The 72,089-nt window shown below is 36.9% G+C and overlaps 1 protein-coding gene across 1 annotated transcript; it reads right to left on the minus strand.

Moving 5' to 3' along the window:
- Positions 1–10,211: 10,211 nt before the first annotated feature.
- On the minus strand, positions 10,212–52,664 carry LOC148860748 (GEM-like protein 1). Its single transcript, XM_088985480.1, has 5 exons — positions 52,583–52,664; positions 51,774–52,106; positions 51,580–51,681; positions 21,132–21,403; positions 10,212–10,585 (listed from the first exon to the last, which is right to left on the minus strand). Exons 2-5 carry the CDS (start codon positions 52,054–52,056, stop codon positions 10,388–10,390), a joined length of 855 nt encoding a protein of 284 aa, XP_088841606.1. The 5' UTR covers positions 52,057–52,106; positions 52,583–52,664; the 3' UTR covers positions 10,212–10,387.
- Positions 52,665–72,089: the final 19,425 nt, after the last annotated feature.

Below are 72,089 nucleotides of genomic sequence, written 5' to 3' on the forward strand. Positions count from 1 at the left end.
GAGTGGATCTTCTAGGTTGGTCACTACCTGGAACTTGTGGGACATCCCCCACTACTCCTGAGCTCTCCTCATCAAGAACAATTTCCTGACGATGGGTGTCCAGGATATAATCGGTCTCCAAGAACTGGGCATTTCGACTGCAGAACACTTTCTGCTCACTTGGGTCATAGAAAAGGTAACTTACAGAGCCTTTTGGGTAGCCTACAAATAGGCAAAGGCTGGTCTTGGATTCCATCTTGTCCGCACTCGTTCTTTTAACGTGTGCTGGACAACCCCAAATCTTCAAGTGTCTGACACTTGGTTTCTTTCCGGTCCAAAGTTCATATGGAGTGTTCGGAACCGATTTGGTTGAAACCCGATTCAGCACGTATATCGCAGTCTCTAATGCGTAACCACAAAAGGATGTGGGTAACTCTTAGTGTATGAGAAGTGACCGGACCATATCCAATAAGGTCCTATTCCTCCTCTCTGAAACACTGTTAAGTTGTGGTGTAGCAAAAGGAGTTAATTGTGATACTATCCCATTGTCCTTTAAGTAGTCCCTGAACTTGTCAGAGAGATACTTGCCATCTCGATCAAATCGAAGGGCTTTCATTTCTCTCCCCAACTGTTTCTCGACCTCTTGTCTAAACGCTTTGAACTTTTCAAAGGATTCAGACTTGTGTCTCATTAGGTACACGTAACCATATCGTGAGAAATCATCTGTGAAGGTGATGAAATACACGTATTGATTCCGTGTCCTAACACTTAGTGGACCACATACATCAGTATGTATTAGGTCAAGTGTGCCTGTACATCTTTCAGGCTTACCATCAAATGGCCGTTTTGTCATCTTGCCTTGTAGGCAAGGCTCACAGGTGGGAAGATCTTCTACAGTTAGAAAATCCAAAGGACCATCCTTTACCAACCTTGTGATTCGGTCAACACCGATGTGGCTAAATCGGTAGTGCCACAGACATGTGGGATTAACTAAATCACGGGCTCTCTTCTTGGGGATTTCATCCGACGTAGTTTCGGTTATGTTAGTTTCTAGAGAAGGATGTAGAACATACAGACCGTTCTCCAGTTCCCCGTATGCGATGAATCTATTATTTCTTTTAATAGTAATCGTATTACTAAAGAAGACAGAATAACCATCTGCACACAGTTTTGAAACAGAAATCAAATTTCTTCTTAAGTTTTTTACATAAAGACAATCTTTGAGTACAATTTTTCCTTCTCTAAAAATTAACTCCATGGTTCCTATTGCCGCAGCTGCAACAGTTGCAGTAGTCCCCAAGTAGAGAGAGACTTCTCCTTCACTCAGCCTTCTGCTTACCTTGAACCCCTACAGTGAGTTACACGCATGAGTTGAAGCCCCGGAGTCAATACACCAGGACGCAGAAGTTACCAATAAATTGGTTTCTATAACACAAGTTTCAAAATTACCTTTCTTGGATTCCAAGTAGGCAGGACAATTCCGTTTCCAGTGGCCGGTCTTCTTGCAGAAGTGACATGCATCTGATGCTTTGTCTTTCTTCTGCCTTTTGCCCTTGGTGGCTTTCTTCTGAAGCTTCTTTGCCTTCCTCTTTCTCTTGCCCGTTTTGCTAGCTTCAACAAGCATACCTACAGGCTCATCCTTTTAATCAGTTCTTCATCTCTTTGCAACATATTGCTGAGCTCTTGCAAGCTGACATTCAGCTTGTTCATGTTATAGTTCATGTTGAACAGATTAAAGGAAGGAGGCAAAGAATTAAGGATAGCATCTATCTGGGTTGCGAGGTCTAACCCGGATCCAAGAGCCTCCAGTTCGTTAATGTAACCCATCATCCGAAGACAATGGTCGTGAACTTGTTCGCCTTTGGACATTTGAGTGGTCATGAACTGCTTCAAGACCTTTTGCCGAGTAGAACGATTCTGCTCTTCATACGTCGTCCCCAGGCTGCCCAATATGTCCTTGGCAAGTTCGATCTGATCGAATTGCCTCTGTATTGGGTTGTCCAAGGAGAAGATGATGTAACACCGGGCTAGGGAGTTTTTCTCCTCCCATTCCTGATAGTCTCTCCTTCGGGCCTCGAAAGCTCTGTCACCCGGACGCTCCGGGGCAGGATTCTTTGCCACTTTGTCCAGCTTTTCTGAAGCTAGGACCAGCATAAGGTTCCTGTACCAGTTGGCGTAGTTTGAGCCCTTAAGCTTGTTGTCGTCAAGAAGCTTTGCAAAAGATCCGTTTGCCATTTTCCGATAAAAGAGCAAACATCAGTCCACAACCTAATTTGATTCATGTTCATTTCATAGATATGGATTTTAATCTACGATCCATTTCCATTTATTCATCTCTGAGATTTCCCTCCTTTCTCAATGACGGAGACTATGGGTTGTCTCTGGAAATGTGGGAAATCACATAGGGTGCATGGAGCCAACTGTTTCAGCTGCATAACCCCACCACTTTCCTATGAAGGATCATATCCACTCATCATATGAGTTTTCCCTTTGGCCTCTGTCAGACAAGGTTCAAAGCCGTTTTCAGGTAAACCTTTCTGTCTACTGAGTGCTTACCCATCATATTCGTGAACGCCAAGGTACCTTGAGAGAGTTCCCATTTTCTGGTGAAGCCCCTCCCACATCGGTCTATGACGCCCCTATCATCTTATGAGACATTCAGACAAGCCCAACAGCAAATGGATAGCCCATTTTCTGGTGCGTTTCCTCATTACTGAAGGACCCATCCTCATGCTAATGATGGAAGGCCTTTAGAGAGTTCATCATATGAATTTCCCCATCACATGCACTCATATTAGCTAGAGGGAACAACATTACGCCCTAGTTTGATTTAGGTCAAACCAAAGTGGCTCCCACTGACTTTCATAAAGCTAGATTTCGGTGGGCCTTAAATCGGCTAGGGTTCCGCACGTGACATCTTGATGAGGTGGGGGCCACCACTGAGGGAAGTCATCCAATGACCAAAAGGGACACCATGGAAATGATGTGCATTCAGCCATGGTGTGCGCAAGAGCCACTGTCGAATGAGCATGGGCCAAGTACTTATGGCCCATATACGCAGCACATCACACATCCATACATATCATGCAGGGATAAATTGATCCAATCAATTAATTATCTGTAAGGCCCGTTGGAAGCCCATTAAAATTCCATAATATTAACCATTAACATTATCTAGGTATATGGGCTGAATTAGGGTTGCCTAGTTTGGCCCATATAGGTTTATCCTTTAAAATGGGCTTTTGTAGTTTTAAATATTTAAAACTGGGCCTTTACAGGCTGGGCCGAATTAACCATTTAATTAAATATCAATCCTTAGGCCCATTAGTGGGGAAATTAGGGCTGACTTTCAGCCTTGATTAAACCCTAGAATTGGTCCAAACAGTTTGAACCAATCTTGGTTCGAAGGGGTCTAGGGTTTGATTTTTAATTAAATCCTTAATTCAAGAAAATAATCTGAAATTAAATAACTGATAAAAGAAAAACAAAAATAGTTAATCAGAACTGTTCGCACACTCCATCATGCAAAACAGAGGTTAGATCACAGATTGCAGTTTCTCAAACTACAAATCGCAGATAGCGAATCTCCCATCTGCGAAATCTCCTTCTCTGCGTCGCCATCTTCGATCCAAAGCTAAAAAAAATAGAAATCCTATTTCTATTAATTATTACATCAGATCGAATGCCTATACATTGAGTCTAAAAATAAAAAAAATATTTACAGACCAAATGTAATAAATTCAACTCAAAAACTGCAAATCTTGTAGTTCTCCCTACGCAAATCAAGATTTCGATCTCCTCTTGTACGAACAACCCATAAATCCAGAAAATTATAAAGAACTATTCTAAATAATAATCAGATTTATTTAAAATTAATTTCATATTATTTTCCCATCTATTTTGGGAACAATTTTCCCAAAACCCATATCTGCGCAAATTGGGTAGAACGCCTTCTCCCTATTTGCGCAGGCTCAGATCTGAAACATAATGGTTCAAGATTTGAACCTGGCTCTGATACCACTGAAGGGATAGAAAATCCATCATATGGACGCCCAAGATTGCGGAATAAAGTGGGGCAAATTTCAAAAAAAAATTCTTTCCCTTCAATTGGGAATAGAATTCCCTATTTCGAAAATCATATTTTCGATGATCATTCTTGAACCATAAACTGAACCAGATCTGAACCAAAAGAAGGAGAGAGAGATAATACCTGATACAGAGAAATAATATCTCTCAATGGGGGTATTCACGCCCAAGGTAGAAACCAAAAACCGCTCCCACTGAAAATGGTGCAATGCAGGGTGGAGCAGAATCAACAGTGTCCTTCCTAAGAACTTGATTCTTTCCCAGAATCACCTGGGCGGCTAGTGAATACAACTCCTGCCAATCTTTTCTCCAAAAGATTGGAATCAAGATCCGGTCTTGATTTCTCCCAAGCAATGGAGATCGAACTGCTATAGGTGGCTGTAGGAAGAAGGCGGCTAGAGAGAATTTGTAGGGTGCAGAATTCTCTCCTCTGTCATCTCAGCTCTGAAGACAAGACTTGAGTCTGTTGGTTGTTGTGTGTCTAAAGGCTGCCTCTTCCTTTTATAGACTTAAAGGGATCAGCTCCTAATCCCATTAGGAGTTGCTAACCCAAATCATATCTAGATTAGAAGTCCCTTTAAGATAAGGGATAATCCTTATCTTATCTACATATTAGATCAACCAGTTCCTAATCTAATTAGGAAGTTTCCAAATCTAAATCTCATTTAGATCTTGGACTCTCTGAGTGGATAGGGTGTGGGCCCAATCCTATCAGCTGATCTTATCTCAAAATTCGCCCCTTAAAGACTAATCAAATTAGCCCAGTTCGAAATGGGCTTAAGGCCCATTTAGGGATATGTATTCATTAAACCTTCCAAACTACTGCCCAGTTGGGCTTCCTTGTATGGCGTGGGACCCAAACATTGATCTACAAATCAGCCACATGGGTTCAGCCTAGCCTTTGTTACAAGGCCTGGCCGAATACACTATTATGGACAGTGCACCCCCTGAAACCCATCAGATGGGCTCTATGGGCCCAACACTTACCCTAAGTGGTCCCTGGGCCAAGCCACCTTGTAACACCCAGGGACTGTGGGCAGATGCAAGATTAGCCCATCAGGTATTATCCTCAATGGCCTTACACTTAACCTCTCAGCCCATAATGATCATACACTGCCCGACAAGAGAAGACCTCTCCCTTGGCTGCAAGGAACAGTGTTGCACTCTCTCAAGTATGGATCCCGGGAATTAAAACCTTTTGCAAACATTTTGAAACCATAATATATATATATATATATATATATATATATATATATATATATATATATATATATATATATATATATATACTTTTATATCTCATATAAAATATATTTTGCAAAACAAATCTCAACGATTGAAATCGGTTGCCGCCAGTCTTGGTTTCCATCAGTGATAGTGCATCCCGATCATTACCTTTGTCCGACAAAGGGGCTGATTCTGTCACTATGATCACCCACTCAGATGAATTCTCAAACTATCCCAACATACATAGGTTTTGACCCCCGCTAAGGATCTCACTGATTGGTACATCAAAAACAGCCCAATCCGACACCTAGTGCAGTATCATAATCGAGTCTAGGGGTCGGGTGTAACTTTCCAGTTTTGCCCATCAATCTCCAAGGTCCAGGGTAATATTGGAAATCTGGTCCAGTTCAAAGATTCAATTAATCCCACACTGTATGTGCCTAGGGTCTCACCCCGGTAGCTGAGACAAGCCACCCCAACCAACTTGGTGGCACCACAGTGTCAGCCTTGTCAGGATAGGTCTCCCTAGACCAACCCTCTGGCTGTGAGCATTCTAAACTAACACAAGTCTCATTAAGTGTCCATTTTAAGGGTATTACATAGAAACATACCAAGGGAACATGAATCAAATATGCACTTTTATTCATTTACAATAAACTTATAAAATACATCAATTTGATTGAAGCTAAGGGCATACAAACTGTCTAACACATAAGTCAATCCATCTCGATTGGTGCAATGAAAGGTCCAACCAATGTGCAATAGGCTGGGAGGAAAACAGTGCTCTCACACCACACATTCAAAACTCTCAGTCACATCCGCCCGCGTCCAAAGGTGAATTAGCCCGAAGATAGGCTGATTCGGTCATTGAGACCTCCAATACGAACATTGCAATAAGTCATGAGTCAATCCATCTTGGTCTATGCATTCAATGATCCACCCACTTTGCACTAGGCTAGGACACACACAATGCTCCCATACCACACATTCACCCCTCCCAACCGTGTACGCCTGCGTTCGAGGCTTAATGAGCCCAGATATTGGTTGGTCCGGTCATTGAGACATCCGACATAAACACTACGACGAGCCATGAGTCAATCCACCTCGGTTGATGCAAGGAACAAACCACCCAATGTAGACTAGACTAGGTTGGGACGCATAGAGTGCTCCCACAACACACATTCACATCTCTTAGTCATGTTCACCCATGTCCGAAGGTGAATGGGCCCGGAGATAGGCTGATCCGGTCATTGAAGCCTCTAGCATGAACACTACGACAAATCGTGAATCAATCCATCTCGGTCTATGCATACAATGATCCACCCGATGTGCACTAGGTTGGGATGCACATAATACTCCCACACCATACATTCACCACTTTCAGCCGTGTCCACCTACGTCCAACTTTGAATGTGTACTTTTGCTTGAAACGGTAAATGTAATGACTCACGTCTGGCATGGAAAATCCGACCACCCGTGGGTCATTCCATATCGGTTGGTGCAACCAATGATCCACCCAATGCAAACTAGGCTAGGCTGGGACGCACAAAGTGTTTGCACACCCGTGGGTGAGACCATCGAGCCACGTTTGCCCGCGTCCAATGTTGACCGCGTACTCTGTTGGCTTGAGACGATACATAGGTCATCCAACACTAACAATGTGATGAATCGTAAATCATTCCATATTGGTTGGTACAAGCAATGATGGTATCTGATACACTACGCTAGGCCGCACACAATGCTAACACAATACATGTTCACTCCTTTCATCTACATCCGCCCGAAATCGGGGCTGAACGGGCCTGGAGTTGGCCTCAGTCGTTCATTGGAACCTCCAACATGGAAATTGAGACGAGCAGTGGACAAGCAAGAAACCAGTAAAGGAAAATAACGGATGAGGCTGATGGTACCGTGGACAAAGCTATTTGTTTGGCACTTGAACCGTATTGAAAAGGGTACTAAGCGTATATGATTTATACTGGGCGATGGTTGGAAATCTTATAGAATGTAACACTTTGTTTGCTTCTACAATTAAATGAAGTACACATGCTCTATGTTCCTTTGATGACATATTAATCACCCATCTACATTATCTTATAGGTTAGTAATAAACTTGCTTTAATCGTGCACGTTATCTATTAGAAAAGCTATGATTGTTATGGTACTCTGTCATTTATTCAGAAAAATGTCTGCTAACTTTTAGTAACAGTGAATAACTGTGAAAGAATTATATCCAAGAAGCTAATTCAGAAAAATGCCCACAGTTGCCATCAAGAAGCTAATCCAATGTCAGTAATGGTGGCCACTTGAATCATTTCATGTACCCATATGCCGCATTCGTTCAACATCTCACATCTCAATGCACAATTTTCTATCCAAACATCCTGTAGTTCGGCTTCCTATTCAAGGAAAATGCAATGGTACTCCTTCATGGCACCGAAGTTTGCGTCCTTTTTGTTGATGCACCGACGTGATTTCAAATATTGGACAGCCACTCTGGCAGTCCAATATTCTATCCTAACATCTCAATGCACAATTTTCTATCCTAACATCCTGTAGTTCGGCTTCCTATTCAAGGAAAATGCACCGACGTGATTTCAAATATTGGACAGCCACTCTGGTAGTCGATTCAACCGATGCATCGGGCGTATCAGTTATATCTCCATAGAAGGTTCTTACTTCACCCCAAACAGTCACAGCGACGACTGCATAAAATTTGTAGTCCATCATATTTACAGTTTATCTCGGAAATGGGAGGTGGTGGGCAATGGAAGTTCGCCTGAGAATATCCAATAAGGATACTTCAACCTCAAAGGGTTCCTCCATTCAAAACAATTAAACAAAATAAAATAAAATAAAAAAGTGAGAGAGTCTTTGCAAGACAATTACATACAATTTCAATAATCTACACCATGGATATCAGACCATTAGAAAGTTTGAATAAAAAAGCATAGAATACATAACATGCACAAGGATTACTTGTATCAGAGTTCAACGCTAGATGACTTCGACCTTAGATGTCGGTATTGGATCCACACTTCGACACAAAAATCAACAGGTCTGTAGCTACATGGGCTTTAATCCTTTAAAGAGCACTCAGTTAGTAATGGAAATGGCACAGTGCGCTCATGAAGATGCATGCCATTCCAAAAAGCCCATCACAGAATCCACTCTATGAACTCACTCGTGATTCAATTATCAACTCAACCTTGTCAGAAACCAACTATTTGGTGCGACCACACACTAGTGAGATAAATTGGGATCAATCCCACTGTTTGAAATCAGGCAATTAATACGTGAACATAGTCTACAACATTCTTTACCCTAGTGTGCGTGGATACCGATTCAGCTAGATAGATCAACATCATCCTGCATGCATTGTTTGATAGGGTGACATTGTCGACCCTCGTTTGTTGAGGTCCGAGTTTTTCCAGACCCGGGGTCGGCACAACTCAATCAGCAGGACAACTGGAAGTAACGGTTCAATGAAACTACGACACATTAATTCTGTCAATTTCAATGGATTTGAAAAAATGTTGAACTCAATTTCAAAAAACACGATTAATGCTTCTTCAGTTGATTGCCATTATGACAACACAAAATACATTGGATCCAAATATTAAAATTTGTTCCAACATAAGGTTCACCAAGGATAGCCATTACATGACCACTCACTTCTAGCTCTTAAGTATGTGCGAAAATAGAAATACAACAACACATGAGATAATTATAAACTTAAATCAATAGTATTTCTTGAGATGCCACAATAGACCCCATCTGTCTACGATAATCAAACACCCCACTCTCCAGCTCAAGAAGGTGATCGCCAATGGGAGTTGCCCAACAAAAATAGTTGCAACGACCTTCCATGTGTGCCTCTATCTGAGGATGGTTCGACTACCTAGGAAATGCGAGGTTGCTCTGTTCACATCGGGAGCATAAAAGGTCAATAGACTCAATACGAGTGTTAAACCTTCAAATATCCATCCAATGTATTTAGTACTACCTTAAGATTGCTGGGGCAAGTGTAAAATGTCCTATTGGGATTACATGGAGTTTCAAAGATGCAGATAATACATTTCCTCTGGCACTTGCAATACTTCATCTCGTACTTAAGATAGTTGTGGGAGGAGAAACCTCCTGTTGACTGACAACCCATGACTCTCCAATAAAAAACGTATTAATATGCTAATAGACATACAAATAAAAAAAAAAAAAACACCCTCCATCACCATGTGGGCCAGTGAAGTAGACGGAGATTTGGAATTGAAAAGAATAAAAATGCATATTTTTTAAATAAGTACAGTGGTTTTGGAGGTAAATTTAAATGCCTAGGTCTGAGCGATAAACTCCCCTTTATTTTAATTAATGAGTAAATGCAATTACATTAAAATTATAATTAAATACAAATAGATATAGATATGGATATAGATATAAATAGAGTTAATAACGCCGTGTTTGGTTTGCTGCTATATCCACATTCTTTCAATTCTTAATCATTCTAGACAAGAATGAATAATATGAAGAGCGTTTTGTTGCAAAATTCTTAGGGTCTCATTCACTTTAGAATGAAAAAAGGGTCCATAACACAAATTGTATAGCACAAAAATATAGTTGTGCCCCATATTATTTTCATTCCTCAGAAACTCTATGCTAATGATCATAAATTGTTGGTCTATGTCTCAAAAACCGCCAACATAATTTTTACTTGAAGATGGCGAGTGATTGTTGTAAAAACTTATGTCAATGGAAATTGACCACCGGCTATTTGAGTTAATGAAGATTGGCTATTTGAGTTATTTACTTCAATTTTAAAGTAATAAAATTAAGAAAAAAATTAAAAAAAGAAAACAGAAAAAAAAAGATAAAATTGTTCATTTATGGCCGACTAAAGAAAAAATCAAAATCCAACTTGATAGTTGGTCAACCAAAGATTCCATTTATATCCACAAATATAAACAAATTCATATAGTTGCGTATATCAAAGAGATGTAATTTAATTAAAAGATGTTCCAATGAAATTTGTTGTTGTATGACAGTATGTATAGATATCATTTCAACATCAACAACGCACAAACACGCGTTATTCCTAGTTCTAATGACTTCCGCTGGAGTGAGAACCACGATGTTCTAAAGCCTCACCTAGATTTTTGAGTGCTTTGTCATACGATACAAACCCCATGAACCAAAATTCATGGCCATCAACAGTCAAAATCTGGATGTATTTGTCAGATGGGTTCAATCTATTTGAAGAAGGATTCACTGCCATCAATTGAATAAGCGTCACTACCACCTAGATTTTCAAGACAGAAAAGTCAGAAGGCCAAAGACATTTGCTTACCAAACGAGAACTTCAAGAAACTCCAAAAACAAGATCAATGAGAAACTTGGGTAAGAATATTCTGATACAATTTGACAAAACGCCTGTCAAAGTATTGGCAGCAAATTAAAATGCTTATCCCAACACTTTCTAGCCAATTGGAAGCTATAATACACCACATAATCTTGTAAACTCATTATCCAGTTAATTAAATCATTATTATGTTTATGCCCTCTATCCATTATCACGCAGAATTGCAGACCAAGTCCATGGTTTAGTTGTATGCTTCCAAAAATTGCGCACTAGTCTTTTGATCAAGGTACAAAATACAATGCACAAACCACTGAAACCTTTTGCCTTGCCTTTGGGGTCGGAAAGCACAGATCAATAAACAGGGATGCATTAGGGGATACATGCACAATGGGCATCGCAAAATGTTTCAGTACGGCAACTTAGGATACGTATTTTGATACACAAATAAACAGGGATACATTAGAGGAACTCTTAGAAACCTACAGATCAATAACATTAAATTTAACACTATTATAAACAAGATACAAACCTATATCTATCATGTTGACGGGCTTGAAGAGCAAGGCGTAGACACAAAAAAGGACATGGGTTTATAATAAAAAAAAAGTAAGAAATAATTGAAACAGAACAGAATAATGACAAAACAGAATTCATATATCCAACCCCATATAGTTGGGATAAGGCTTGCATGATGATGATGATGAAGTGTGAATTATTGGGATACACTTAAGAAATGCTGGGAGATGGTAGAAGAGTTAACAAAAGTAAATTTAATGTACACTTAAAAATACTAATTTTAATGATTTAAGTATATAAATAATTTTTAATAAATCACATTAATATTAGTGGTTAATTAATTATTTTCATTTTTCTAATTTTTAGGTTGATGTGGTGCTTGACAAGAAAAAAATATTTGAAGGGTGATCGAAAAGTTAAAATTTAAAATCATCAATATTTTTATGTCTTATAATGTAGTCTACATGTAAGGATTCTTACTTGTCAAGCAAACTGCCCAGGTTCAAATAATATTATTATGCTTATCAGTAGGAACTAGATATTAATGGGTGTCATCATCAGCATCATTCTATTCTTATGTTATACAGAAAAGAACGTGCATCATCTATTGTTATGTTATAAACCACTTCTTGCTACTTAGACCGATTACCTTTTTGGTCTACCGCTGGCACTTCTACCCCTTCAACTTGGAACAAATCACTTCTTATGGGTGCTGTAGGTGATCTCCTTTGAATGATTTCATTTTTTACCCTAAACTTTTTAGCTTTTGCACTCATCCATCTGAGTATCATATGCATTTTTTCCACAATCATTTTTTGAACACATTGTTTCTTGACTGCCCAACATTCTGCTTGACACAATAACTAACCTTACAACAGCTTCATATGGTAACAAACCTTCTCAATCCCTCCCATGTTAGTAGGGATGAGTAAATGGGTAGGTTGTACGGGGAACTGAATGGCACTGACATTGAACCGGCCTTGAATTAGCCCTACCCAATCTATTACTGGATAGGGTTTAGGTCCAAATTCTTGGAACCAATATCCACCTAGACTAATTCCAGGGTCTAAGAAATTTCCCTTTCTGAATTGGCCTCGATTAGCCTTGGTCAAACCAGTCTTGCAACTGAACTTGCCTTAGAATAAATTCCAAAGTACTTTAAGGATGTGAAGATTTGAACCCAAGCACTCATGTTTACAAAGACCATGGTCTCACTTGATCACTTAGCCACTTAAGTGAACTGAAAGCCTTTAATTGAATATTTGAATGTGTAGAATAAGTAATGTAAAAGATAATATTTACTAAATTTAAATTATAATGATAAGTTTAGAACTATATATATTGAAAATCTAGTTTAAACATTTTATGACTATGATTTCTAATCAATATTAATAGTAATATTAACATTAATACAATTTGTGATTATGTAATTATGCCACATTTACAATTCCTAATGTTAAAAACACAACTTAACATATAGTACTGTATTAAATTCAACAACATATATACCAATCTAATTTTATTCTTAATATTATGAAAAGTTTTTTTTTTAAAGAATAGGTTTCGTTTTTTTTCTGGGTAAAGGAAGAATAGGTTCAATGGGTAGACATTAGAACCAACCTTGGAACTGCTAAGGCCAAAACCATCCAACCAATCTGAATGCGATTCAATTTTTTGGACTGTAATAAAAAAGTTGATATAATATAAATAACATATTATATTATAATTATATGTTATATAAATAATATATAGAATATACATATATAATATATAAATAATATAAAATATAAGAGATTTCATAATTAATGGATCAGATCGGGTCATGGAATATCAGATTGGGATATATTCGAATTCAATCCATTAAATAAATGGATCAACTTTTCCGATTTGATCTGATTTGTTAGGATCAAGGGAGATATCCGAATCCGACTCTTACTGGATTGAATTTGGATTCCAATCGGATACGATCTGACTTATTTGCAGCCCTACATGGAACCAATGATCACAAGGTAGGTTAAGTAGGTTCTGGTTACAAAATCATAAAACCAACCCCTATAGGGTAGGTTTTAGGCTTTGCCTTGGAACCAAACCAACCTGCCTTGTTAATGATTAACAAACCAAGGTACCAAAAAAGGAACACATTAAGTTATCTCTTTGTCTCCAATCCTGAGTGTACATTTTATTTACATTCCTATTATTGATAAAGTTATAAAGCATATATTCAGTTTTAAACCTACTTATTTTAAAATCTCTTGTTTCTAAAGATATTTGTTCGTAAGCTTAGTTTTGCATTTAATCCTTCATTAGGCTAGCAAAGGGCAGAAACAAATTAATAAACAACCTGGACTACATGAGAAATATCAGATCAAATTAAATAAATGAGAGATCACACTAATTATTGATATAGTGTTGCATATAGAAGTAAAGAACTCTCAAACTTACAATTTGACTTACAATTTATCATCAGTAATATTTGTCAATTTAACCAGATTTGAAGCATATTTCAATAAATGAGTATTAGTTCAATTTCTTATTATGAAACCTTAGTGTTGCCTCCTTTCTTACCATGGTGAATCCCAATGAGGACCCCCCCCCCCCATGCTGAGCTTTGTTTCACTATAAAATAAAAGAAATAAAAGGATTTATGAAAAATCAAGAGAAAGAGAGTTTTTTGGGAGTAGAAGAAGAGAAGAAGATGGAAGAAGAGGGAAGAGAAGGCCAATAATAGATATGGCCACCCCTTCCACTATCTTTTATATTAAAAGAATAAATTGTGTACAATCCCCAATATCCTCTCAATAGGGCAGTTACTTAAACAACTTCGAAACGTAACTTAAAAAACACAAAGCCCATCGGCCGAATGCCTAATAACTTCTAATAAATATAAGAAACTAAAAATACAGCAATTTCTCAACACTGCCTCTCGAGTTGGAAATAGTGTTCAAGCTTATTTTTTGCAACTCCTATGGGGAAGACATCAGCTAGCTGTAAATCAGATGAAACACATGGCAAGCAAATTTTCCCTAATGTCACCCTTCCTCTTAAAGTGTATGTCTAACTCAATATGCTTCATCCTATCATGTTGAATTGGATTATGGGTAATGTTGATTGCAACTTGATTATCACAATACCATAAGTTCATTTGCAACAATTCCAATCTCACCCAATAAGAACCGAATCCAAAGGAGTTTTGAGACACCATGAGCCATTGATCTATACTCGGTTTCTACAATTGACTGGGCCACAACTAACAATTTTTTTTACTTTTCTAAGAAACAATGTTTCCTTCAACAAAGGTGTAGAGTCCAGATGTAGACCTCCTATCATCTAAGCATCCTACCTAGTCTACATCTGTATAGGCTTCTAGCTTCATACGTCCATGATCAGTAAAGAGTATTCCTCTACCTAGATGTTTCTTCAAGTAGGCAAGAATTCTATTAATAGTTGTCCAATGCTAAACCCAAGGAGCATGCATGTACTAACTTACAACACTAACAACATAAGATATATTTGGACTAGACCTATTCACGTGTCGGGCCGAGCCAGGCTCGGCTAGGCTTTGCCTCTTTATCAACAGAAAATGTGCAAGCCCGAGCCCAAAGCCTGACCTGTACATAAAATGTCTTACTTTCAGTGTACTTTTATAAACTAATATTATATTAAATTAGTAATAATTTAATAAACTAATTTGTATTTCCTAATAATAAATTAATATTTATAAATAATTTAAGAAACAAATATTATATATATATATATATTTATTATATATAACATAAATACTTTTTATTATATGTAATAGTATCGGGCTGAGATCGGGCCTGGGTCGGGCTTATTTGAGAAAGCCCGAGCCCAAACCCATGGGCCTAAAGTTTTGTCCAAAACCGAAAAATAACGAGTCGGGCTGGGTCGGGCCATTGGGCTACCCGGTCCATGAACAGGTCTAATTTGGACGTGTCATGCACAAGTATAACAAGTGGCCCACCAATCTCCAATACCTTCCTACATCCCTCATTAACGCACCATCTAAAGAATTAATGCTATGGTTCTAGTCAATAAGTGTATTAGTTAGTTTGACTCCCAATTTTCCAATATCCTATAACAAGTCAAACACATTTTCTCCTGAAGATCCCATGTTTGGACCTTGCCACCTTAATACCTAGAAAATACTTAAATTCTTTTTTTTTTTTTATCAGCAACACAAAATTAAATTCTCCAATTTACTTAATCTCAAACTCCTATTGTAGGTCTTTAATCTCAATCAAGTCACTCCTTGTAACTACAATATCATCAACATATACTACTAGCACTAACACAAGTGAACCCTTTAACTTCATAGAGTGTATGATCTGACTGAATCTTTGTGCATCCAAAGCAAGTCAATGCTTCCCTAAACTTATCAAACCATTCTCTAGGTGATTACTTCAATCCATATAAAGACTTCTTTAATCTACACACCTTTCCTCCACCTATATCATCATAAAACCCAACTGGAAGGTCCATGTACACCTACAAATCTCCATTGAGGAATGCATTATTTACATCAAACTTAAAGAGTGTTCAGGAATAGGTGGCTGCTACGGACAAGAGAACCTGAACAAAGGTCTCCAAATACTCTATCCTACAAGTCTATGTATACTACCACTAGCCTTGTACTTCACATTAAACACCCACCTACATTTCATTGTCGTCTTATGAGTAGGCAAATCAACTACCATGTCTAATTTTAATTAGGGCCTCCATTTCTTCTTGCATAACTTTCCTCTACTCGGCAGTTTCCTATGATTTTCTCATTTATAATCATCAGTTTATGTTGTTCTTTTTTAGTTGTTTTTATGTTATGAATAATAGCCATCCATTTAAGGGTATTTTAGTCTTTGTAATCAATCCTTTTTATGAGTATATAAGATAATGAGTGGGGTGGCCAGATCATTATTGGATTCTTCCCATCTCTTCTTTGAGTTCGCATCTCTGCCCCACCGCCTATCGCCCCACAAACGCATCACACAATGTGTGACTGCCATATGCCCAATCGCACGCAGTGGGGTGTCCCCACGTGCGGAGCTAATGGGACAGCCGTTAGCTCATCCCATTAGCCCCAAAATGAGCTCAAACTTCCTTTCTCCCATACAACGTTTTCAAAAACAATCCGGAAAAGGAACCGTTTTGGCCACCAATTTTCAGGTCGACGGTTCGGTGGTCCGATTTGAATGGACGGCCTGTTTTTGACAAATAAATTTAAAAAATAACTAAAAATAAAAAAACAGTCAAAACCGTTGAACGGGTCAATGGTTCGACCACCCGAGTCAACAGATTGTTGACTTTTTCAACGATTTTTGGCCAAATACTGGGTTTGGGGTAAAACGGAACCGGTTGCCTGGACAGTTTCCAGGCCGAACGGTCCAACCGTCCAGGTCAACGGTGGTTCAAAAACCTTGCTCCCATATTCTCGTCCCCTCAACCTCAAATCGTGTCTAACCCCGTTCTACTCTCCTCTGCCCGAGCTCGGATCCAACTCCATCTCCGGCACCGACGATCGCTCCAGCCAGTTCACTGTCACCAAGTACGCTCCAACCCTCGTATTTTGTTTTGATATTTGATTTTTTCATTTCAAATCAGAGAAACCCTCATTCAATATTTTGCTTTTCATTTCAAACCAAAGAAACCTTTTCCCCTCTTCCAACTCCCTCTCCAGCACCAGCAATCGCTCTGGTCAGTTCACCGTCACCAGGTACACTCTAAATCAGAGAAACAAGGCGCTCCCCTGATTTGAAATGAAGAAATAAATATCAAAACAAAATACGAGGGTTGGAGACTGGTAACGGTGAACTGGCCGGAGCGATTGCTGGTACCGAAAAGGGAGTTGGAAGAGGGGAAAAAAAAGTTTCTCTGGTTTGAAATGAAAAACAAAATATCGAACGAGGGTTTCACTGATTTGAAATGAAAAAAAGCAAGTATCAAAACAAAATACGAGGGTTGGAGCATACTTGGTGACAGTGAACTGGCCGGAGAAATTGTTGGTGTCAGAGATGGAGTTGGATCCAAGCTCGGGCAGAGGAGAGTAAAACGGGAGTCAAACACGATTTGAAGCAAGGTTTTCAAACCGTCGTTGACCCAGACGGTCAAACTGTTTGGCTCGGGAACTGTCGAGGCAGCCGGTTCTGTTTAACCTCAACCCCGGTAGTTGGCCAAAAACCGTTGAAAAAGTCAACAACCCGTTGACTCGGGCGGTCGAATCGTCGACCCGTTCAACGGTTTTGATTTTTTTAATTTATTTGTCAAAACAGGCCGACTGTTCGAACTGGACGGTCAAACCGTCAACACGAAAACCGGTGGCCAAAACGGTTCCATTTCCGGGTCATTTTAAACGTTGTATGAGAGAAAGGAAAATTGGGCTCGTTTTGGGGCTAATGGGACGAGCACGTGGGAACGCCCCACTGCATGTGACTGGACATGTGGCAGTCGCACGTTGTGTGGGGTGTTTGTGGCGTGACAGGGGTGGGCGGAGATGCGAACTCCTCTTCTTTTCTTCTCACTAAGATCTCTCTCTTTCTGTCTTCATTCTCTCTATTATCAAATCAGATTATTGCCTTTTCTTTTCTACTTGGTACAAGAGTAGTTTTTTGGGATTTTTTTTAGTCTTCCATCATGCAACCCTAAATCAGATGACTGCATGGTAAATTAGAGGTTCAACCAGGATCAAACCGGTAGTCAAACCATGATAACGTGGCATATATGTATATATACTACGGGTTATATAAATACTATATATAATATATTTTACAACTTTTAATGTACTTAAATATGGTGGATGGATGGAAAATTCCTTAATTTTTAAAGCAAATGACTAGGGTCCAAGTCTCATAACTTGAATTTGCATTTTTCATTAAAATACGTGTAATAAAGTAATGGTAATTAAGTAATATATAAAAATAAGAGGTTATGGGCTCAAGTCTTCTTAAACTCATTTTAAAATTTCAAGTATTTAATGGCCCAGGAAGTTTCACGAAATCGGCACCAGTTCACCAGTTTCCAGTTATTGGGGTGTGATCGAACCAATCAGTGCCACGGGTCGTGGTTCAACCGGTCTGACTAACCACTCTAGTCCAGTTTTCTAAACACTAATGGTAAGATTTTTTTCTGAATTTCTGAAAAATTGTCAAAAACCTATAAAAAGTATTTAAGCATAACAAAAATATAAGAAAAATGATTTTGCACCGACTTTCAACTTATAGACAGAATAAGTAGGTAATATAAGTGATAATTACACTACTTTAGTACCATAGCAATAGTCATAATTCAATTGATCCTATGGTATAATTAAGGACCATTTTTCTTTGGTTATCCTTATCCACAAGATTTTTAAAGGAAAAACAACCACAATGTTCTCTAGTTTCTATTGTTTCAATTGTTAAAATCATGCATGCATCATAAAAAATATTAAAATAAGAGACTACTAGGTTGCATAGAGACTACACATAGATACTACACATAAGATCCTAGCATGAAAAATAACAGGCTACACATTTCAGTACAATAGTGAGACACTACAAATAAACATTATATGCAATTAAAGAAATTAAGTTTTGAAGTATAAACTAAGATATCATGATTCAAGTACACATTTTAATTTTAAAATCTAAAGAAATTATATTTTCAAGTCTAAAATTTAAATACACACTAGGTGTTTTGTTTTCATGGAAAAAAAGAATACAAAACAAGGAAAATGAAGGTAAAAAAGAAATTGGGGAAAAGCCCCTACTTTTGTATCAAAAACAATGAAAAAATGGGAAAAATACCTTATTTTACATTAAAAATGAGGAGAAATAGTAAGATTGAGCATTGTTTTTGTGTCAAAAATACGAGGAAAACCTACATTTTGCATCAAAACAAGAAGGGAGAAACTAGTTGGGTGGAGCCCTTGATTTTTGTGTTAAAAACAATGGAGAAAAATGGTATTTACATAAAAAACGAGAGGTTTTTTTTTGTAAAAAAAAAGTATAGAGGGAAACGAAGGATGGAACCTAGGGGTGTAAAGAAATCGAATTCAAATTGAATCAGACAATATCCGAATTCGATTTGATATCTGACGAATATTGAAAATTAATATTCGAATTCGATTAAATATCCAAATATTCGATTCGAAATTGACCAATTAATTATTTTAGGAATTAATAAATATATAAAATAAATATTTTATTTATATAAATCATATAAAAATTTTAAATATTTTATATATTATATATAAAAAATTAAATAATCGGTCAAATTCAGATATATTTATTGAATCCAATCAAATCATCTCCCAATTCGAATCCACCTAGCTATTCGGTATAAATAGGATATCCAAATTTGACCAATTAGATATTTGAATTCAATTTGATTATGTCGAATCTCGAATTCAAAATCGGATTTTCGAATACCATTGACGCCCCTAAATGAGCCCCTGTTTTTGGCATCTAAAGAAGAATGGAAAATAATAGGGTTGAAGTGTCTTTTTGTGTAAAATAAAAACAGAGAAAAAAATGATTAGAGCACCAATTCTTGCATTAAAATAATAGGATTTGAATTGCAAATCGTACAATTTTAACAACATTGATCTCTACATCCATGGCTTATTTCCAATATGGTCTGAATAGCTTGCCTATAAGAAGAACAAGAGTTATATGTTGAGCAAAGAACAACAGAAAAGAAGTTATGGTTTAAAGGAAACCCATAGCATTCTAGGGATGAAAAATACAAGTAGAATAGCGCAAAGGAACAGAAGAGGTGAGAACTAGAAATATCGAAAAGAAGAGTATCACATACAAACATAGGAGAAGGTTGTGATCAAATTCTAGAGTTGGGAGGGTAGGTGCTACAGCACGTAACCTTTTACGTTGATAAACAAGCAAATCCCCCTTGGCAGGAGAATCAGAGGTATCCTATGAATTAAAACTCTACAAATAGAAACATAAGTAGTCAACTAAGCAATACTAACAAAGAAAGAAATATGCTCAAGAAATACAGCACTAAGGGAAATATGTATGTGATGAGCAGGATCATAGCACAAGAATCCCCCATGATCATGACTATATCCCACAAAAGTGCACAAAGCAGATTGAGCCAACAGAGTAGTACATTCAAGTGGGGGGAGATGAACAAATTAGGGACAACCAAACACATGAGTATTAGAGAAACCAGGAAGATAACCAAACAATTTTTGAAAGAGAAAAACATTGTTAAGAACACTAGGGGAAAGGAGATTGATCAAATACATAGCTATACTAGCAGTCTCTACCGAAAAAGAAGCCGGAGCATGAAAATCCTGTAACATGGTCCACATGATGCTCATAATATGGTCATTCTAGCACTGCAACTCTATTCTATTGAGGTATACTTGGACATCTTTGTTGAGATTCTATTCCATTGTTCCCCATCAAGGAATTCTCCCCCTAAATTCGAGTGGAGAATACTAGTGATCTGAAGCAAACTCGGACCATTGCATGAAACAACTTGAATGTTGGAAACGCTTCCATCTTCTATCTAAGAAAACATATTCAAGTACACTTCTTTCCAAGCCGAGAATTAGCAAGTGATGTCCAGACATCACTGAAATAAGCTCAATTGAATGTTTTAGCCACATATCTGAAATAATCTCTTTTATGTATGAAGGTTTTGATTTAATAGCAACAACAACAACAGTAAGAATGATAATAATTCTAGAAGCATAACTCTATTTGTAAACATTGAATACAATGTGTGCTATATGGCCAACATGGGGAGGGGATTAAACACATTCTGTATCCAAAATCCTCAGCCAATGTCTGGTTCAGATTGGCCACCTAATCCTTCCATTTTCAGAAATAGCTTAGAATATAAATGGAAGAATCTAATTGATTAACTATACAACTTTGTAATGATAATGAAAGATAAAATATGAAAAAGGATTCTATGATAAACAGATTGTAATTGCATGGACAAAAAAGAATACCTTGTAATACATCCATTCCTGTCTTGAAGCAGTATAATGACAAAGAGGACTGTCACTGCAGAAGGCGACTCTTTTTGTGGATATATAGAGTGTTCCAATCACAGGTCCTGAGGAAGTTGAAAGATAACAAGAATATGCCTTAAGGACTTTCTCATCAGGCAAAATCCCAAACATCTGGTGAAAAACTTTATCACGTCCCCCTTCTGAAAGAACCTTCGTCCCTTGAGCAAGTCGTGTCATGGCTGCATCAGTGACACTAGGGCTGGTTTTAACTATCATACAAGACATGCACAGCGATTAGAATTTACCTTCAGTGTAGATTAAATAAATCAGAAGTTGCAATTCAATGACTGTGAGTCATAGATCAATGACCTTATCTTGTCAAGATTATCCCAAGTGGGTAAGTTGCTTCCCACCTAGAGGGAAAAGATTCTAAAATTTAATGAAACAAAAATGCTCATTAAACAAGTGCTAAAATGTAAAGACAAAAAGATAAAAGCATTACTTGGGAAACACTAATGGCATAAGTGATTTACCTAAAAGCATTACTTGGGAAACACTAACGGCATAAGTGATTTACCTAGAAGGCTAAAAATGAATGGGGCGGAAAAGTACCTTTCAAAAATATGAACAAGAAAAACTGTATCGGTTGCTTAGAAAATTTAATCTCCAATTTCTTTACCATAAAACAGAAAAAGGCAAATTTTTCCATGTGGATCAATCACATTGTGAAGATATATCTTGTTGTACATTATTAGAGTAGTCCTTGTTGTACAGTATCATAGTTCTTATTATTTTATTTGTTCTTTTTATCTTTCAGCCCTGTAAGGGCATTTTTGTAACCGTACATACTTTTTATCTCTTTAATATAAAAGAGGCTCTTTGAGGTGGGGGTCGACTATTCTAGACACCCCTAGATCTGTTTTCTCCTAGATCTAAATTCAGTTCACATGGTATCAAAGCAGGTTGCTCTTTGATCTTCCTTCTCTCTGATCCGTCTTGCCCTCGTGATCTATTGAAAACCTACATTTCTGTCAAGTGGCCATGGACTGTTTTGATCTATCCAGGAACTCCTCTTCTGTTTTCTGCGCACTCAAAGAGAGAGATTTTATTGGATCTCTCTCGTTTGAGAGAGATCTGGACTCTTCTTCTTGGCCGCTGCGCCCAGACTTTCCTTTTCTGGACTGTGTTCAGCCTCTCTTCATTTTGGATCTTGAACAATCTCCGGTGAAAGTAAGGGGTTTCTATCTCAGTTTATTGACTCTCTTGGATTGATTACAGCCTATTTCTCGTCTTTGGATCAAGTTTTGCTTCAGATTAATTTCTTTAAACTTCAGTCGAACCCAATTTGTGTTTTTTTCTTGCTGAAATGGCTTCAGACAGAGGTGATATCATCCCTGTAAAGATGAATGAACAGAACTATGGGATGTGGAAGTTTCACTTTGACTTTTATGTTGAGGGAAAGGGTTTAGAAGGATATCTGAATGGAACAATCACCAAACCAGCTGAGACCGAGGCCAAAGCTTTACAACAACGGAAGTTGGACAAAGGTAACCTTGTTTCTTGGATTCTGAGTTCTATTGACTATCATATATCCGTTCCCATGAGGAGAATGAAAACAACACATGAGATGTATATGTACCTAGAAAAGGTTTATCAACAATCCAATGTATCTAAGCAATATCAGATAGAATCAGAAATATTCTTTACAGCCAAGGAGAGAGGAGGATACAGGAGTATTATTCTGGTTTTCTTGATTTATGGGCTGAATATGAGATTGTTAACATTGAACCCATGGATCCAGTGGAGTGTGTAAAATATCTTCAAAAGCACTTTGAGAAGAGAAAGGTGACTCAATTCGTGATGAGACTCAAACCTGAATATGAGATAATCAGGTCCAACATTCTAAGTAGGGGAACACTTTCAGATATGGATTCTGTTTTAGGGAAACTTCTAAGAGAAGAGACTAGACTTCTCACTGCAGCCGGATTATAGATTCAGGTGCCACCAACCATATGACAGGAGCCTACCTCAACCACCCAATCCCTTCCACTAAAACTCACCATAAACATATTATTACTGCTAATGGTGAAAAGTTAGACATCATTGGAAGTGATGATATGTCCCGTCAACTGTCACCAACTAGATCCTTTCCTCTTTCCAAAACCCTCTTAGTACCCAACCTTACTACTAATCTTAATTATGTTGGTCGACTTGTTGGTGAAGGAAATGTTCTCACTTTTTCTCATGATGGTTGCTTGATTCAGGACCGGTACACTAGGAAGGTGAAAGGGAAGGGGCATAGGTTGGGCCGTCTATTTGCACTAGAGTTCGAGAAGTCTCAACTGGGGGCATCCTCAACTTTACTTAGTTCTTCTTTGTCTGATTCTATGTTGACTTATAGAAATAATATTTGGGATTTATGGCATAAACGATTGGGTCATCCATATTCCCAAAAATTAAAACTTTTGTTTGACTCTGGTTTGATTAAGAACAAAATTCCCCCTGTTGATACTTTTGATGTTTCTTGCACACTGTGTTGTTTGAGTAAAAGTCATGTTTTACCATTTCTTCATAAATCTGAACATGCCACTAAACATTTTGAGATAATACATAGTGATGTTTGGTCAGCTTCTATTACTTCACGATCGGGGTACAGATATTTCGTATTATTTATAGATGATAGTACTAGATATACTTGGATTTATTTTCTGCGACACAAATCAGAAGTCTTTGGTGCATTTAAATTGTTTCATACTATGGTGCAAAATCGACTCAAGTGCAGTGTGACTGTCCTCCGCTCAGATTCAGGGGGAGAATATAGAGATGGAGACTTCTTGGCATATTTGAGGAGTCATGGAATTCAGTCTCAGCGCAACTGCCTAGAAACTCCACAACAAAATGGTGTAGAAGAACGGAAGAGCAAACACATTCTCGGTGTTGTGCGGACATTACTATAGGAGTCTCATACTCCAACTTCGTTTTGGGTAGAAGCAGCCAATACAACCGTATATTTGATCAATTTTCTTCCATCCTCTGTTCTAGGCAACACCTCTCCCTTCCAAAAACTTTTTGGTTATCCCCCAGATTTCTCTAGCCTTCATGTTTTTGGATGTCTTTGTTTTGTCCATCTTCTTGTTCGGGAACGATCTAAAGTAACTGCTCAGTCTTCCATCCTCTGTATTCGGATTTCTCGCAATGTTGTGTTTCTTGAACATATCTCCCTTGTTGGGGTTGCTAGATTGTCTGCTCCTTCCACTACTACTTCCTCAACCGAGAGTGGTCTTCTTGTCTTCACCCGCAAGCGGCTACGTGTCCCGGCTCCTGCACCTACAACCCCCCTTCTACCTGGTCCAGAGCATTCGTCTCAGATATCCTCTGTAAGTGATACCTTGACCCAAGATCCTCCTATTTCAGATAGTAGTTCAGTTATTCCACTTCGTCGTTCTACTCATATCTCTAGACCTCCTAACCGTTATGGTTTTCCTTCAAACCATAGTTCCTTTTCTGTTGTACTTTCTTCCACAGATATCCCTAGATCTTTTCAGCAACCCATTAGAAGTCCTCAGTGGAAAGAAGCTATGGATGTCAAAATTCAAGCCCTCCATGAGAATAACACTTGGGATCTTGTGCCAGCTCCTCCAGATGCTTCTATTGTTGGAAGCCGTTAGATCTATACGATCAAACTGAAATCAGATGGCTCTCTTGATTGATTTAAGGCCCGGTTAGTTGCCCAAGGATACAGTCAGGAAAATGGGATTGATTATGAAGAAACATTTGCCCCAGTCCCTAAGATCACCACAATTTGGACTCTTATGGCCATTTCTGTTGTTTATTCCTAGACTATTTATCAATTCGATGTGAAGAATGCGTTCCTTCATGGCGAATTAAAGGAGACAATCTACATGAAACCTCCACCCAGATATTGCAATGATCCTTCACATGTCTGTCACTTGAAGAAGTCTTTATATGGCCTGAAGCAAGCACCCAGGGCTTGGTTTGATCACTTCCAGGATGTTTTTGTTGCAGCTGGGTATAATCAGAATTCCTCTGACTCCTCCCTCTTTGTTAAGAGAAGACCCTAGGGTATTACTATTCTTCTATTATATGTTGATGGCATGCTCCTAACGGGGGATGACTATGACGGCATTTGTGAGCTGAAGTCCTTACTTCATAACTCATTTCATATGAAGGACCTGGGTCCTCTCACTTACTTCTTGGGTTTGGAGGTTCATCGTAGCAATCTGAAGGGATATGATATCCATCCTATGGGCGCCCAAAGATTGCAGAATAAGGGGGCGAATTTCAAAAAAATTTCTCTCCCTTCAATTGGGAATCGCATTCCCTATTTAAAAAATCATATTTTCAAAGATCATCTTGAACCATAAACTAAACCAGATCTAAACCAAAAGGAGTAGGGAGAGATTATACCTGATACGGAGAAACAGTATCTCCCAATGGACGTTTTCACGCCCAATGAAGGATCCAAAATCTGCTCCCACTGAAGATGGCGCAGTGCAGGGTGGAGCAAAATCAGTAGTGTTCTTCCAAAAGAACTTGACCCTTCACAAGAATCAACTGAATGGCTTGTGAATACAGCTCCAATCAATCTTTTCTCCAAAAGATTGGTATTAAGATCGAATCTTGATTACTCCTGTAGAGAGGAGGAGATCGAACTGCTGTAGGCGGCAGCGGCAGGAAGGAGGCGGCAAGAGAGTATTCACAGGGTGCAGAATTCTCTCTTCTTGTGATCTCAGCTCTGAAGACAAGAATGTGTTGGTGCTTGCATGTCTAAAGGCTGCCGCCCCCTCCTCCTTTTATAACTTAAAGGGATCAGCCCCTAATCCCATTAGGAGTTGGTGATCCAAATCATTTTTGGATTACAAATCCCTTTAAGTGATAAGGGATAACCCTTATCTTATCTACAGATCAGATCAGCCATCTCCTAATCTAATTAGGAGGCTTCCAGATCACAATCTTATTTAGATCTTGGACTCTCTAAGTGGATAGGGTCTAGGCCCAATCCTATCAGCTGATCCATCTTAGAATTCGCCCCTTTAAGTGACTAATCAAATTAGCTAAGTTCAAAATGGGCTTAAGGCCCATTTAAGGTTATGTACTCACTTAGCCTTCCAAACTGCTGCCCAGTTGGGCTTCCTTGTATGGCGTGGGACCCAAACATTGATCTACACATCAGCCACATGGGTTCAGCCCAGCCTTTGTCACAAAGCCTGGCCGAATACACTGTTATGGACAGTGCACCCCATGAAACTCATCTCATGGGCTCCATGGGCCCAACACTTACCCTAAGTGGTCCCTGGGCCAAGCCACCTTGTAACACCCAGGGACTGTGAACAGATGTAAGATTAGCCCATCAGGTATTATCCTCAATGGTCTTACACTTAACCTCTAAGCCCATAATGATCATACATTGCCCAACAAGAGAGGACCTCTCCCTCGGCTGAAAGGAACAGTGTTGCACTCTCTACTTATATGGATCCCGGGAATTAAAACCTTTTTCCAAATCATTTCGAAACCATAATATATATACTTTTATATCTCATATAAAATATACTTTTCAAAACAAATCTCAACGGTTGAAATCGGCTACCGGCAGTATTGGTTTCCATCAGTGAGAGTGCATCCCCGATCATTACCTTTGTCCGACAAAGGGGTTGATCCTATCACTATGATCACCCACTCAGATGAATTCTCAGACTGTCCCAACATACCCAGGTTTTGACCCCCGCTAAGGATCTCACTGATTGGTACATCAAAGGCAGCCCAATCGACACCTAGTGTGCAATATCATAATCGAGTCTAGGGGTCAGGTGTAACTTTCTAATTTTGCCCATAAATCTCCAAGGTCTAGGGCAATACTGGAAATCTGGTCCAGTTCAAAGATTCAATTAATCCCACACTGTATGTGCCTAGGCTCTCACCCTGGCAGCTGAGACAGGCCACCCCAACCGACTTGGTGGCACCACAGTGTCAGCCTTGTCAGGATAGGTCTCCCCAGACCAACCCACTGGCTGTGAACATTCTAAACTAACACAAGTCTCATTAAGTGTCCAGTTTAAGGGTATTACACAGAAACATACCAGGGGAACATGAATCAAATATGCACTTTTATTCATTTACAATAAACTCATAAAGTACATCATCTTGATTGAAGCTAAGGGCATACAAAACTGTCTAACACAGTCGAGGGTATTTTATTTGTCAACAAAAATACGCCTCTGATCTCGTCAAACTATCTGGAATCACTGATGAGAAACATGTTGATACCCCCCTGGAGCTGAATGTCAAGCTATCCAAATCCAAAGGCCTCATCCTTCCTGATGCCACCCTGTACCATCAGCTTGTTAGCTCTTTGATCTATCTTACTATGACCAGGCATGATATCTCACATGCTATTCAGGTCGTTAGTCAATCTGTCTCTGCCCCAAGACAACCTCATATGACTGCAGTTCGCTGGATCAACCTTTATGTTCGAGACAACCTCTCCGGGACTGTTTCTCTCTTCCTCATCATCCATACAGTTGAGGGTTTATGTTGATGCTGATTGGGCTGGTTGCCCTGACACTCGCCGATCCACTACTGTGTCTTCATAGGTGACTCTCTCATCTATTGGAAGTGCAAGAAATAGCAAACTGTCTCTAAGTCTTCCATTGAAGCCGAGTATAGAGCTATGTCTTCTGCATGTAGCGAGATTGTTTGGCTGAAGTCACTTTTCATTGATCTTGGGATTTCTCTTCCTACTCCTATCCCTCTATATGCCGAAAACACCAGTGCTATCAAGATCGCTTCTAATCCAATCTTTCATGAGAGGACTAAACATATCGATGTGGACTGTTACTTTATTAGAGACCTCCTTGTTGCAAGCTCTATATCTGTTCCTCATGTTGCCTCTCACATGCAGATTGCCAACATCTTCACCAAGGCCATAACTAAGAGTCAGCATCTCATTCTTATGGGCAAACTGATGCTAATGTCTACGCATCAGTTTGAAGGGGAGTGTGAAGATATTTCTTGACGTACATTATTAGAGTAGTCCTTGTTGTATAGTATCATAGTTCTTATTATTTTAGTTATTTTTTTTATCTTTCAGCCCTGTAAGGGCATTCTTGTAACTGTACATACTTTTTATCTCTTTAATATAAAAGAGGCTCTTTGGGGTGGGGGTCGACTATTCTGGACACCCCTAGATCTGAATTCAGTTCACACACATCATTGTCCAAATCAGCCAAGTAGGGGAAACTTTGGATTGTGCACATGTTTAATCCTCTAATCAACATCAAGCCTACTCTCAAACCCTATATTGGTGGTTTTCCAACAAACATTCTTTGACCTTGCTAGCTCTATGCCCAAAATGTACTTAAGAGTTAAGACTACCCAAGTGCTAGTCAAGACAATGTCATTTACATATACAACAAGCATTGGGGTAAAATTCATATCATGCTTCTCAAATCGTACAACTTGCATGCTATTGTCCAAATCCAAACTTCTTTGAAGTTTTACTAAATCTATCAAAACACATTTAAGGTGATTGTTTGACCCCATAGATAGCCTTCTTTAATAGGTACACCTTCCTTGAATGTCCAAGAGTTGTAAACTCTAGAGCAGGTAACATACACCTCTCTTTAGAGACATCATGTAAAAAAGCATCATTGACATCTAACTAGTGGCCAAGATCATTTTCCTGCTGGTAAAACAAGTACCCAAATGAATCATCAGGGCAGTCGATGCAAAGGTTTTTATATAATATGTCGGCAAATTAAGAAAGACAAGATTTGCGGCAAATTAAGAAATATATGATTTGATTTGAATAAATTTAGGAAAGACTAGATTGAACAAATTTAGGAAAATCATATCCTAGGATTAAGGGAAAGATTTAGTCAATCCCTAATTGAGAGAAATTCTAGGGGTTTTGTCTTTCCTATCTTTTCTTATTTAAGGTGTATGCTCAATATGTTTTCATCATCAATAAAGAAAATCTTCTTCTTTTCTCCCTCTATATTTCGCAACAAGCCACCATGGTTGGCTCAGGTTCAGCATCTTCGGATGCTACCAGTGGTGTGATGTCTTCGGAGGGAGGTATTCAGCCAACTGCTATTTCTCTTTCTAAGAATTCCCTTCAGATTACCATTCACAAATTGAATGGAAAAAATTATCTTGAGTGGTCTCAGTCCGTGCGGTTGGTGATTGACGGCAAAGGGAAACTCGGCTATTTGAATGGCGAAGTGAAACCGCCAGCCACTGATGATCCAAAGTACAGGCAGTGGCGTTCTGAAAATTCTATGGTTACCGCCTGGTTGATCAATTCTATGGATCATGTGGTTGGAAAACCATTCATGTTTCTGCCGACGGCTCGCGATGTGTGGAAAGCTGTTAGGGAAACCTATTCAGATTTGGACAACCATTCACAATTGTTCGAACTGAATACCCGAATGTGGAAGATGCAGCAAGGTGAACGTGAAGTAACAGCTTATTATAATGAGATGATGGTTGTTTGGCAAGAGTTGGATTTATTTGAAGAAGAAGAATGGGAAAGTCCTAGTGACAGTGCTCGATACAAAAAGAAGATAGAAAGAGGTCGGGTTTTTGTCTTCTTGGCTGGTTTGAACAAAGAACTTGATGAGGTTCGGGGACGTATCTTAGGACGAAAGTCCTTGCCTACTATGAGAGAGGTTTTTTCAGAAGTGCGTAGAGAAGAAGCACGGCGGCAAGTGATGTTAAAGAATGTTAGTGAAACAAAAACAAAGAATGAAGGGTCCGTTCTTGTGGCCCGAGGTACAGACTTAGACGGAGAGAAACGAGGAGGAAAGCAGAGGCCTTGGTGTGATCATTGTAAAAAGCCATGGCATACTCAGGAAACCTTCTGGAAGCTGCACGGGAAACCAGCGGGTTGGAAGAAAAAATCAGGCAGTGACAACAAGTCAGGGGGAGATGTCCGCGCACTTCAAGTAAGCAACTCGGATCCAGGGCAGCAATCACCCTCAGAGTCTCTTCCTTTCACAAAGGAACAAATAGAGCACTTATATAAAATGTTTCAATCTCAATCGTTAAGAAATTCTAACCCATCCTGCTCTCTAGCTCAGTCAGGTAATTTTTTCACTGTAGCCATTGCTTGTACCAAATCTAATGGCTCCTAAATACTAGATTCAGGTGCCACTGATCATATGACTGGCACTTCGCAATCTTTTCTTCATATACACCCTATGCAGGGAATCAAAAGGTTAAGATTGCAAATGGTTCCTTTGCTACTGTTGCTGGGAAAGGAACTGTATCTATTTCTCCTTCTCTAAACCTCAAAGATGTTATGCATGTTCCTAACCTATCATGCAATCTCTTATTAGTCAGCAAACTAACCCTTGATCATAATTGTCGAGTTAATTTTTGGTCTTCTTGTTGTGAATTTCAGGATTTAACCTCGAGGAAGATGATTGGTGGTGCTAAACAAGATGGTGGTCTCTACCTCTTTAATAAAGAATCTACCTTTGGAAGGCAAGACCGACAGACTTGTTTCAGCTCTATCTCTGTTTCTAGTGACAGTGAAATTTTGTTATGGCATTACCGATTAGGACATCCTAGCTTTCAATATTTAAAGCATCTATTTCCCAAGTTATTCAAGAATAAAAATCATTCAGTTTTCAAGTGTGAATCTTGTGAACTAGCAAAACATCATCGTGTTGTTTTTCAGTCTCAACCGTATAAAAAATCAAAACCATTTACCATGATTCACAGTGATGTTTGGGGCCCTTCTAGAGTAACAACTCTTTCTAGAAAACGTTGGTTCATTACTTTTATTGATGATCATACTAGGCTAACTTGGATTTTCCTTTTAAAAGAGAAATCTGATGTTGAAACTGTGCTCAAAAATTTCTATAACATGGTTCAAACACAATTTCAGACTCATATTAAAATTTTTCGAAGTGATAATGGAAAGGAATTTTTTAACAATGTGTTAGGGAATTTTTTTGTTGAGAAAGGAATTGTACACCAAAGTTCGTGTAATAATACACCTCAACAAAATGGGTTGGCTGAAAGGAAAAACAAACATCTTGAAGTTGTTAGAGCCCTAAGTTTTCAAATTAAGGTTCCTAAGTATCTTTAGGGAGAAACCATTTTAACAGCCACTTATTTGATTAACAGACTACCTACACTAATTTTGGATTTCAAAACACCCATACAGGTTTTCATTGACTGTTTTCCAAACTCTCGGCTAGTGACAAACATTCCCTTAAAAGTGTGGCCTTTGTTCATAACCATGATCCTAAACATTCAAAACTTGATCCAAAAGCACATAAATGTATTTTTGTAGGCTATCCCACTTATCAGAGATGTTACAAATGCTTTGATCCAGTTTTGAAAAGGATGTTTGTGACTATGAATGACACATTCTTTGAAGGAACCTCATACTACAGCAACTCCCATCTTCAGGGGGAGAGCAACACTAGTGAAGATGGTTTTTTAGATGATTCTGATTTAATGTTTGAATTTGTCCATAATGATGTTCCTCACAACTAGTCACCGAAAGAAAGTGAGGCAGAAAATGCAAAATTAGTGGAAATAAATGAATTAAATATTGAAAATGAACAACCTTTGGTGATGCCGTCTCAAAATGAAAAAGCTAAAACAACAGAGATGTGTGTGAAACAGTATAAAAGCCATGTATATTCAAGGGAATATCTAGCACAGAAAAAGAGAGGCACTATTCCGTAGCATCAACAAGAATCTGATCTAAGGTTGGATCATGAAATTCATGATAATTCTCCAAAAATCCCTGAAAATATTCCTCTAGGTAATTCTAATTCTTCCAGTCAGCTTGATCTTTCCATTGCTCTTAGGAAAGGTGTTAAGTCTTGTACAAAACATCCTCTGTCAAATTTTGTATCTTACAAAAATATTTCACCTTCATATTGTGCCTTTATTTCACAAGTGTCTAGTGTATCCATTCCTAACAGTATCCAGGAGGCTCTAAATGTTCCTGAGTGGAAAGAAGTTTTTTGAGGAGATGAGAGCTTTGGAAAAGAAAGCTACTTGGGAGAAAGTGGACCTGTCAGATGGAAAGACAATTGTTGGTTGTAAATAGGTGTTTACTCTGAAGTACAACTCAGATGGATCCTTGGAGAGATACAAGGCTCGCCTAGTAGCTAAAGGCTTTACTCAAACATATGGAGTAGACTACTCTGAGACCTTTTCTCCAGTGGCGAAGCTAAATACAGTTCGAGTACTCTTATCTGTTGCAACTAATCTTAACTGGCCACTGAATCAGCTGGATGTGAAGAATGCCTTTTTGAATGGAGACTTGGAAGAAGTATATATGGAGCCTCCACCTGGTTTCACTGAGAAGTTTGGAACTAAGGTATGCAAGCTAAAAAAATCTCTATATGAACTTAAGCAGCCTCCCAGAGCCTGGTTTGAAAGATTCACAAGGTTCGTTAAAAGTCAAGGATATAGTCAAGGGCAATTTGATCATACTCTTTTCACAAAAAGATCCACCAAAGACAAGGTTTCGGTTCTAATTGTCTATGTTGATGACATAATCTTGACTGGAGATGATATTAAAGAGATGAGCAGACTAAAGCAGAGCTTAGCCAAGGAATTCAAGATAAAAGACTTAGGCCAGCTAAGGTACATTCTTGGAATGGAAGTGGCAAGATCAAAGAAGGGCATTGTGGTTTCGCAACAAAAATATATTTTAGATCTCTTGAAAGAAACTGGAATGAGTGGATGCAAACCTTCAGACACTCTAGAAGTTAATACTAAACTTGGAGAAGTTAAAGATGGGGTTCCAATAGATATAGGAAGATACCAAAGGCTGGTAGGAAGATTGATTTACTTGTCACATACACGTCCTGATATTGCCTTCGCTATGAGTATGGTGAATCAATTTATGTACTCCCCGTACGAAGAACATCTTGAAGTTGTGTATCGAATTCTTAAGTACCTAAAAGGCACACCAGGAAAAGGACTCTTCTTCAAGAAAAATGAGAAGAGAGGGGTTGAGATGTATATAGATGCGGACTGGGCAGGCTCGATCATTGATAGAAGATCAACTTCGGGATACTACACATTTCTTTGGGGCAATTTAGTTACTTAGAGAAGCAAGAAGCAAAGTGTAGTTGCTAGAAGTAGTGTTGAGGCTAAATTCAGATCAATGGCTCAAGGAGTGTGAGGTTCTTTGGCTAAAGAGGGTGCTAGCAGATCTTTAAGATACCAGTGAGCTTTCCGATGAAACTGTATTGTGATAACAAGGCAGCTATCAGCATTGCTCATAATCCAGTTCTACATGACAGGACTAAACATGTTGAGATTGACAGACACTTTATAAAGGAGAAGCTTAAAAAAGGAATAATCTGCACTCCGTTTGTACTAACCACGCAGCAAGTTGCAGATGTTTTGACTAAGGGCTTGTTGAGACAGCCATTTGAACTTCAAGTTAGCAAGTTCGGCATGATAGACATCTTTGCACCAACTTGAGGGAGAGTGTCGGAAAATTAAGAAAGACAGAATTTGCGGCAAATTAAGAAAGATATGATTTGATTTGAATAAATTTAGGAAAGTCATATCCTAGGATTAAGGGAAAGATTTAGTCAATCCCTGATTGAGAGAAATTCTAGGGGTTTTGTCTTTCCTATCTTTTCTTATTCAAGGTGTATGCTCAATATGTTTTCATCATCAATAAAGAAAATCTTCTACTTTTCTCCCTCTATATTTTGCAACATAATAAATACCATATGTCATGGTAAAATCTTTTGTAACCAGATCTTGCCATATATTCTCCATGGACTTCTTGCTTTTAATGGTAAATGTAGCAGTACATGAGTTATGTTATATGAGGGCATATTTATCTATTTAAACCTCTTTTGTAACTCTCATAAGTAATAGAAAGAGTGGGTGTGGAAAAACTTTTCTTACTCTTTTATTCTTTCTCCTTCAATTGTCCTTTTTCTTTCTTTCTTTGTCGCACACAACACATCACTTGCAAGTTGGTATCAAAGCAGATTAGATTTGGAGTGTTGGACAGGCATTCTTAATAAACTAAGCAACCAAGGAGATTGCTATCATCATCAACCACACAGATGATTCCAGCAGCTATACGGACAAAGTGAACCCATGTTTGGAGAACCCTAGATTCTGAAAGAGAAAGAATTGAGGAAAATTTTTATATAAGGTTCATGGAGATCAGAATACAGTATATATCTTTTCAAGAAGTTTTGTGAAAACCTTCAGAATAAATCAGATGTGGAGTTATAGATCGGTTCGCTCAATTGGGTATTTTTGGGATGATTTTCTACATTGTTTGGTGTGTAACATAATTTGGAACAATCTAGAATTGATCTGAGAATTTTTTTAGGTGGCAATTTTTTTTTTTGATAAATGAGAATAGTTCTATTAATTCAAATAACAACAATACAGTCAGTTTAGGAGGAGGCACGAGGTGTTACCACCCCCTAGGACTGAACCATAACCACTGAACATACACCAGCCTGAAGCACAATTATAAAGTGGCTCAAAACAGATCTCCCCTTGACACTCCTTGCCTGGCCAGAGAATCAGCCATTGCATTTGCTAATCTGCTGACCCACTGAAACCTGACTGACATATTTCTTGTCAGCCATTTAACTTTCTTTAACAGATCCCTGTAGCCCCAACGAGCTGTTTCTGGACTTGTCAACCAGCCCACTACTACCTTGGAATCCCCTTCTACTATCAAATTATTCACTCCAAGATAACTAGCCATCTGTATACCTTGTACCACTGCTAGTATCTCTGCCGTTACAGAATCACCAACACCCACTGGTCCTGAAAATAAAGACAACATGTTATTGTCCTTGTCTCTCAGGATCCCTCCTATTCCAGATGGCCCTGAGTTACCTTGGCAGCTACCATCAAATTTCAATTTTACCATTCCATCCGGTGGGGATTTCCATTCAGCTTGTGATTTGTTCTTCGTGGAGATTGTAGAAGCCACTGTTGCCCAGTTTCTCCTAAGTCGTCAAAGGAGTAATTTGCCAACAAGCGTGAAGATTTCAGCCACAAGACTGTCCTTGTCAATATGCATTCCTTAATTTCAGCAAGACTTCTTTCCTTTTCTTGAAATATTCTAGCATTTCTCCTCCCATAATGTCCACAAGGTAGCGGCTCTAAGACATTTCCACATTAGCTTCCCTCTTTTTGTCAATCTCCCAAAGGCAGCCGGAGCGAACAGCAACTTTACTTCGGAAGGCAAGTTCCACCTGCACCAAAAAGTTCCAAATAATGGCAGCAAAAGAGCATGTTATCAGCAAATGGTTACAATCCTCACCCTTCATTTTACACATAAAGCACCAATTTAGGGACAAACACAAGTAGGGTTTCTTTTTTTCAAGTTTTCCATCATATTGATCTTACCCAAATAGGCTTCCCAACAGAACACTGCTATTTTAGGAGGAATTGGCCTTGACCAGACCTCTTTAACAGGGAAAACCTGAGAGAAAGGGTTGGAACAAAGGGCTTTAAAGAAAGAAGCACAAGTGAAGGAGCCAACCAGGGTTAGAGACCAAACCCTTTCATCTGGGTTAGGGGGTCCAGGTACATCCAGTCTACAAGCAACAAGAGCTCTGAAACACAAAGTTCTTCATCCCTTAACCCTCTTCGATACCCAAAACCCCAATTTAAAGCCAAAGGGCGAACCGGGGGGTGAAAGAAACCATGAAATGGATTTCTTTTTAAAGAGGGAGATGAAATAGAGAGAAGGAAAGCAGTCTTTTAGGGGTTGAGTGCTCACCCAAATATCTTCCCAAAAAGGGATGGAGTTTCCAGAACAAGCATCATACCTTACAAATCTTATGAACTTTGGGAGAATGCCAAAAGTAGCCTTCCAAGGTGTTGTGAGCAAAGCCTTTCGGGATAACCCCGCGTCCCAACCCAATTCAGAATAGCCATGGATACTCTTCACTACTTCATGCCACAACCTCTCCCTCTCCAAGGGCCACCTCCAAAGCCACTTACCTAAAAGAGCTTCATTTTTACTCACCACATTCCCTATGCCTAGGCCTCCTTTTTTGGTTTGACACACCACCTCCCACCTAATCAAGTGATCATTTTTCTCTTCCCCAGGTTCCCATAGGAAGTCCCTCATCAGTTTTTATTATTTTCTAGATTTCATATATGCTGCCATGCTATAATGGAACCCCTACTTGAAGTTATTATGCTATTGGATGTTAATCGTTCAATGTTTATGTTGTTTAGAATCTGGAAATTGCAATGTTCAGAGAACCAAACAGGGCATATGACCAGAAAAGGGAGAGGTTCATGGGTCAAAGGATCAACTACAGTCAAACCAGAGTTTGAACCATGATGACATAATATACATTGCAAATTTCATAAACACTACATATAATATATTTTACAAATGCTATTATATTTGAATGTAATGGGTAAATGGTTAAAACCTTAGTTTTTAAAGTAAGTGACCATGGTTCAAGTCTCTCAACTTACATTTTGTTTAAAAAACATGTGCGTTAAAGCAATATATACATTAAAGAGTCATAAATGTACACAAATAAAAGAGATGGACCAATGGAAATAAGACAAAATACACAATAGAAAGGTTATGGGTTCAATCTTGCCATTAACACTCCATTCATTTAGTGGCTAAGGCAGTTCTATAAAACCGGGACCCGTTTATTGGTTTTCTGGTTAAACCAACCGGTCAGCCAGTTCTGACTGGTTTTTCATGAATTATGGTTCTTAACATATGACCATACTGGCCAAGGCCTAGGTCATGGTTCAACCAGTCCGGTCCGGTTTTCTGAACAATGAGCAATTGCTTTTGTACTGTTAGGCCGACTATGCATTCCCCATTCACAAAGGTTGTGATTCAAAAAACGATGACTGAGATGATCTTTCAGCCTTGATGGGAGTGGCCTGCGTGATTGTTGATTTGTAACTTTCTTTTGGCTTCTGATTCCATTGTTCCCTTTGCCATTTGTTCTCTTAATATGTTTTTTTTATCAGTATTTGCTCCCTTTGCCACATTCTCTTTTCTACTTCTTCCCTTTGCCATGGTTGGGGAAGGTGTTTCTGATGGGCCCAGCTTTCTTATTACTAACATACATCTTGATAGAACAAACTACTGGACTGGTCTCAATCCATGAAGATTTATGTTAGCAGAAAAGGGAAGTTAAGATATACAACAGGGACAATGAAAAGGTTACAAAAATTTATTAGTTGAATCAAAAGATTTTTATTTTAGATAGAGGAGCAGTGTCTTCCTTAATATTTATTACACTGAGTGGAATATGGGAAGAATTAAGATCACCACTAGTCCTTCCCATGGAATGATGAGAATAATGCAAAGATGTGCATGGCCCATCTAGAGCAGAATCATGTGCTTAAGTTTATAGATGGTCATGTCCCTAAATTTTAGATAATAAAGATGCAGACATAGTTCTCAAGGTAATGCCTAGGTAGGCACCTAGGTGACAAGGCATCCATGGAGGGTCACTTTGCTTAAGCACCTACCCATTTTGTACATGGCACTATGAAATATTTTTGTATTATTTGTTTCTTAAGATTATGATAATAAAATAGATGAGGCCCTATCACCTAAAAGCGCATCTTCGACCATATGGCTTTGCCTTTTATGATGAAAGATTCTATAGCTTAGCTGATGAATAGATCAGCCAACTATGGGGGGTAAATTCTTGTTTTTGAAAAGGTAAACAAATTGGTGATCCATGTAGCAAAGTCGCTACATCAATGTGTGAGGGATGACATTGAAGTAAGGAAAATGTATTAAAGTTGATGTTAGGAGGATAGGAAAGATGGAGGAATGAATGCAGGTGCTGGAATCGAGCTTAGTAGGAAGGTTTGTTGGAGTGGATTTGGAAGTGGAGAAGGTAGAGGTATGGGCGACGATCAAGTGGAGAAAGGAGAAGCTGATGGGAGTAGGAAACCGAACGGAGGTTTGTTTCTGTTCATGTTCCACAGCAAGGAGGCGGCAGAGCTAACTTTGAGGCAAGAGTCACCAAAGGAGAGAGAGCTTGACCTCTGGCTAGATTGGTGGTTTCTAGCGGCTGGTGCACTGTCTGCCCAAAGAAAGAGGAGGGTTGTGTGGATAAACGTAGTCGGTATCCCTCTACACGCTTGAAGTATAGCCACTTTTGAGATGATAGGAAGCTATTGCAGGGAGTTCTTGCAGTTCGATGACAAGAACAGATCGTAGGATAAGTTGGAAATGGTGAGGTTGCTAGTAGGTGAGACATCCCAAGCCAATGCAATCTTGAGGTTCGCAGGTGAGACCTATGACCTGAGATTATTAGTAGAAGGGGAGAATTTCACTTTCCCAAGTTTGATGAGAAGGGGTAAGGCATCAGACGAGACGAAGGAACCGAGGAAGTGGAAGCCTAACCAAAAGGAGCAGGAGAATGAGGCAAGGGAGAGGGAGACGAGCCACCACCATCAAAACAAGGAAGGAGATAGAGGGAGGGGATCTAACAAAGGGCAAAGTGGGTATTTCAAATGATGCAAGGATAAAAGGGCATGTGGCAAAAGAGATGGAGAGAAAGTCCAGTGATGATGTAAACCGAAAAAGACATTTGGAAGAGAAGAAATTAATAAGGAAAAGGGGGGAAGGAATTAATATGTGGGGCCCATAGCAAGACGAAGAACTCCAGGGAGTCCTGCTCGTGGATTTTGGAGTATTAAAAAGGAGATTGGAAAGAAAAAGACTAAAGGTGAGAGGAATAAGAAACCGGAGAGGATAAGAGGAAGGGAGGAGTGGCTTTGGGTCATAATGAAATCTGCAAAAGATGGGAAGTCGACAACAGTGCTAAGAGAAAGGAATAGAAGGAAGAGAGAAACCAAACATCCAACCCAATCCACCGAACCAGAAATATCAAAAGAGACTCCAAAATAGGGGAACTAGCCATAGTGTATTGATCACCCAGAGGTTGTGAGTGTAGACCAAGCGGAGCAAGTGTATTCCTACGGGGGTAGTAGGCGAAGGTTCTGGAAGGAGGAAGGAAGAGGTAGAGAAAGGTAGGGAAAGTGTGGGGAAGAGGAAGCAGTAGGGAGAGATAGAAGGAAAGAGTGGGCAAAAGAAGGTCTACAACAAAATGAAGACATCGAGGCTAGGCTAGGAGATAAAAGGGGTGCAAAAGAATTTGAGTGCAAGAAAGGGGGACCAAGAGGAAGGAGTGATAGAGCAAAACATTCAAGGAGAAACATAGGAAGCGACCGAGAGGGGAAGTTGTGTGATAGATAAAAAGGGGGAGTTGAATTTAAATAAGTGAGTCGACAAAGAGGTTGCAGTAGGAAAGTCACTCGGCCTCTTTTTTTGGGGAGAAGAGGGATCTGCTAAACTAGCCTTCAAAAAAATCGAGAAAAAACAAACAGGAAATGAAAGCCAAGAAGAGCAAAAGAAGTAAAAAGGAAAGAGTTGGGATGAAGAATGGGGAGAGGAGGAACACAATGTAGAAGAAAACTGAAGGATGTAGTGTGGAGGTGCCGAGAAGATAAAAGGAAGGGAGGAGGATGAAGTTATTAAGTTGGAACGTTAGGGGTCTAAGGGAGGGGAATAGGAGGTCATTGGTGAGAAAGGTTCAAAATTTCGATACGATACGCCTTGTATCCTCGAAATTAGAAAATTTTGGCATAGGAATAATGCATGAAATCTGAGGAAGGGGAAGCAGAGATTAGCTGGAGTTGAATGCAGAAGGGCTGGCAGGGGGTTTGGTCATTTTGTTGGATTCTAGTGTTTTTAGGAAATTAGGGGTCTTGCACGGGAAGGTTTTGGTGCCAGTCTACTTACAAGAGGTAGAAGGGGAATGGGCTTGGGGAGCGACAAATGTGTATGGGACAAATGAGGAGGGGGAGAAATGGAGTTTTGGGAGGAGTTAGAGTAGGGTTCAACAGAGTTGGGAGGGCCCATGGTGCTTGGGAGGAAAATTTTAATGTTGTCAAAAGGAGAAGTGAGATGAAATGGGAGAGGGAGAGGAGAATTAGTGTGGGAATGAGGAAGTTCGAGGATTTTATCAATGACCGTGAGCTGTCTGACCTTCCCTTGAGTGATGGAAAGTTCACATGGTCAAATGGTCAATATTCAGCGATCCTAAGAAGGCTGGATAGATTTCTTCTTTCCGGGGATTGGAGGGAGCACGTGAGAGATCTAGTGCAGGAACCTTTACAGAAGTATTTATCAGACCGCAAACCAATTCTGTTAAGAAAATATACAGAGATATCAGATCTGAGGCCTTTTAGATTTGAAAATGTTTGGTTACTTCCACACAGCCTTCTTCCATGAAGAAGGCTGAAGACAGGATTGAAGAAGGAATCTGATTACTAGAATTCAGGTAGGGGAGGAAGAGGCTGAAAACAGGGATGAAATTCAAAGACTAGTGGTGGACTTTTACAATAAGTTGTATACAGGGAGACAATGGGGATGGATTTCTCTGGGAAATGTTGAATCAAGAAAACTGAGAGAGCATCCGAATGATTGGAAAAGGAAATTGAGGAGGGTGAAGTTAAGGAGGACTTGAAGAGGATCAATGGAGATAAAGCTCCGGGACCTGATGGGAGAAGTTAAGGAGGCCTTGAAGAGGATCAATGGAGATAAATCTCCGGGACCTGATGGGTTTAATTTTAATTTCATAAAGCAATGTTGGCATTTCTTGGAAGATGATTTCATGGAAATAATCAAGGGATTTTGTGCAAACAAAAATCTGGAAATGAGAGTTAATTCAACCTTAATTGCACTATTACAGACGGAGGCAGGGACTGTTAACATAAACAAAATTTGTTTAATAAGTGGCCCTTGTAAACTCTTGGCCAAAGTCCTATCAAGTAGACTGAAGGAAGTGCTTCATGAGGTAATAGGTGAAACCCAAATGGCTTTTGTGGGAGGGAGACAAATCCTGGAGGTGTGATGGTGGCAAGTGAGTGTAATGACTCGAGGATATGAAGTGGGAGACCCGGTTTGGTGTGCAAACTAGATATTAAAAAGCTTATGATCATGTGGAGTGGAGACTTTTGGAGGAAGTCCAAAGGCTTATGGGATTTGGGGAAAATGGAGGGGTTGGATATACGGTAGTATCTCATCTGTCTCTTTTTCATTGCTTCTCAACGGGGTGTCTACAGAGTTCTTTCAAGCTTCTAGGGGGCTGAGACAAGGGCATCCACTTTCCCCACTGTTTGTGTTGGTAATAGAAGTCCTAAATTTATTATTGAAAATAGGAGTTCAGCAGGGTTGGTTGGAAGGCTTTCATGCAGGATCAGAAGGACCTTATATATCCCATCTGCAATTTGTGGACAAGACTCGTATTTTCTTAGATGCATATGTAGATCAGGTGCTGAATGTAAGGGCGCTGTTAGCTAACTTTGAGTTGCTAACAGGCCTGAAAGTAAATCATCTGGAGAAAAGTAATCAGATAGTAATTAGAGAGATCAGAGCAAGAAGACATGGCACAGTTTGCAGCAGTTCTGGAGTGCAGGATACGGGTGCTTCCATTCTCTTATCTGGGTCTCCCAGTTGGAGCCAAATTTGGTTCAGTTAGCATGTGGAAACCCCTCATTGAGAGAGTGGAGATCAGATTGGAAAAGTGGAAGGCAAGATACCTCTCACTAGGAGGTAGAATTACACTTATCCGAAGTGTGTGGTCGAGTCTTCCCACCTATTACCCTCTCCTTGCTGAAAGTACCAACAGAAATAGCCAACAAGATAGAGTAGCTTCAAAGGGACTTCCCATGAGAAGGGGCAAAGAGGCATAAGATGCTTCACCTAGTGAAGTGGGATAAGGTTTGCAGGCCAAAAGCAAGGGGGGGGTGCTGGGTTGAGAAGGGTGAAGACCATTAACAAAACCTTGTTAGGTAAATGGCTTTTGAGATTTGGGTTGGAGAAGGAGAGGGAAGCATTGTGGAAAACAGTGGTGGTGGGGAAATATGGAGTGGTAAGATTTGGGTGGGAGTAGAGGGAGGTTTCAAACTCATATGGAGTAAGTCTTTGAAAGGGTATAATGAGTTTTATAACCAAGACTTCAAGAATTTTATAAGTATCAATGTAGGAGATGGGTCTAGAGTAAGGTTCTGGGAAGATGATTGGTGTGGGGCAGGGAAGTTATGTGACATCTGTCCAAGACTTACAAGTTGGAGCCCCAAGTTTAGAAGGCCTCTGCTTGATCGAGAGGTGGAAAGTGTACACTGCTGTTGAACAAGTTAGAGAAAACAAAAATCTGTTCAGCTAATCAGGATGGTCTGTGGTGGAAAGAATGCAGGAATGGAAAGCTTTCAGTGAAATCTTTCTACTTGGGTCTCATCAAAGAACACGTGGCAAGTGATCAAGTGGGATGTGTGGGAATCCAGTCCCTCCGAGATTTGAAGGCTTTGCTTGGTTGATTGTGTAGAATAGTATTCTCATATCAGAACACTTGAAGAGCAGAGGATTCATCATGGCTAGCTACTGTTACATGTGTAAGTTGGAGAAAGAATCTTCTTTCCACTTGTTCTTCTCCTTCAAATGGGCAGACTTTATATGGAGATACTACTCCTTCCTTTTTGGAGTTCCCACTTTCCAGCCTTCCTCAACAGCAGAAATTTTCTCTTCTTGGCCAAGGTTCAGAGAAAGCAAGAAAGCCAGAATTGTTTGGAGCTGCATACCATTTGCAGTGTGCTGGACTGTGTGGTGTGAGAGGAATAGAAGGCTCTTTGAGGATAAAGAAAAGAGTCTTGAAGCTGTGGTTGCATTAGTTGGAAAAGTCGTCACAGAATGGGTTCTCTCCATTAAAGAATTTGAGCAAACAAGAAGTTCAGACTTCACAGAAAATTTCTATCTTCTTGAGATCCAAGCTTGTAACGCAAATCTTTTTAATTTGGACCGATATACTAGTGTGTCACCTTGAAGGTCCTTGACACCTGATCTGATTGTACTTGTTTTCCTTTTAATAAAATCTTTTTATCCTTATTCTTCAAAAAAATGATAATAAAATAGGCATTATTAAATGAAATTAATAATTTGTAGGTTTATATACTATCTTTTTCTATTACCATTTTTTTGTTCAATCAACAAACGTGTTGGTGAATGTTTTCTTGAACCCTCAAAGACTTTGAAACCTGCACTGATAAGCAAGAACTTAAAACTTTGTCCAATAAATGCATTCCATCCTAACCAGTATGCTTTTTGATTTTTTTTCTTTTTTCCTTTTCTTCTCATGAATATGCTGGTTTTCATGTTTTAATATAAAGTCTGTAGTTTTTATGAAGGTTATAGATAATTACTATTGAAAGATGGTTTCTGGTCACTATGGAACTCGAGGAATCACCCTAGGGGTCATGGTTTTTATTTAAAAAAATAATAATAATCCTTCACCTACGCAACAATGTGCCCTCCTATCACCTAGCCTCTCCTTGGGAGGAAAAGAAACTCCTATTGATGAGGCTTATTCTTTGGTGTAGTGCTCATAATGCATTTTCTTCTAGCAAGACAACTACTAAGAAAAGCGATTAAAGAGAGGATGACAAATGCACATACTTGTAGACAGTTTAAGACAAGGCAAAAGAACTACAAGTTGCATGGGTTTTCTCCATGTTTTAAGAAGTGAAACAATGGAACAATGTCAGTGGTTAATCAGTAAAAGGCCCAAAGCTAGTATGGCTAGAAGTACTGCTCCTAGTATCGGTTCTCTAAAGTTCCTTGTACATGATAAGGAAGAGATGACCAGGTACAATAGATTGGTTTCTAAGTTGGAGTTACAGAGGAGTAATGCTATTGCTTCTACATCTTTTGCCAGTCAAGCAAGCATGCTTCTACTAATCATGCAAATCTCATATCATCTAATTCTACATCGATATTGATTCTAGAGCGTCCAGTCATATGACTAGCACACACACCTTCCCTGTTTTCGACCTACAATGTCCTTTCAATTAGAGACAATGTTAAAATTGCTGATAGATCCTTGTCTATCATTTAATTTTCTTAATTTGCTTGTGTCTACACTTCCTAGCCTTCAATGTCAGATGTATGAAATATCCAAACATTGTAGAACACTTTTCCCCTAGTAATAAAAGAAATGATTCATTGTTTTTTAATGTTCATTCAAATTTTTGCAGTCCCGTTCCAATCTTGCACTAGGTAGTTTGCAATATTTCATTACAATTTTTAATAACTATATATAGTTTACATGGATATATCTAATAAAGATGAGGGTTATCCAGTAGTTTTATCATATGGATCTTACTTAGTTTGATAAAAAGAAGCTTATTATTTGGTATGCAAATGCCACATAAGGTTTTGGGTGATGTTGTTTCCATGTAGCTTTCTCGATTATTGATTTCCATTACATGTCCTCTAATTTAAGACCATCTTTAATCATGTGTATGGTGACCAGACTCCTCTCAACATTCCCTTAAGATTCTATGGATGCACTTGCTGTCAACCTACCAGTTTGAAGAGAGAAGAGCAAGAGTTTCAGGAGTGTCTAATCTGAATACTCGACCCCCAGAGGACCCCTTGGAGGGCTAAAAGATAAAAAGGAGAAAATACAAAAGGGCCCTTAGAGGGGCTGAAAAGGAAATACAAGAATAAGAAAACAACAAGAATATGTACAATAGGGATTATAGTAATAAAATACATCAAGTAGACTCACAGTTCACACTCCCCCTCAATGCTAGGACATAAGCTGTAGAGACTGAGAAGATCTAGCCGCAGGGTTATTTTTGTACTTTTACTTTTCTTTGTGGTATAACTATTCTTTGTACTCTCTTTCTTTTGTACACTAAGGGCAAATTTGTCCTTTTACCTTTTTAATATAAATATATCTTTTAAGGTGTCGACTAACAAATGTGTCACACCCACCAAATCTTGTCTCTTTCTTTCTCTCTTTCTGAACTTTCGACTTGACTCTGACATGGTATCAGAGCAGGTCACGGCCTGATCTACACATAACATCTCGTTGAACATCTTAGTTACTACTGGTTCAAGAATTCTCTAACAGTATTTGAGAAGTTCTTAAGTGTCCTTTAATCTTCTTCCTAGATCGGCTACAGATCTAAACTTTATAGATCTTTTTTTTGGACTGCTGCGCCATCAAATTCACCTTTCTTCTTAGATCTCCTTGTAGAGACATCAAATCAGTCTTAAATCTTAGATCTGGTGTCGCCCAAAGCAAATCTACTAAATCCCTTTGGTTTGGTTTGGATAGGTTTTGATTTTGAGGGGTTTTGATCCACTATTCCATCGGCAGAACATTATAATTACCTTTTTGGAACATCAGCTGAAAGGTATTCTCTTTTTCTTCCTCTAGTTTGAATCTTTTTGATTTTCTGGAAGCGTGTGTTGTTGCCTTTTGTCTTCCAATGGCATCAGAAAGGATGGAGGTTCTTTCTATTAAGTTCAATGGTATGAACTACGCATTATGGAAGTTTAACTTTCAATTCCATGTCAAAGCTAAGGGTCTTTGGGGATATCTGGATGGCTCTATATCTAAACCTGATGACTCTGATGTTAAGGGACTGAAGCAGTGGAAGATTGACATCGCAAAAATCACATCATGGATTCTAGGTTCATTTGAAATTGATATTGCTATTCCTATGAGAGGGTACAGGACAACCTATGAGATGTACCAGTATCTCGAGAAAGTTTATTAGCAATTGAACACCTCTAGACATTATCAGATAGAGGTTGATATCTTCTCATACCATCAGGGAGATAGAAAGGTCCAGGAATATTATGCCGGATTCATCAACCTTTGGATAGAAAATGAGTTAGTTCACATGGGAAAGGATCCTTCAGACTGTTGTATGAAGTACATGAACACTTTGATAGGAAAAAAATTATGCATTTCCTAATGCATCTAAGGCCTGAGTTTAAAGTTGTCAAATCTAATATCCTGAGTCGAGGAACGCTTCTTGACTTAGATACTATCCTTTGAGAGATTTTGAGAGCAGAAATCAAATTGCCTACACAGACTACACTGGATGGAAAGAAAGATTTCAACACTGATATTGTCTTCCTGGCAACTAAACGAAAAGGGAAGGACTTTTCTAAGGTACAATGTTATGAATGTAAGGAGTATGGGCACATTGTCTCCCATTGTAAGAAGAACACATGCACATATTGCAAACAGGTCGGCCATATTAATACTGAATGTCCTACCCAGCCTTAGAAAGGTAGTGGATCAAATCAGAAGAAAGGAAGCTACAAGGCCTATCAGACTGTTGTAGATGGTTCAGATGCCTCCTCCTCTATTACTTCTGTAGCTGGCCAAAACTACACCTCTGGCGGCATGTCTGAAGAACGGATTCAACATCTCATGTCGCCGGTCATCTCTTCAGCCTCTCTACTATTGGTTTGTCTAGTAAGTCATTAACCTATTGCCCTTCACCGAACCACCTCTGGTACATTGACTCAGAAGCCTCTAACCATATGACAAGGGCCACTCTTGATCAGTATCCCAAACCCCATCTTCCCAATAAACATATTATCGCTGCAAACGATGAAAAATTGGATACAATTGACTGTAAAAATTTGTATTTATCTACTTCTAAGTCATCTCCGTTTCATTTATCAAAACTTTATTTGTACCTAAGCTTACCACCAATTTGATTTCTGTTGGCCAACTTGTAGAGGAAGGTAACAATGTCTCATTCACTTCTGATGGTTGCTTAATACAAGACCGACAAACTGGGGAGGTGAAGGAGAAGGGGTGTAGACTGTGAAGACTATTTTCTTTGGAATTTGAGAAGAATAAGATTGCACCTACTTCTACTTCGTGGTAGTTGACCTATTTCTAAGAAACTTGACCAGTTATTTGCTTTTGGTAGTTGACCTATTTCTATTGTTTCCTTTAAGAATGTGAATAAAGATTGCATCACTTGTGGTTTATGTAAGAGTCATATTTTACCTTTTCCTTCTCACTCTGAGCATGCAACAGTTCCTTTTTATTTAATACATAGTGATGTCTGATCGTCTCCAATTGTCTCGCGACTGGGATATAAGTACTTTGTAACCTTTATTGATGATAGCACCTATTTCACTTGGGTTTATTTTCTTCGAAAGAAATCTGAAGTGTACACTGTATCTAAACACTTTCACACGTATGTTATTACCCAATTTGATGCTCGAATATGTGTGCTACGATCAGATTCAGGGGGAGAGTATATTGATGGGGATTTCCAAAATTATTTAAAACGACATGGAATTCAACCCCAAAAATCCTGTCCAGGCACCCCACAACAAAACGGGGTAGCAAAAAGGAAGAATTGGCATATCTTGAGTGTAGTCAGAACACTTCAATAGGATTACCATGTACCCTCTTGGTTTTGGGTGGAGACAGACAGCACTGCTATGTATCTCATAAATCGTCTTTCGTCGCCTGTTTTGAATAACTCTTCTCCTTTTCAATCTCTCTTTCACAAACCCCCAGACCTATCCATGCTCAGGGTTTTTGGTTGTGCTTGTTTTCTCCACCTTCCAACTCATGAACGCACAAAGTTAACTACACAAGCAGCTTTGTATGCCTTTATGGGGTACAATTCTAAACATAAAGGGATCCCCAAGACAACTTCATTTATCTACAGTTCATCGGATCATTAGATATGTGTGAGGCACCCTGTCACACAAGATATTTTTCTCTTCCTCATCCTCTATTAACCTTATGGCTTATGCGGATGCTGATTGGGTTGAATGCCCTAACACCCAACGGTCCACTACTAGCTGGTGCGTATTCTCAGGCAGCTCTCTTATCTCGTGGAAGTGCAAGAAACAAGCTACTATGTCCAAATCTTCCACTAAAGCTGAATACAGGGCTATGTCTTCCATGTGTAGTGAGATCATATGGCTCCGAGCTCTTCTATTTGAAATACTTCATGAACCACCATCGTTTATTCCTCTCTATGCAAACAATGCTAGTGCAATTAAAATTGCTTCCAACCTTGTCTTCCATGAGCGCACCAAACACATAAAAGTTGATTGCCACTTCATCCGCGATCTCCTTCTTGAGAGTACCATATCTCTTCCTCATGTCTCCTCTACGCTCCAACTAGCAGGCTTGTTGACTAAAGCAATGACTCAGGCTCGGCATCTATTTCTCATGGACAAACTGATGCTTATTCCTAGGAATCAGTTTGAGGGGAAGTGTAGAGATTGCGAGAAGATCTAGACCTAGGGCTATTTTTATACTTTTACTTTTCTTTGTTGTATAACTATTCTTTGTACTCTTTTTCTTTTGTACACTAAGGGTAGATTTGTCCTTTTACCTTTTTAATATAAATATATCTTTTAGGGTGTCGACTGACACATTGTGTCACACCCACCAAATTTGTTGTCTCTTTCTGAACTTTCGACATCAATTTTCCCACAAGAAACAAATGTCTAGATCTTGTCATGGGCTTCGTAAATATATTTGCAATCTGCAAGTTTGGAGCTATATGAGGAAAAGAGATGGAACCAACAAGAAACAAGTCTCTAATAAAGTGGTAGTCCACTTCAATATGCATAGTCCTCTCATTGAACACTGAATTAAATGCAATCTTGACGGCACTAGTGTTATCAAAATAGAAAGGAAGGAATAGGGATGGGAAGGTGGAGACCAAGACCAGCAAGTTGAGACTAGAGCCAAACTATCTCACTACAGGTAGAAGACATAGCCCTATATTTGGCCTTTGTAGATGACTTAGAATTTGTCTATTGCTTCTTGCATTTCCAATAAATGAGGGAATCTCCCATAAAAACACACCACCCTGAAGTAGATCGTTTGGTGTCAGGGTAGCCTACCCAATCTGCATCAGCATAGGCCCTCAATTGAATAGGAAAGGAGGGAGGAAAGAATAGTCTCTGAGATAAAGTGCCACGAACATAACAAATAATCTGATGTACAGCAGTCATGTGAGGTTGATGAGGGGCTGAAACAAATTAACTAACTACATGAACCGCATGGGAGATGTCTAGACGGATCATGGTGAGATAAATGAGAGAACCAACAAGTTGCCAATATTGATTAGCATCAGGAAGCAAGTTTCCATCTGTCATAGACAACTTAAGATTGAGCTCCAAAGGTGTGCCAACCTGTTTGGAGTCCGTAATACTAGCAAGTTTAATAAGATCATAAGCATATTTCTGCTGACAAACAAAGTAGCCTCGATTACTATGTTGAACTTCCGGCCCTAAAAAATAAGTAAGAGAACCCAAATCTTTCATATGAAATGAATTATGAAGAAGAGATTTGAGCTCTTGGATTCCATCCTCATCATCTCCAGTCAATAACATATCATCAACATACAACAGAAGAATTGTGATTCCTTGAGATCTTTAACGAACAAAGAAAGAGTGATCTGAGGTACTCTATTATATCCATCAATAACAACATCCCAAAATTTCTCAAACCATGCCCATGGAACATGTTTGAGGTCATACAAGGGCTTCTTTAACCGACATACAAGGGAGGTATCACAACTATATCCAGGAGGAAGTTTCATGTGCATTATCTCCTTTAGTTCACCATGAAGAAAGGCATTCTTCACATCTAGTTGATAAATAGACCATGAACGCACAGCAGAAAGAGACAAGAGAATACGGACTGTAGTAATCTTGGCAACTAGAGCGAATGTCTCTTCATAGTCAATGCCATATTCCTAGGTGTAACCCTAAGCAGCAAGACGAGCCTTGTACTGATCTAATGAACCACCAAACTTCAGCTTAACAAAGTAGACCCAAATCACCCAACGACTTCCAACGACAGAAGTATCTGAAGAGGGAACCACTAGATCCCAAGTTTCATTCTCATGTAAGGCATGAATTTCTACATCCATCGCTTCTCTCCAATGAGGACTGGTAATTAGGGGTGCTCACAGGGTATTTTTTCAAACCGAACCAATCCAATCGATTTTTTAAATATCCATAGCTTCATTGTCTGTTCTCCTCTCAGGTTTGGATGCATTTTCTCAAATCAATGGGTAACAGTTGGGTTATGCCTAGGTAGGTTAAGGAGCACTGCAGCTGGAAAACAAAAGGCCTAAGTAAGAAAGGGAATTTGATGTGGAAGACAATCCCTGCTGCTGTCTAGTGGTCCATTTGGGCAGAAAGGAATAGTAGAACTTTTTGTAATAGAGCTAAAAGTCTTGATGATGTAATTTAGAGAGCAGTGGGCAAGTTGATTTCTTGGATTTCTAATTCTGAGGAGTTCAGAAATCTAAACTTGTCATATTTATTTCAGTCTTGCTCCTGGTGGAGGTTGTAATTCTAGCTGTTTTCAGACTGCCTTCCTGGGTCTGATTTCAGTCTGTAATTGAGTTTGGTTTGAATAAATTTACATTACCTTTTACAAAAAAAAAAAAAATGAAGTTTTAATTTTTCAAGTTTTCATTTACATTAAAAGCCCTCTAATAGTCTTCAAGGATTTGTAACAATGCAGTTATTTTTAATGTTATGGGTACCTTGTATCCTTTGACTATACCTACATGGTTAATCCATCTATACATTCTTCTTATATAAAGACTAGTTGAGTGGAAATGCATGTGCAAGAAAAGAGAGAAGTGAGCAGAGTGGGGAGAGGAAAACAAATGGACTAAAACTTTGGGAGGGTTATGTATCCCCATGAAGACAAAAAAAGGGATGGGTGTTGTTTTGATGTGAAGCCATGGCACGTAATAGCATGTGCTTTAACTGTTATATAAATAATGGACAAAAAAAGATAGGAAGTCACTTTTTTGTATGCATCACAAAAAAAAAATGATGTATTAACTTTATATATAGAATGCATAGTCCTTTTTTCTAGTTCCATACTTTTTTTCTCAATTTAATTCATACCTTTCTAGTCCTCATGCCTCCATCTTTTAAAATATTGTAAATGGATAAAATGTTTATGGTTGACAGAGATCTAAACAAATAAGAATGATTTTATTGGATATACAAAGATTGTTGTGGGAACAGAATCAATGATCAGTAAATATTTTTTTAGTCTATGGAAGAACAAAAACAAAAAGAGGGGCCAATAGATAGCGCTAGACCGCTAGAGTAAAGGTACATGGGCAAATGAGGAAAACTAGGACTTGCCTACACCTCACTTGAGGCACTCAATTATTTTTCATTATATTTCAAAAGTTACTTGACTTGGTTCAAAGTACCAAAACACTTCAGATCTGTCATTATATGCTTCCTTGAATGCTTTTCAGCCTTTACACCAAAGATATGTAATTCTAGGTTGTTGAAGTCTTTTCTGGTATGGTATCAACCAAATAGAGAGTGATGCTGCAATAAGATATCATTTGAGCACTCATAATTTAATAATGGATATGACATTGAACAGAACAAAATGGTTAAACAGGATTCCCTAGAGTTAGAAAAAAGCTTAGACAACGACAATGATGATGATGAAGCAAAAGAAAGAAAAACAATAACAAAAGATTAACATCTAAAGGAAGGAATATGGTTTTACATATGAGGAGATGCCTGGGAAAGAAAACTTACGATGTTGCCAGACATTTTCTGCATAACCTTCTGCTTTTTTAGTGCAATCTTCTAGCTTTTTACCCCACCAACCCAAGACATTGAGAACCAACTCCTTATGTCCTGAAACAAATAAGCTAGGGAAGAATATCAATAAGATTAAAATACATTGAATGATTTAGAGCAAAATTATTCATGGCTAGTTGACTACTTACTCTTTGAAGAGGATTCAGGAGCGGGGGTTGTTTGGACATATGGATTGCTGACCTGAGGGTGAGCATTGCAACTGACAGTACCAGCCTGAATAGGAGGGGCAGAGGGGGTCGCATCACCAGCAACCCAAGTAGCAGCCTGTTGATTGACGGGATGAGCTTGAGGTGCAACGGGCGTGCCCATGACCCAGGTGACCCCCTTTCCATTACCTTCTTGATTTGAATTTGAAGCACCTCCTTTGCCCTTGTTATTCTGGTCATTCACGTTGTAATGGTAAGGATCCATGGAATCAATTCTCTTGCAATCTGCTTAAGGGTTTGTTGTTTATTTTGTATCTGTGGGAGAAAATTTATTTGGTTATCAACGTTAAGGCTTTACCAACTTAGCATGTCTTCATGAACAACAACGATGAATTTTTTTCTTAAACCAATCCGGTTTCCGAAACATGAGATTATAACAAAGATACCCAAAAAACAACCTAGCCCCACCTGAGCAAAATTCAATGCTCATTGTCCGACCAAAAAATAAAATATAATTAAACAAAGAAAAAACGAACGGAACCCATTGGAGATATTACCTACCAGACTAAAACCCTAAAACGAGAAGAGAAAAGAAAAATGTGATCAAATATAGATTCCAAATATGAAGGCGTGAAAGCAATCAAGAATCAGAGCATAACTAACAGAATCGTTGCAGATATCTATAAGAATGGATAAAAATCAGATTAAAAAAGGAATATGAAGAGACATTCGACGAAGGGCGGAAGCTGCATACAAGAGAGAGAGAGAGACGAAGATGAAGAGATACATACCTCGGTGTAGCTGCAGAGGGAGACCGTCGTTCGAGGGACCGGTAATATTAAACGCAGAAATGAGCTGGTAGTTATGTTTTAGGATTCTCTTCAAGCGTGCCAATAGGCGGGAGGACGTAGACGGGTCGGTTGGATTTGATACCAGGTCCGAATCAGATTGCTTCTGGATCGGATTGTACTGTAGATGGTAGATGGGACGGGATCTCCTGAAGACTCCGCTTCATGACTTAAAATTCATATACTATTCTCGCGCGGCTGGATTCTTTATCACACGAAGAGATTGATAAAGGCAAAAGATAGAGTTCAGTCTTACCTCAAAAGACAGTTATTGTTTTTTCGGTTTTATTTATCAACACCCCCATCTATCTATCTATATATATATATATAGTGAGATCAAATTATAAAGTCTCAAGTATCATTATCACGTCCTACCTATTTGGTTAGACTCTTTTTTTTATAGTGTTTTATCTTTTTGGTATATCTTTTTTTATTCATTTATCAAAAAAATATAATATTTAAATAAAAGGAATTGAATGATGTGAAAAGTAGTAATTCAATTTACAAATTAAAACTTACAATTAAATAATGACTAAATTTAAAAATCAGCATTTTAGTTATTGTTTTAAAAATTGGATCAGATTAGACGATCGAACCATTTGGCCAGAGAACTAGTCATGTCACCAGTTATGTTTTGGCCCTGAACCGCTATCTTACAAGAAAAAACCATTGAAATGGTCAATGAACCATTGACCAAACGGTTTAACTATTAAAATGTTTGACCCAGTCAACGGTTCTCAAGTTGCATTCAAACTAATTCCAAATTTTTTATTTATTTTGAATTAGAAATTAGAAAATAAAAAAAATAAAAAAGAAACTTTCATACCTCATTAACTTGTTCGGTTATTTTCAATGGCCATAATTAGTTGGTGTTTTTAATTTTTCCATTTTGATTTTGAGTTTTCTCATTTAAGTGATTCTTTTTAAGTTGTAACAACAACAAAAAAATGCAACTCTAATGAAGAAATTGAAAAATCGATGCAAGAAATAAGAGATTAAATGTCGATCTTATATTAAAATCAGAGATACAATAATGAAGCAAACAATTTGAAATTTAAGAAAAATTTAGAGAGATGAGAGAGATGTACGAAGTAGGCAAATTGTGTTGTAGCGGCAATGATGATGAGCATGGAGATAGCCAGTGGTAGCGATTCCTCCTCCTCCTCCTCCTTCTTCATCTTCTTCTCAAGGCAAACAATTATGCAACAACAATCAATGAATATGGTGACAACCACCTCCACTAATGCTTCTCTTCTTCTTCTTCTTCTTCTTTCTCACTTTTCAATTTTAACTAGCTGCCTCATTCTCAAAGTTTTACATTCCTCTCTCATTATAATGTATATATATATATATATATATATATATATATTACTATTTTACATCTTACTAGTTTAACCCACTCAAATTGGACAATTGAATTGTTGACTTGGAAACCAGAAGCCAAAGCAATTCCATTTTTGGGTCGGTTTTTACAACATTGATTTTAATCAAAAGAAAGTTCCACAATCTTATTCATATCTTTTATAGTAGTGTAAATATAGAATTATAAATATGTTCAATTTTGTCTATAATTTTTTTTTGTATTTTTGTGTATACAAATAATTCTGATATGTCACATGTATTTTTTGTTTAATATGATAAATAAATGATATTATACATGTCCTTCAATGCTTTTCTTGCAAAGTTTATGTATTTTTTCATTTTTCTATTTTTCTATTTATTATTTTTATTATTTATTTATGACATTAAAGATTTAAAGGTTAACACATTTAACCCAAAATTATAGTTCATTTTTGCTCAGTTCTAAATTATGTATTTCATTTTCATTATCAATAAAAATAATTCTTGTTTATTATACTTTTTTTTAATTCGATTAATTTAAATATAATAAATGTGTCTAATTTTTTCTACATTTTTTGTAAACTTATATATTTATTTATATTTTAAAAATTGCATTACCTAACTATGACTTCACAGGTTGATCAGACTCATATGGTTGAATTTCTTAGCCACCACTTTGATAAAGAATGGTTTTGCTTTTAAGTCATTTTTAAAATATATGGGTTTATATTGTTAAAAATATTAATATAGATTAAATAATTTAGAGGTATTTAAGCTTTGAAATTACAAAAATAGGTAATAACTTTCAAAAATGTTTTTAATAGATATTAAAAATATAATAATAATTTCAATTATTAATGTACTAATAATAAAGACATTATTTCACTTATATCAATTAATAATTCTAGAAAATAACATTTAGAAAATTGATATTTATTAATAATAACTTTAAAGTCTTAATCTATATTTATTATATATTTATATATACTAAAATTTATATTTGTTGTATTTTCGTGCTAAATATATTTTCAATAATTATTGGAGATTAAACTATTAGTTTAGCTAAAATTAGGAGTGTTCACAGGTTGGTTTGGTTTAGTTGTAGGTTATTTGGCCAACCAAATTGACATGGCCAGGTTGGAGAGTTGGTCACCCGAATCCAACCAACCATTAGTGAAAACTAGCCAAGTTGGGTTGTATTGGTTTGGGTCAATTTTCAGTTTGGTTGGTTGATTTAAAAGATATACACTTAAAAAAATAAATTTAAAAATTAATTGGTATTATTAAAAATTTTAAATTTATAATATAAAGTATTTTAGACTAAGGAATATGGGAATTTTCTCTTTTTTCCATATTAAAAATTATACATACATACATATAAATAAATACATTGAATGGTTGGAAGGCAACTAATTTGTCTCAAGCTGGTAAATTGGTTTTAATGAAATATGTTCTTCAAGTTGTGCCCAATCATGTGATGACCATGATTCAATTGCATGCATATGTAAATAGATTGATTGATTCTATCTAGTAGGATTTTTTGTGAAATTCCCAGAAAAAATTTGAAAAAAGTTTTAAATGGTGTAGCTAGGACTAGGAGTGTTAATCAACCGGTTTTGGTTTGGATCCAATCTTATCCAAACCTTATTAAATCGGATTTGGATGGTCCATTATAATTATTGGATTGGGCCAATCCAAAATAAATTGGTCCATATTCTTATTGGTTTGAATTGGACTTAAACCAAATTTCCAAGCCCTTGCCCACTTTGAAATCAATCAAAACTGAAGACATCATAAAATCACTTTTATGAAAGTACTTTTACGAAAGCACTTTTGTAAAAATAATTTTATGAAAAGTATTTTTACGAAAGCACTTTTATAAAAATACTTTTACAAAAGCATTTTACAAAAGTACTTTTATAAAATTACTTTTACGAAAGCATTTTTACAAAGGTACATTTATGAAAGCACTTTTATAGAAGTAGTTTTACTAAAGTACTTTTACATGAAAGTACTTTAGTGAAATCACTTTTACAAAAAACTTTTACGGAAGTACTTTTACAAAAGCACTTTTATGGTACATTTATAAAAGCACTTTTATGGAAGTATTTCTATAAAAGCATTTTTATGAATGAACTTTTACAAAAGTACTTTTATGAAATCACTTTTATAAAAACACTTCTACAAAAGTATTTTTATAAAAGTACTTTTACAAAAGCATTTTTACAAAAGCACTTTTATGAAAGTACTTTTACAAAAGCATTTTTATGGAAGTACTTTTACAAAAGCATTTTTATGAAAGTACTTTTGCAAAAGTACTTTTATAAAATTCTATGGAAGTACTTTTCTAAAAGAGCTTTTGTAAAAGCACTTTTATGAAGATACTTTTATAAAAGTGCTTTTTTAATGCCAAAAATGCTTTTATATGATTTTTGATATTTAATTCAATTTGGATTGGATCCAATCCAATCCACTTACATTTTAATGGATTGGATTGGATTTGGTTTGTATTGGATTTGAACTGGATTGGGTTCAGCCCATTTGTAAGTGGACTCACATTGGACTGGATCGGGTTGGACCAAATCCAGTCCAATTGACACCTATAGCTGGGACACCTTGTGCTCCCCAAGGGCCAAGGTTGAGGGTGGGCTACGTCTTAAAAAGGCACCTAAGTTGAACAAAGCTTTCCAATTGAAGTTAGCCCAGCTGTTTTTAAATTGAGAGTCAACCTTGTGGGTTAAGTTACTGAAGGCTAAATATTTACAAAATAATAATCTTTTTCCCTTTTCGTATTAAAACTGGTGCATCTCTAATCTAGAAGTCTATTTGTTCCTCTTTAAAGGATCTTTACCTGATTTAGGGGCTAGAGTTAAGTTAGACTTTAATATTAATGTTTAGAATGTCCATTGGCTTCAATTAGGAGACTCCTTTACAACCTCTATAGGTCCTCCAACAAATTCTTGTAAAGATTTTTTCCTTCTAATATTTAGTAGATAATAATAATAATAATAATAATAATAATAATAATAATAATAATAATAAATGATGATAATAATAATAGTTGGGATGTAAATAAGGTCAAAGCTATTTTTGGAGAAGCTTGGGGAGAAATTATTGTTAACACACAGTTTTAGATCCATGGACTACTTGCCTTTTTAAGGAATGTTTTCTCTACTATGGACTTCTTTGATAAGAAGGCTATTTTTTGGCTTTGGACTAAGTGGGGCTCTCCTATCTTTTAAAGTATGAAAGGCCTTATTTCAAAGACTTGGAAGCTACATGTCTTGCCTCAACACAAGCTTTTTCTTTGGAGAGTGGTTAGGAGCTTTGTATCTGTATTTACTATAATGAGAGACAAGGGATTTTTGTTACTCAACAATGTGTGTTTTGTTCTTTTGTTGAGGAGACTATTTACCATCTATTTCTTGGATGTCCTTTTGCTAGAGCTGTTTGGAATGCTTCTCATGGAGCCTCTGAGTGGAAATTGTGGTATCCAGAGATGTTTTGGAGGATATTCTATCCCTACTCTCAAGTTTGCATTCTTTGGAGGATTGTGGAATTTTTCTTATACGGCTAAGTGTTACTTGTTATAACATTTGGTTAATTAGGAATTCTATCTTCTTTAAAAGACAATCCATGTTTACTGATCTCTTTATTATCATTTGCTACACCCTGGGCCATTTTGACCAAGTTTTCTCTAAGACTGAGCCTAATCCTATGTCTATTTTTGCATTTAGCTTATATTGGTGCTTTCAAAATATTCCAATTTTTTGTGATGGTGACTTGGTGAATAATTCTATTGGATCTTATGGGTGCATTGCTTTTAACATAACTAATGGTGAGTTCATCTTTGGTACAGGAGGAAAGTGCATAATTTCCTTTGGGGTGGTAGAGATAGAGCTTGTTTCTATTAAGAGGCCTATCTAGATTGCTGTAGAGTTGGGTCTCTCTTCAGTGGCTTTCTTGTCACTCTTTAAATTCCCTTTCTATTCTCAATGGACTTTCTTCTTCTCTTCCTTAGTATCCTCTCTCTATTTTGGACGATATCCAATCTGTTCTATCCTTGTTCTCTTATTTTGCTTTTTATTTTGTTAAATGAGCTTTGAATGGTATGACACATGATCTAGCTTTTCGTGCCAAACTGTTTTCTAAGGAGAGGCTATGGTTGTCTCCTTTTTTGGACCTTTTGTTGCATAACTCTTTTGTTGCTATTAATAGTTGATGCTTAGTTTCTAGAAAAAAAAATTGGTATCTCCAATTGTGTCTTAAATTTATGTATAAACTCCCAATAACATTCATTGAATCCTATTCTTAACTATTATACCCCTATTTTTGAATTTAGTATCTCCAATTGTGAGGGCATAAAATGTAATTTAAACTACTACATTTCTCCTCATTCAATTCCTTCTCAATAAGTCTTATATTTAGGGTATTAACTCTCATTTCTCATTGACTCATATATTAATTGACCATATTAAAAAAATAAGTGTGCCAAAGAACAATTGTTTTTATTGATGATAGATAAAAATTTAAAATAAACCCAAAATGGATTTGTTTTCCAATTTGGTAGCAAGTCAACAATTCAACCTTTTAGGTAAAACTAGTAAGTGGGCATGTGCCATGCACGTGGCAATTCTAGATGATAATAATTACAGTAATAATATATCCAAAATTTTCTATAAATTTTATGTATTTTTATTTTTTGCTTTTATATATATATTTTTTGTTTTTTATTATTAATCAAATGCAGATTATAAAATCCAAATCTGATAACATGAAAAACTTTAACCAAATATGTGATATTCAGATTGAATTGTGAAGTTTCAAATATCATTGATGGTCTATTTGCTTAGCTAGATTCTTCTGTTTGTAATGTTTTATCTTTTTGGTGTATTTTTTTGTTCATGTAAGATTTAAATAGAGGGAATTGAATGAAGTGGAAAGTAGTAGTTTAATTTGCAATTTAAACCTTACAGTTAATAGTGACTAAATTAAAAAATGAGTATTTTAGTCAAGATTTTAAAAGTTAGACTAGACCAGAGGTCGAACCGTTTGGCCCAAGAACCAGTCAGGTCACCGGTTCCATTTTGGCCCTAAACTGCTACTTTACAAAAACTCATTGAAATGGTTAGAGAATCACTGACCCAGATGATTTAACCATTAAATGTAACCTAATTAATGATTATTAGGTTGCTTTCAAACTAATTCCAATTTTTTTATTTATTTTAATATAGAAATTATAAAATAAAAAAATTTGAATAAAAAAATTTCATATCTTATAATCTTGTTCGATTATTCCCAATGGCCAAAATTAGTGAGGGCTTTTAGTTTTTCCATTTTGATTTTGAGTTTTCTCATTTTTGTGATTCTTTTTAAGTTGTAACAAGAAAAAAAAATTGCAACTCTAATGAAGAAAACAAAAAATGATGTAAGAGATGAGAGGTTAAACACTAGTTTTATATTAAAATCTAAGATAAACCAACAAAGCAAATGATTTGGGATTTGAGAGAGATTTAGAGAGATGAGAGAGATGTAAGAAGGGGCAAACAATGTTGTAGTGGCTGTAATGGTGAATATGGCGATAGCCATCGATGGCGATTCCTTTTTCATCTTTTTCTTCTCTTTCTTTTTTCTCACTTCTCAACTTTAACCAACCACCTCCTTCTCAAAATCCCACACTCCCCTCTCATAATAATGTATATATATGTAGTGGGCTTTAACCAAATCCTAACATAACGGTTAAAACAAAAAAGATACATTATATTTTATACATTATCAGTTCGACCCACTCAAAACCGTTGACTCGAAAATTGGAAGCCAGAGCGATTCTATTTTTGGGCTGGTTTTTAAAACCTTGATTTTAGTAAAAAAAAAGTTCCAAAATCTTATTCATATTTTTATTGGTAGTGTAAATATATAACTATAGACATGTTCAATTTTTTTATTTTTTTATTTTGTATTTTTGTGTGTAAAAATAATTATGATATGCCACACTTACTTTTTGTTTAATACGATAAATACATGATATTATACATGTGCCTAAATGCTTTTTTTTTCAAAAATTATGTATTTCTTTCATTCTTGTATTTTTATATTTTATTAAATTTATGTATGGCATTAAAGGTTAACACATTTAACCCAAAAGTTGAACTAATTATTATTAATTTTTATATTTCATTTTTGGTCACTTATTTCATTTTCATTATCAATAAAAATAATTATTGTTTATTGCATTTATTTTTTTTTTAAATTTGATTAGTAAAATTATCATAAATGTGTTTATGTTTTTCTTAATTTCTATGTTTATTTCTATTTTAAAAAATTTATTACCTAAATATGACTTCATAGGTTGATCAATTTAATTCAAATGGTTGAATTACTTAGCTACCAATTGGATAAAGAATGGTTTTGTTTTTTAGTCAATTTTAAAATATATTGGTTTATATTGCTAAAAACATTGACATAGATCTAATCAGTAGCATTTATTAGTGAAAATAACTTAAAATATAGGATTTAATAAGAGAAAATAGAATTTAATACCTTAAATATAAGGCTTAATGAGAGGGGATAAAATGAGGTAGAAAGTAATAATTGAAGTTACATTTTCAACCCTTACAATTACATATGGATTAAATACACAAATATTGCCATTATAGTAGCCATTAAATCTAGCATTAAAGTTACAATAAAAGGACTTTTATACCCTTTCTCAAACAAAGAAATAGAGGATAATTTTAGTCCAAAAAAGTTTCACACTATATTCACACTTTTATATATAGTATAGATTGTAAACCCTTGATTTCACAATTAAATGTTAATAAAAAATTAAAAAGGATGAAAATGAACAAAAGCATAAAAATAAAAAAAAATTATATAAGACATTTGGGCACATCTCTAATATTGTATATTTATCATATTAAACAAAAATAAGTGTGGTAAATAAGAATAAAATTATAGAAACTTTTGGAAACTTATTATTTACAATCATCATCATCATAAAAAATTGCAACGTGCAAAGCATGTGCACACTTACTAGTATTTATAAATAACTCCCATGAATTCAAGTCAAATTGGACCAATTCAGACTAATTATTACTAATTATTCATGAAATTCAAAAGCTATAACTTTTTAGAATACTATTATTCAAGAATATTAATTAAGGGCATGTACATTAATTAAGCACAAGAGAAAAATGGGCAAAGAAACAAAGTTCCCCTTCTTCTCTGGGATTTTAGTCATTTCTATAAGGTCCCTAGAGTTCCTTGAGTTTTAGCCTCTGTCTTTGGATCATTCACTCTATCATCTTTTGCGGTTACGGTTGATCTTCATTTAAGATTAAACTTAACATTTTTTATTCCCTCTTTCGATTTTCATGTTCAAAGATTCTCCTTGTTTTTCTTAAAGAATTATCTTTGGTTTTTCCTTGAATCCCTAACATGGGTTTCTTTGTAAAACCCATCACCAACGTTCAAAGTATTGATACGATACGCCCCATATTGGGCGTATCGTATCATATATTTTGGGTTCCGAAACACCTATTTACATGTGTTTTGGGACCCCTCTTTTTTTAATAGAAAAGAAATATATAAATTACTATGTAAAAACAAATTTTGAAAAAAAAAATAAAAAAGCATAAGGTTTTTAGTATCGATACACCTTTACTGATACACAAAGGTGTATCGATATTTTGAACCTTGCTCGTCACCTTTTCTAGTTCCTTTTGCTTAACTCTCTTTAGAAGATTCCACCACCTCAACCCTCGCCTCACTTATGAGTTGTTCAAACAAGTAGTCTCACATGCAAGGCAAGTTAGCTTCCATTCAATTTAATTTTTCTTATTGCCATGACTAATGAAACCTCACCTCACTTGTAAGTCATTTAAACAAGTAACCTCACTTGTAAGCCAAGCTTGTTTCCATTTGATTTAATTTGTCCCACCACTTTTGACTAATAAGACCTTGCAATGGGCTACTTAGGAAATCTAGAATCTTTGTAGACTTTTTGCGATGTGTGAAGCTTGGACATGAACCCCATGAACCCCACATTGTAAGCTCCGGGAAGCTCATGGCAGGATAAAAAAGATAGAGTTAGCACCCATTTGTCAAAGGAAATGGGCCCTCATTTTCAACATAGAAAATCTGACTATTGCTTCGATAGCGACCGCATCCTCCACCAAGAAAGACACTGAACTAAAAGATTTTGGATCCAAAGGATCAGGAGAGGGAATGTGTTAGGCACCTCTCTCTGCAAGTTGTTGTAGCAACACCCTATAGGAACAATTTAGGGTTGAATTCTAACAAAACACCCATAAAAAGGGTTATTCAAAGCTCTTGAAATTAGGCGAAAGTGCTCTCAACTTTACCCAGAATTGATTCGAGGTAATGTTATCAGGTCCTAAGTACTAATTTCCCTAAGAACCAAGCCTCTCTACATCTTTTTCTTAATCTGGAGGAAACTGAGAATGCAAGTTTCCCATGGTTTCAGGACTTCAAGCAACCCAAAACTAAATTGAAAACAAATATTGCAAATTCAAACTTAGAAAAACGGTGGAATAAGAGACTTACCACTCATGTGTAACCTTGATAAGAGTTTTCCAGTAGCTAGATAAGGTTCGAATAGAGCTTGGATGAGTTGTTGAGTTGGGGTGAGTGTTTCAGGTTTTAAATCTTTAGTATAGAAAATAAGGGAAGCATATTTGAGGCTTGATCTTAAGGGCTTTAAGATTTCAGGTAAAGTGGAGGCATTATAGAGGTTGGGGAAATGCTCTTTCTTCTTTCCTCTCCAAGCTCGAGCTAGACCTCTATTAATAGAGGAAAAAGGGTCTAAAACTCGTCCAACTATAGTGCTTGGGATTCAACCGAGCTCTTTCCTTGAGTTTGGAGGTGTGCTAGACATTGCAGTCCCATATTTGGGACAGTGGCAAAAAACATAAATTTGAGTCATGCACACATGTGGTTTTGTCTTGTTCTAAGTGGGGGTATCTTTGTGTTTTTGAGATTTTTGGGTCTATTAGGTTCAATTTCATTGGTCCAGGTGTTTGAACAAGTCAATAATGGATTTGACATTAGCCATCACTCTTTTGAGGTTTCAGGTTGGGACAGATAAGGTGGTGATTTGTTTTGGCACGTCAAAATGGCATCTTCCTAGTTAACGACCAAATGGGTGAATTAGGTTGTGAAATTTGGCATGCTAGGGTTTTTTTAGGTCTCTGAACATAATGGTAAGTTCCGATTAGTCAAATAGGGTCAGGATGATAGACATCTATGATTGACAAGTTCGGATTGATGAGATTTGCTAAAATAGATCTTTGTTTGATAATGGGTCAAATGAGTGAATTTTGGGATGAAATTTGGGGGGCAGACACTTTTGAATACCTTGAATCTAATGAAAGTGATGAATCTTTGATTAGAGGTTTAGATTTACAAATTTAATTTGGGTCAATGGTTTATCAATTAATAAGAAGGCTCAAAATAGAATCTCAAATTTTTAACAGACAAACAGAGGAGTTTGGTCATAAAATTTGATGTTCTAGGGTTATTTGGGTTTCTGAAATTGGATCTAGGCTAGAGAACTTTTGGGATAAAATTGGGTGGGTAGGCATAGATTAAGGTGGGGAGTCAAGTGGATGGTTTTGACCTAAAAAAAGAAATGATCAATCTAGATTTTCTGATTTTAGTTGTGTATGGCCATCAAAGTGAGATCTTAGCGATTTTGAGGTTGATCGTTATAGACTTGCAATTGGACCATGGCCATTAGAAAGGAAGTTGGCATGATGAATGGTGGATGTGTGACTAATTTATAGTTTTCTAAGTCTGAGGGTGATGTATGATCGGATCTCGATGTTGATCTATTGGTTTCAAGGTTTTTACTTGTCTCGTGGGTTGTATCAAAAGAGGGAATTTTGGCTTTGGAAAGTCTTAATTTGATCTGGCAATGTTTTATAGTTTTGGGGTTTGATAGCTACCCTTCTTTATTGGAAGTAGTAAGCTGATGAATAATAATGAAAAAAAAAAGCATACAAAGATTTTTGTAAGGGGCAAAAGTTTATAGGAGGAAATTTTGCTGTTGGAATATTAGTCATAGTTATAGTTGATGTAGTGCAAAGCCTTTGCCTGGAGGTGTAATACCACCCCAAGCCTTGGAAGGCAACTATAACTGTCATACGAATATGAGAAGAGCATAGTGGTGCCATCTTAGAAATAGCTATTAAATGTTTCATTTTGATTTTTTATTAATTCTAACATTAGTAATTGATGTATTGATTTGAAGGATTTGACATATTTTGGAAATTTGTTATTTGATGAAACTTGTTAAGTTTTTATAGATTTGAGTTTTGGTAGTTGATGTTATGAAGTTTAAATTAACTATTGGATGTGAATATTTGATAGAAGTTAGCTAAGTTAATATGGATTTTGATTTTTGAGCTTTTACAGGTTTTGATTTTTGATGTTTAATCTTGAAAACATTTTAGAAAATCATTTTGAAAACTTGATAGAGGTCTTGTGATTACTATAACATATGTTGTTCTGATAGGTAACAAGAGTTCTTCAGATGGGAGTAGCTTACGCATTAAAACTTTAATAAATCCAATGATGAAAACTATGTGGTGCAAAGTGTATAGTGTTGAAGTAAGTCTAATGCCCCCAATAATGGTTTGGACTCCATGAGGGTGGTTTGAGTGCAGGGTGGTCTAATTACAAGTTATCAAACTTTCTATACTTCTAGAAATAAGGTCGTACATTAGGAACAAAATATTTTTGAACTTTACAATTGATTTTAGAATTGTGCCTAAACTAAAATATTTTTTTTTTATTTCTGATTATGTAAGAGTGGGAAAGCAATTGGTTGATTTGCCTAAAGGAATCTCACACGGGGTGAAGATTTATGTAATTCTTCGATGGGCTTGATTATGCTTGAAGATAGATTGCACGAAGATGAAATTTTGATTAATTTATATGGATTTTGATTAATTTTACAGAATTTTGATTAATTTTTATGGATTTTGATGTTTGATGAGTTGATTTGATGAATTTCACATTTGACAAATCGATAATTCTATGATTTCGATAACTTTTTGATGAATTTGATAATTTTGATATTCGATAAGTCAATTTGATGAATTTGATAATTTTCATTTTTGATGAGTTGATTTTATAATTTTGATATTCAATGAATTTGATAATTTTGATGACTTGATGAAGTTGATATTTGATGATTTTGATATACGCTTTTTTTTTTATATTTTTGATGAATTTGATCATTTTGATGATTTCATGAATGTGATATTTATTGATTTTGATCATTTTGATCTTTGATGAGTTGAATTTGATGATTTTGATAAGTTTCATAATTTTCATATTTTATGATTTGATGATATTGGATGAATTTGATAATTTTGATATTTAATGAATTGATGATATTTGATGAATTTAATAATTTTGATATTTAATGGATTTGATAATTTTGGTGATTTGGTGATGTTTGATTAATTTGATCATTTTGATATTTGATGATTTGATGATATTTGATGAATTTGATCATATTGATAATTTTGATATTTGACGATTTGATGAATTTGATCATTTTGATATTCAATGATTTGATGAATTAGATAATTTTGATATTTATGAATTTGATGATATTTGATAATTTTGATGAATTTGATATTTGATGATTTTGATAATTTTGGTCAATTTGATAGTTTTGGTCTTTGATGATTTTGATATTTGATGAGTTGATTTGATAATCTTGATATTTGATGATTTTGATAATTTAGTTATTTGATGATTTTGGTATTTGATAATTTTGATGAATTTGATGGTTTTTATCTTTAATGATGTTGACATTTGATGAGTTGATTTGATAATTTTGATATTTGATTAATTTGATGAATTTTGGATGAAGGGAAATTCTGAAACATGTAAATGCAAGGTTTTCTTTCTTTTTTTATTATTAAAGGATTTTCGACACAATTGGGTTTTTATGCCATTTTTTCTCTCGTTTTTTTTTTTTTTAGTTTTGTAAACAAGGGTTAAGTGAATGGTCATAACTGACTCCTAACAAAACAATGGCCTTTAAAAGGGGCCCACTTATCCTTAATGGGGCGTGAGATTTAACAATAGAAGCATTGTTGGTTTTAGAGATATGTGCTTAGAAATATTAGATGCTAACTAGAAATTCTTTTCAGGGAATATTCGAGTCAGAGGTAGTTGCCCCTTCTAGGTAGAGATTGAATCCTTATGACTTGTTAAGAAAAAATTATTGTCTTTCCTTGCACTGAGACAATTGATTTGAATATTGCACCAAGTTTGTCCCGAATTTGGATTGTATCCATTTTTTGGCCTCTTTTGGCCCTGGTATGGTGTTTCTAGGTCTGACTTATTTTCCCCCTTTTTTCTTTGTCTTTTTTATCCCTTTATTATTAACCTCTATGGCGTGTATAGTTGATTTTGTCATTGTTAGTAAAAAAAAAAGGTTTATCCAAGGTTAGCTTGTTAGTCTCTCAAAGATCGAGGTCTTTTTAGATGGAACGAAATGTGGCTTAGGACCTTGTTTAGAATAGATGGATATGAGGCTCAAATGCTTGGCAAATAGGGCATTTAGCATACATTTTTTTCACATTTTTTATTCCCTTTAGATGAACAATGCTTTTTATATCTTTAAATGCCATAAGTTATACATTTTTCTTGATCCATGAGGATTTTACGTTGGGATGAAGAATGAAATAGGGTTAAAATGAAATCAAAGAATTGATGTTTATCATTACTAGCTTAATTGCCCCAGTTTGTTTGTTTGTTTTTTCTTTTCCTTTTTTTTTCAAAATCAAACTTTGTTGCCCTAGTTTTTCCTTCTGACTTTATTTTTTTATTTAGTGTAAGGGCGTTTTATCATTCGACTCCGGATCTCCTACCCACAATAACTTTGTCCATGTCTATGTAGGAGGATGACATGTTCTCCATGTGTGGCTATGATGATTTGTGAATAGATATGGGCAAAGTTATTTTGGGAAGGAGATATGGATTCTGAACATTCAAAATTTGTCTCTTTACACAAAGGGAGTAGTCAAATAAGAGGCTCAAAGGGTTGGTTACTGGATTAAAGATAAGGTAAAATGATTGATAAGTGCCCCCCTTTATCTCTTCATTGTATACATGAACCATGAAATAAAATACATGTTAGGCTTATTCCTAATTGATCCTTCAAGGGAAAAGTATTACTCTCCAAAAATGTTGGGGCCCTTTAGTGAGTTTGCCCCTAGTTCTTTTTGTTGTTTTTTTCTTCATGCTTCTTCTTTCTTTCTTTTTTCTTTGTTTTTTTTTTGCCCTTTGATTTTTTTTACCCTTTTGATTTAAGCAACCTTGGAAACTTGTGGGTTTCATCAAAGGAAAGTCTTGATGGAAGGCTCAAATGGATTAACTATCATTTGAATGAATGATGAAGGGCCAAGGGAGATGATCGATTGAAAATGGCTTCCAATCCTTTTTCTGATTGATCAACAATTAATAGTCGTTATGATGCCTTTAATTTATGCCAACTCAGGAATAGTTGTTACAAGTCGACTCAATTACCCTAATGCATTTAGTGCCTGTGTTTTCTGGGGTTTATCCCCTTTGAATATTTTCTTCTTTGAAATTTCACTTGACAACCAATTTTTCATAAGAACATATTGATGCGACTTGTTGCAAGTTTTCAATCATTAAATCTAGATATGTTTGAATGATAGATTGGACCCAGTTGAATTTGTTGTTTTGTCAGGAGTAAGCATTGGGACATAAACATAGATTGACAAAATACACAAGAATAACAAACTTTCATTAACTAAAAACAGAGTACAATGAAGTTTAAGATGTGAAGACTAGCAAAAAAAAGTTCAATGCAAAGGTGCTTTAGGTGGCAATATGCCCACCAGCTTGAGCTCAGGGTTATAGTGACCATCATTAATGAGGAATTGGTGAGGGATAAAAGTTGGTGGTGTTGCTCCTGTGCGAGAAATTAGCCAATTAACTTTGAAAGTTAATAAGTTCAATGCTTTTTCAAGTTCTACGATCTTTTATTGGATTTTGAATTGATCTCTAGTAGTTGTACTAATCTTTCATGTTAGGAGCATTAGACTTTAGATGAAATGTAGACATGCATGAAATGAACGTTAGTGAAGTAGTGCAAAGATGATGCAAAATACACTGACCTAAGAACTAGATCTACGGGAGTATTGGATTTGATAATGGGCTCCTAATAGGTTGTTATAACAAGAACCTAAGAACTAGATCTAGTGATGCAAAATGCAATGACACACAATATACTCATGCAAAGAGCGGATAAAATACAATAAATCATGATAGCATTGATTCCCCCCTATTATGCACCTAGAGCTATCAAGGTTATTTAATAGTTTTTTACCATTCTAAAGGTAGATTCTTTTTTACAAGTTTGATGGAACAACCCTTTTGACTAGTTAGAAAAAGAGGGATGCCTTTTGACTCCAAGAAGATCATGGTTCTAAAAGGGAGTGTCTTTTGATATTGGTTGAGGGTAATTAGTCCCTTTACCATATCCATTGACTCAGAAACCGTTAGATAGATGAAATAACAACCTTTTGATGTTATTTCTCAAGAGAAAACTCATAGGGTCAAGCATCTACTCGGTTTGGATTAGAGAAGAGCCAAAAATATACTTGAGTTTGAAAGTTTAAGAAGGGGCATGAGAATGTCTTTTTGATACCAGTTAAGGGAATACCAATCCCTACACCATATGTGTACCTATTAGACATCTCAAAGGTTTAAAGGCATTTAGGTCCAAAAGGAATTTTGGAGATGTTTCTTAAGAGCGAACTTATAGAGTTAGGCATCTACTTGGCCTGCATAATCTACTAAATACTTCAGGCAAAAAGAGGGTTAAGATGGCCCTTTTGATGCTATCTCTCAAGAGTTGAACTCATTTAGTCAGGTATCTATTTGGCCTTAAGATAGATACAAGATAAGGAAAAATGAGTCAAAATGCCTTTTGATACTACTTCTCAAAAGTTGAACTCATAGAGTTATGCATCTACTTAGCCTTAAGATGAACATAGGATGATACACAAAAGATGTCAAAAATGGCCTTTTGATGCTACTTTTCATGAGAAGATCTCATAAATTCATTCAATTACTTAGGCTTAGGGACAACAACCTTGAGTGGCAAGATGGGCTTCTTTAATTATTTCAAGTGAGAGCTCTAGATTTTGAGAATTTACTGAATTTTGATTTTGATTTTAGATTTGATTGAGCTTTTTGGTTTTGTTATTCTTATTATCACTAGACTTTGAACTTGGGTGTACTTTGGATAGATTAAAAGATATTCTGATATTTTTATATTAGATTTTTTAAGGGATTTAAGGTTTATTTTGATTTTACTTCTAAGGGTAGCAACCAAATGGTGCAAAACTCTTAGTGTCCTAGTCCTAATTATGCTAAGGTTTATTCATCCTGCTTGCATCAAAGGCTTCTATGTATGGGTACTCTAGGTGCAATGCATGAAGTGAGTTGTAGACTTTGATGTTCCAATAAGGTTGTTAGCCTTCAAACCTCCACCCATGGACAAGTGGGCTTCTTTGGTTTGTCGCTATTTAAAAGCTTTGGTTGAACCTTTAAGGACCAAAGTCGAGAGGAACACACCTATTATCATGGTTTTTAAAACCGACCCGGTGAGAGGTCCAGTAATCGGGTCGAACTGTCGGCCCGTTTTGACAAAAAAATAAAAGAATTGAAAAACGGTCAAAACTGTTCGAACAGTTCAAATGGTTAACCATCCAATTTAGCAGTTTGTTACCAAAATTAATGGTTTTGGGGAAAAAAGTGGTTTTGGGGAAAAATGGAACCAGTCAGGTGACTGATTCCCTATTTTTCCGGTTCGATCGTCCGGTCCGATTCGGTTTTGAAAACCATGCCTACTATCCTCCTTTTAATAGGTAAAATAAGATTCTAATTCTATTTACATGAGAGTGTGTGTAATTGTGAGTGTTCAAGCACACAAGAGAAATGAATAGAAAAACAACAAAGAACAATGGGAGAATGCAACCACATGTTCAAGTTTGTAAGCAATTTTACAAGTTTCTAGGTGGCCACATTTGGGGATCTAATAAAAGATTAGTTCTTTTGAAGCTTGTTTAACTAAAACAAAAGAAAAGAAAGAGTAGAACAAGAAATAAATACAATTTACTCTTACCCAAAGGCAAGGCTAATCACATTCAATTATAGAGAAAGAGAAAACTACAAATTTTGAGAGATTACCAAAGGAAAAGAGGGGTGAAAAAACAAAAAAAAAGAACAAAAAAGAAAATAAAAAAGACCCAATGTGCTGTGATGGAAGGTATTATGCAATACTAGGGTGCGAGAAAGGTAGATGGGTGTGATTTAGGTGCGATGAAGGCATTTTGAGATGAGATGTTGATGTTTTGAGGTGCGATGATTAGGTTTTAAGGTGTGATGATTATGGTTTTGAAGTGTGATGGAGGCTTTTTAAGGTGCGATGGAGGCTTTCTGAGGTGCAACATTGGACTTCTGGGCTATGATGGACATAAAGGAAGATGCAATTTTGATCTTCTAGGATGCGATGGGATTGAAAGGAGTTGTGATTTTGATGGAGGCATGGTTCTAGGGGAGACTTTAAGTGCAAATTTGGAAAAAAATGCGGTTTTAGGTGTGACTCTAATTGCAATTTTGATAAAGATGTGGTTCTGGGTGCAATTTCATGTGCGATTTTGGTAAAGGTACAGCTTTGGGTACAATTTTAGGTGCAATAAAGATAAGGTGTGTTGGCAGGAAGGTCTGGAAGACAATTTTCAACATGCAAGGGAGGTCTATCGCTTTGAAACATGATTTCAAACTAAGTTTGTTAGATTTATTACACCTAGCTTTTCTGAGATTTGACTTCAAATTACAATTTGACAACCTTTGAACTTTTCAAGTCTTAAAAAAGCAAAACAAAAAGGCACAATAGGGCTTAAACAACACTTGATAAACATCCTTATTACCTTCCTAGTGGAGTCACTAGGTATGACCACTAGAAAGCTCATGGCCGAGTCAAAAAGATGGACTCACCACCCATTTTTCAGAGGAAATGGGCTCTCATTTTCAACATAGAAAATTTGACTTTATTGCTTTGATTGCAACCCCATCCTTCACCAAGGAAGGTAATTGAACCAAAAAAATTTGGATCACAAGGATTAGGATAGGGAAGGTGTTAGGCACCCTTCTCTCCAAGCTGATGTAGTAGCCCCCTATGGGAACAATTCAGGCTCAAATTGTAACAAAACATCAATGAAAAGTGTTGCTTAGAGATCTTGAAATTAGGTGAAAATGCTCCTAACTTTGCCCAAAATTTATTTGAGGTGATGTTATCGGGTCGTAAGTCCTGATTTCCCTATGACCCTTGCCTTTCTACCTCTTTTTCTCAATTTGGATGGATTTCTATGAACTTTGTGTGTCCAATGAGAGCTTGGGGGAGTGCTCGATGTTGTAGTTCTCTATTTGGGTTTGATAGTGGTAAGAAATATAAATTTGAGTTATGTGCACATGTGGTTTTATCTTTTCTTAGTTTCAAGTGGAGGGTATCTTTGGGTTTTGGGGATTTTTAGGTCTATTAGGCCCAATTTATTAGTCCATGTGTTTGAACATGTGAAGAATGAATCTAACATCAGCAGTCACCCTATTGAGGTTTCAGGTTGGGACAGATAAGATGGTAATTCGATCTGGTATGTCAAAATGGCATCTTCCTAGTTTAATGGTCAAATAGGTGAATTAGGTCATGGAATTTGCCGTGCTGGGTTTTTTTGGGTCTCTAAACACAATGGTGAGGGATGATTAACCAAATAGGATTAGGATGATGGAGATCCATGGCTATAAATGAATGAGATTTGTTGAAATAAAATCTTTGTTTGATGAAGGGTCAAATGGGGGAATTTTGGAATGAAACTTGATGAGTAGGCATTTTTGAACGTTCTGAATTTGATGAAAGTGATGGATCTTTTATTATAGGTGTAGATTAACATATTTAATTTGGATCAATGGTTTATCAATTAATGAAAAGGCTCAAAATGGAATCTTACTTTTTTAATGGTCAAATTGAGGAGTT

Source organism: Nelumbo lutea, chromosome 4 (assembly GCF_056320005.1).
Source record: "Nelumbo lutea isolate HS-2025 chromosome 4, American lotus-T2T, whole genome shotgun sequence".
Lineage (NCBI taxonomy): Eukaryota > Viridiplantae > Streptophyta > Magnoliopsida > Proteales > Nelumbonaceae > Nelumbo > Nelumbo lutea.

What these genes read in the sequence shown, in the direction of transcription:
- LOC148860748 (XM_088985480.1), bottom strand. Translation starts at nt 52,056, where the DNA reads ATGGATCCTTACCATTACAACGTGAATGACCAGAATAACAAGGGCAAA. An exon ending in TCCTGAATCCTCTTCAAAGA is followed by an intron (nt 51,682 to 51,773) that starts GTAAGTAGTCAA and finishes TATTTGTTTCAG; the next exon opens with GACATAAGGAGTTGGTTCTC. An exon ending in AGAAAATGTCTGGCAACATC is followed by an intron (nt 21,404 to 51,579) that starts GTAAGTTTTCTT and finishes CTTGTATGATAG; the next exon opens with TTAAAACCAGCCCTAGTGTC.